General features: G+C 47.4%; 1 protein-coding gene across 5 annotated transcripts; it reads left to right on the top strand.

Moving 5' to 3' along the window:
- Window positions 1-35082: 35082 nt before the first annotated feature.
- On the top strand, window positions 35083-66189 carry LOC142579765 (uncharacterized). Of its 5 annotated transcripts, none has more exons than XM_075690324.1 (8): window positions 35087-35257; window positions 48657-49041; window positions 52187-52357; window positions 54038-54168; window positions 59751-59861; window positions 61701-61913; window positions 62314-62413; window positions 63518-66183. In XM_075690324.1, exons 2-8 carry the CDS (start codon window positions 48818-48820, stop codon window positions 63630-63632), a joined length of 1065 nt encoding a protein of 354 aa, XP_075546439.1. In that variant the 5' UTR covers window positions 35087-35257; window positions 48657-48817; the 3' UTR covers window positions 63633-66183. The 5 variants fall into 5 exon arrangements, with proteins under 5 accessions (XP_075546461.1, XP_075546454.1, XP_075546439.1 ...); XM_075690319.1 differs by having other exon boundaries at window positions 35087-35261; XM_075690333.1 differs by having other exon boundaries at window positions 35087-35318.
- The last annotated feature ends 5900 nt before the right edge of the window (window positions 66190-72089 follow it).

The raw sequence follows: 72089 nt of genomic DNA, 5'->3' as shown, positions 1-72089 counted from the left end.
AAGTTTCATTAAAATATTTGCCCTCAACTTGTTCTTTTTATGGCCTTTATATTTTTCATATCAGCGGTATGCACTGCTTTGCTGGTTTCAAATTGATATAATTCTAAAGTTCTTGTGATATTTCGTTTACGTATTAAATAGACAGAAAACATGGAAGCACTGATATAAGCTATTTTGACCACAATTTTTGAGGCATACGAGCATATTCTTCTATGAAGAAATACATATTTTACTTGTCTTGACAATGCTTAGCGTTCAAGAATTCGTTTGCAGCATCTTTTGCAATGGCAATGCAGTTATTATTAATGTATCTGATCCCTCAACAAATTCTATAAGGAGGAGGCCGAGCTGCTGCGTGAGACCCCCCCCCCCCCCCCCCGGAACGAAATTTCTGGCTACGCCACTGCTGTTAGGCATATATCTGATTATCGTCATTGGGTGGCACAGGCTGATGAATGTAGCTGAGGTCATGGCGAATAAACACCAACACCTTACTGTTTTCACCAACAGTTGACGACATAAACGATTCATATCCATAAAGCCTGATCGTGTTCGATAAGTACGGCTCGCAATTGACGATAATGGGAAACACATTGGCATATACGAAGCGACGGAAACCGTAAATGCACGCTCTCAGTACGCGGGCATTCCACGAAAAATAGTGGTTTTTCGGACCTCATCCCTGATAGACAGTGGCTGGGGAGCCATTCTATACAAGGGTTGCCAGCACCCGACTCAGAGAGTCCAGTACTTGAAGCGCACTTCTGGCAGATGGTGTGTGCATGTTGTTCAGGAACACGCGAATGGCATTCATTAAAGGCCTAACAAGAGCTATCACTTGCTCGTCTATTTTCCGCGACTCTTCGGATGCAGCACCTTAACGTACTGGAGGCGGCTTCTGCTGTGGCTTTTCTGCCCATCATGTAAGCGTAAGTGGCGACCATTCCTTTGAAGAGAGAGATCTAGCAGTTTTCTCCCCTCCAACATCGGTGTTTGGGGTGCTGGAAACTTCCGCTGACGGTACTGCTTGACGAGGCGACTTTTCTTGAAAAGTTGATATTTTCCGTCGTGAGGACCTTTGATAGTGACGCCGTCTTCGCCGGACTTTTTCAGCGGCCTCCTTGTGGGTAGAGCTGTCTCTCACCATTTGTTTGAGAATGGCGATCTCTTTCTTGATCTGAGGACAGTCTTTGGATGAGGTGCAGTGATCACCTTGACAGTTAGGACACTTCAACGTGGTTGCGCTGCAGTTGTCTTCTGAGTAGGCTTCGGCGCATCGAGGGCGCACTAAGGAATTTCTGCAAACACCCTTCACATGGCCAATGTTCTGACAGTTGAAGCATTGCATTCGTCTTGGAATAAATGGTCGAACCTGGTGGCGAAAGTGGCCAACTTTCACGTAGGAGGGAAGACAGTCACCTTTCAACGTTATCCTCACGCAACGTATGTTATCGAGACGACCAATGTGCACAATGACGTTGTGTTCACTTGCTAGTTTTGTGAGTACGGAGATGTCTGCGTTAGGTATTTTATTGTCTGTGTCGTAGATGACTCCTGTCATTGCGGCACCATTCCCTGGCACGATGGATCCGACCGTGATGTTACCCAGCTACGTTGCATGTTGTAGTATGTTCAGCGCGCTCGGGTTCATCACATCGATTGCCAAGATGTTTCTCCTAGTGTATATGCGGACATCTTTGATGTCGTTCGGCATGGTGTTTTCTAGATACACGGAGAGTGCTTGCCTGTAACGTTCTGTGGCAAAAACTGGATTGAGTGAGGCCATCGTTGAGGCGCAGTTTTCACGGTGGTCGAACTTGACGCCGAAGATGCATTGATAATTCTTCGTTTGGCCTTGCGGTACTGGACAGATCGAAAGCTGTATTCCGAGTACTCGTCACCTGATACGGAGTACAGCTCTGTGTCCTTGCTATGGCTCGATGTATTTCCTCGCTTCCTCAAAGCGATGTCCACGGGCGAACTGGAACCGGGGGGGGGGGGGGGGGGGGGGTCCTCGGGGAGTTGTACATCCATCACCACGATGTAGTGGGTGGTAGGCTCCCCAACTGCATTGAGAATTAGTCCAGTAAAACAGAGACGGGCTAGATGTGCTCCACAAGGGAAGCACTTCCATTTTTCAGAAACACCTGTATGGACTACTGGGCTAAAAGCTGCAGGCAGCAGCTTGACAAAGGCCCAGTAGTCATTGTCAAATATTGGTTCCGTTCGAATACTGCAGGGACAACAACAGCTCTTGAGGTAGACAACGTGAAAGAATGATGCAAGTGGAGATTTTTCCAAATGATTCTGCTGCAGGAGTACCACGGTTGCGGGACAGACTAACCAGTTCCTGAGCAATGAATAGGTCACTTATGCGCAGTAGTTACGAGTCGTTAGATAAGCATGTCTCGTATTAGGCCGCCTGCAGATTTGTTGCCCCGGTTTAGGAAAACCTATGATTTGTCCAGTCTAAGCATGTTTGCATTTCTGCAAAACGCCATGCGGTGCAGTAGCTATTGCACTTAGCGCTAATCAACGAGCACTACACTCTACTACGTGATGACTGATTGCTTTTTTTTCATACATTCTGATTTTCACATTTCACGGTTTAGCATGACCTTTCCTTTGTTTTACATTTAAATGCTCCTCGGTTGACATGACATCCAGTTCTCAACATTAGATGGCTCAAATATAGCATAAATGAGCATTTTATTCCCAAACAGACTCAAACACAGTGTACGGAATCTTTATATTTCACTTTGTGTAGAAATTTTAAATATTTGATATTCGATTCCACATTCGGAGGTTTTCTTTCTCGAATATTCGTATTAGATCCGATTCGATAATTTCGTTATTCGAACACCCCTAATCAACTCAAGGAGTGTGCTGGACTGGGCTGGTTGTTGCATCATTAGGACGGGAACAAACAGCACTTAGACGGGACGAAGTGGGGACGACAGATGAGCACTGAGTCTGCCGTCCTCACTTCGCCCGTCCAAGCGTTGTTTGCTCCCGACCCTTAAGGAAATTAGATTTGGTATTGTTGCAGTGACGGGCGCGTTAGCAACTGGCGCTTCCGCGTTTCTTAATGATCTGGGAGAATTCGCGCGCGTGCGTGAGCTTCTGTGCGTGACAGATTCATGTCAAGGATTGCCTAGTGGATGGTATATGTAAAGTGCTGCCACGTCGTCAGCTGGGAGTCGAGTGGCTGTTCCAAAATAAGAGTGGAGAAACCCTCTGTTCGAAAAAGAGCGAGAGCAATCATTACCTCCCGCTTGTTAGTTGCGCGTGCCGCGTTTAGCTGCGAAACTTGGCTGAGATGTTCGCTCTACCCGCAGAATGCGCTTACTCACTGAGATCAAGGGGTGGTAGTTAAGAAATCCTTTAAGAGCTGAAGCTGTCTTTGCTGCAAAATTCCCAGAAAATTGCATAGGCCTGGTAAGTTTAATTTATTATGTACATTTCTTATGCTGCGCTGGTGCTAATACGAACGTCTAATTTATATTTCCAATCAAGAGAGGAAATTAAGCGCATGTTCAATGTTTTTCTCTAAATGGCTTCTCCGCACCATCTAGCTTCGTGTGGCAGAGTATGCTTCACCGTCAAATCAAAGCATATGTGGCATTAAAAAGAAATATAATTTGAGCTCTTTAAGTAAATTACCCTTCGAAAATACAAAAAAGCCACACTTATCGTGAGCAGAGGTTTATAAGGCCAGAAGAGACGCAAAAACTAAAGACGGGTGGCGAAGCGTGACATCATAGGTATTGAAGGCGCCTGCTCGGGCCTTAATATTTATCGCTAATGATGGACTACAGCGTATTCTAAAAGACTTGAAGACTGGGGTGCTATAACGTGAAGCTATTCCAAACTGTTTTATTCCAGTTCTTCAATGAGCCCTCCACGATAGGTCAAAAAATTTTCGGACCGCCCCCACTTCGCCGGTCTGCCACGCGACATCACGAAAACGGTGAAAACGCCCCTTTGATATTGTTGCGTGTGGAAAGACACAGACAGAAGAGGCTATTTACAGGCTATTTACAATGGAGCCAGGCAGCCAGGCCGACACTCGCCCGCGCCAAGCGCACCGACCAACTTCATCGTCGTTCTCGCGGCGGCTCGTCTCTTGAGCATCGCTCGATGATATCGCAATACTACCTCCCCCTCCCCCCCCCCCCCCCGGCGGCAGAAGCACCGTCACGGTGCTGTTAAATATCCAAGGCGCGTGGAGAGTTGCCGAGCTTGAGTCGGGCGACGTGGACAATGTCACTGGTTGTCGCAGCTGAGGACCTAGTGGGCGTGGCTAGACCGATTTCATAGGTGACATCGGTCACTTTGGGGAGCACGCGATATGGGCCTGTATAAGAAGAAAGCAGTTTTTCACAAAGGCCAACTTTACGCGAAGGTGACCAAAGCAACACAAGACTGCCGGGCACAAAATGGACATCACGGTGACGGAGGTCGTAGGGTTGCTTCTGCTTGTCTTGAGACACTTGTAGATGAGCGCGCGCAAGTTGGCGAGCGTGGTCAGCATGGGCGATTGCATCACGGGCATAATCGCTAGTTGAAGCTGTGGCGGACGGAAGCACAGTGTCCAATGGTAGCGTTGGTTCGCGGCCATACAAGTGGTAAAGCGGGGGAAAGCCAGCAGTTTCGAGACGGGGAGGGTTGTATGCAAAGGTAATGTAAGGTAGAGCCAGGTCCCAGTCACGGTGGTTGTCGGGAACGTATTTGGATAACATGTCTGTAAGGGTGCGGTTCAGGCGCTCAGTGAGGCCGTTCGTTTGGGGGTGGTAGGAGGTGGTAAATTTATGCCGTATTGAGCAGGCACGCATGATGTCGTCGATAACTTTGGCCAAAAACGTACGGCCATGGTCTGTTAGCAATTGACGTGGAGCACAATGCATCAAAATGATATCATGTAGGAGGAAGTCCGCAACATCAGTTGCGCAACTGGTCGGAAGAGCACGGGTTACGGCGTAGCGGGTCGCGTAGTCCGCCGTGACTGCAACCCACTTGTTTCCTGATGTAGATTCCGGAAATGGGCCGAGAATGTCTAAGCCGACACGATGAAAGGGCTCGGCAGGGATGTCGAGCGGCTGCAGGTAACCAGCGGGGAGCTGGGAAGGCTTCTTGCTTCGTTGGCAAAGTTCACAAGCGGCGACGTAACGTCGTACGGAACGGGTAAAGCCCGGCCAGAAAAAACGGCGACGTGCACGGTCATAGGTTCGAAATACGCCGAGATGTCCTGCCGTTGGTGCGTCGTGGAGCATAATCGTTGCGTACCACCTGTTATTAGCACTGGCGTGTTCATAGAGCTTGATGCAGTCGTCAACGTCGTTTCCCTCCAGGCCAGAGAACACACCTGGGTCGCGATGTGGGGCGACCGTGACGATTGGAGCAGTGGGACAAGCCGAAGCCGTTGCAGAGGTGGGCGCGTCACCGGGAGGCATGGTGACAAGCACAGTGTGCCGACCACTTCGGAGTTCCGTAGTGAGGACGAGGATCGCTGACCTCCACCAGAATGTTGCGTGTCGACAGAGACAGACAGAAGAGGCTATTTACAGGCTATTTACGACGGAGCCAGGCCGCCAGGCCGACACTCGCTCGCGCCAAGCGCACCGACCAACTTCATCCTCGTTCTCGCGGCGGCTCGTGTCTTGAGCATCGCTCGATGATATCGTAATAATATGATATGTGCACACTGATTATGAGTGATTATACCTAAGGAACGAAACATAATTATTTATGATTAGGTGCCTTTCTCGCCATTAGCCCTATGTTATTGGTTAATCGTTCTTGGGCTACGCTCACTTTGCCTGCCTGTCACGCGACGTCATAACACAGCGAAAACTAACCGTGTCAAAGTGACGTGTACGTTTTAAAGGCGCATTAAATGCCGTACAAAACTGATTTTTTTTTCTGAATAGCCGGGCAGTGCCCCATTCCAGAAGGAATAGAAGATGGCTGCCCGCCGATCGCTCTGACACTGGCAAGTCGGAGCTGCTGGGGAACGTGGATATATTTGCGTACAATAAACATGTTTGTGTGGCAGTGTAACGTTGTCAAACCCTTTCGGCATATATACTGCATTGCTCTGGCAACCCTTCTTTCCTGAGGATCCGTTTTAGAGGCATTTTAAACATTCCGTTGCACGCCGCCACGATTTTCGACCAGCCACCTCAAGCTAAGCAAGGGAAGACGGACCAATCGCAGACGCCGGCACCACTCTTCTCACCCGGTTATCTGCTTTCACGGTGCTAGCTCGGCCCCATCGAAACCCTCTCCGCTTGAGCATGCTTCTCGCCTAGTGTCAGGCAATTAGATAAGAAAAACTGCTCAATGTAGACAATGCTATTCGCTTTGAAAGCAAATTAAGCGACCTCCTATAAACGAGGACCGCGTTTGATTGGGATTTTCAAACAACGCTGGGGGTTAACGCCCGATGCTTGCGTCGGTGGTTGCGTAAATTTGACGTCAGGAAATTGGAATAAAAACACATTGGAATAGTTTTACGTTATAGGGCCCCTGTACTTGGCAAGTTTCGAAAACATTTACTAAGCCACAATGACACAAATGCAAGAGAACACTTAGAAATCCGTGACGTCACAGTGACGTACGGGCGCTAGGCCTTACGCGCGAAATTTTAAAAATGTAACGTCGACCTTCATTTCTTTTCTATTAATGAATCTGTTGCAGCGAGATTAACTGAAATAGAGTTATGAAAGTATACATAATCGGTATAAACTGGTTTACTGTTTCTCTTTAGTGAGTTTCTAAGGTTATCTGTGCGTAAAGAGTGTCGGAAAATAAACGCACGCTTGCCAGTGAAAAAATAAAAAAAATTGTAATCTGTGCATTGCAGTTCTTATACCAATTACTGCGAAAAAAACATCAACTTTGCTTAATGTTAGTACTGTTTATGACTGCGGATTTCCTACCGCAGTGGCGCTCACCAACACACTTAATAGATATGCAGGTAGTTTTCTTTAATATGTTAGGACTTCTTCGAACACATTATATTCATTTGTCCCTTACAAGCTTCTCATAAAAGATTTCAGGTTAAAATACACTGCATGCCATCTATGACAAGAAGCACATCTATGAATTCTTTAATATATGAAACCATGCCTTTACTCCATCATTGTTGCGTCGTCATATATATCGTTGTTCGTATGGTCAGATCTTCTTTTTCCTTATTATTTGACAAAGATTAAAGAACTTACTTTCTCGGCGCTATGACAAGGTGAATATCTGTTTTGATGAAAAACTTATTTGTGTGGTGAGGCATAAAAAGCTGTTTCCTAAGTTTCGTGTTCTTTTGACAAGTTTGCAAATTTTCAGTTGCTGCTGCTTTTTTTTTTCCCACGGATATTCGCGGCTCTACGTTCAGGTTTTTTTTTTTTTTTACTTTCCGAAGTGAAGTCACCAGAAAGCAGACAACTTTTCTAACTGAGCCTTTAGGCAACCGCCTACCGATCGTCACCGATCATTGAGAGAACTGAGCCTTGATAACGCTCATTTTCGGGTCTCCCACAAACCCCCTTTGCCTACCCCTCGCATTTCCCTTTTACCCACAGGCGCCTTTGTTCACAGCGCTGAAGCTGTAAAGCTACTGATAAATACACAGAAAGTGAGGAACATGCGCGGAGGATGTCCGCATCCGCGAGCAAATCTATGGTCAGTGAAAGTGTTCTTTCTCTGAACACGGCAGACGATGAGCTTCCCTCGGAACATTGCACTTCTTTTTTGGCGACGTATGAAAAAAAAAAAAGACAGAAAGAAAAAGTAATCAACACCATCAGCGCGTCACTTCATCGCAGATTCCTCGCATTTGTCTCCTGCAGCGTTCCGCGTACTCTCTCTACGGCTCATTTCTGACGTCGCATGTCAGTAGCCCTTTCCGCATGCGAGAAGAGTGCTGGAACAGGAAACACAGTGACGCATGGAAGCCGCCGTCCGCGATCGTCCTCTCACCCTATGTAACCACCCCCGATGTGGGCGTGCCGAGGCTATTTATAGCACACGTCAGTTCGCGCGGACAGGACATCAGCGACTGCGCTGAGCAGTCACACATATACGGCGGTCAATATATTTACCTTCCACTCTGTCTCCTGTTTTTTTCTTCACGACTGCAGAGCCAATATCTTACCGCTGTGTTTCGGACACACGAGGGCTACAAATGATAAACCCAAGCGTGCCTGCGCCTTCACGAAGTAATGGTATAAATTATTTACTGCAGTCAATGGTATGTACTCTTCTTCTTTTCGTCTCGGGACATTTCCAGCTCTAGTGCCGAAATTTTTTTTTTAATGCGAGGGTAAATGTCTCAGGGTATACAGGGGTATGGGATGGGGGTAAACATTTTGTATTGTGAAAATGCCTCTCACCAGGCCAACCCTGAAAACTTCGTTATACTACGCAAGTTGTAAAGGGCCGACAAGGGAGCGCTCTGTCTCAAGATTTCTTCGCAATGATTTTTGTAATAGCGGAGATAGAAGCAACCGAAATGTTACGACATGATGGCGCGAGTGGACGAGCTATGCCGTCCCCGCATAAACTATCCTCTGCCCACTGCGAAAGCCCGCATCACGTTTACGTCACTAGCCTTCACCTCCTTTTTATTTATGTTTCTTTCAATCTGTTCACTGCATCTTTTCCAGGGGTCATTTAGCATTTCCAGTGACGCATTTCCGGTGGATTTTTTGTTCAATGTACATTTCACGGGCATTTTCATATTGCTTGCATAGCTGTTGCTTCCTTTGGGCGTTTCAACGCGTCGATATCTCCTACGCTGCGGAAAGATCTGTGAGGTCGTCTTTGCTACGCAGGAGACCGGCTGCTTTAATGCAGGTATGGGCGCGCGGGCGGCTATAGGTTTAACTTTAAGCATTTCTAGCGAGCAATCATAGGTACAATATTTTCCAGACATAATCTTCGGCGTGACCAGCGCGCGGGACTTGTTTATTTTCAGTGCTAACGCTTGGGGATGGGCCTTTTAATCCCTTAAATGCTGGAAATCAGAAATAAACAAGTTGGGCACAGAAGGCACACTGCAAAGAAGACGGGAAACTACGGAGTGCTACTGCAAACTGATTTTATTGCTGCTTAATCAGCAACAATATAGCAATATACACGACTTCATAACAAGGCAAACCGAAGACAACAAAGCATAAAAAAAAAACAGATAGTACGCCTTCCTTCACACTGCAGCACGCGTGAACATCATTTCTTTGTCGACAGAACTGCAGAAGTAGTTATACTGCACAACAATTCTATGGCTACGACACTCCTGCTTTTTTTAAGGTATTTTGATATTATATAATCACGCAATTCCCACCTGGCTCAGAAAGTTTACATGCGGTCAATAAGACTCTTCGCTCGCCAAGATGCAACTTTCGTCGAGAATCGAGAAAGAGAAACGAGAAGCGTGCGCCAACGATTAACCCCGTCAAGTGCTCGACTCGCCTAATGAACTTCCAACTTTCTTTCGCAGCGAGACCACGCCATGCTGGAAATGTATACCCAAGTTTCCTGAACGCATTCTCGAACTTTTTCAGACTCGAGTGCCATCCATTGTTGAACAGATATAGCCTTTGAACTTCAAAAGAAGCTTGAGGTCCGGGGGGGGGGGGGGGGGGGGGCAACACCTGGACTTCCTTCTCGACTTGGGCATTATACGCACCTCTCGATCGCGCGTCTGCCTACGTTTCTTCCAATTAGCGCCAAGTTAAAACTATCTCTCTCGATCACATTCGTTAGCGCCAATTCTTTCGTCGAAGAGTTAAACTCTTACTTTAGCTCGCCTACTAGGGGTTCCGCGAGGCATATCACTAATTTTTGCCGGAGCTCAAAATATAAGAAGCAAGAAAACATCGGCGCGATTTATTGGGTTTGGCAGTACGGCGGCGCACTCCCTTTCTTCAGTCTATTTGAGAATACAAAGCAAATAGAAACAATAATAAAATGCAGTCCCCTACCCGCGAGATGAGAGGTGCCGCAACCGCGGCGCGGTGAAAGGCACGGCGAATCGAAGCCTGAAAATGTGCGCAGTGAAAGGGATCGCGTTGAAATCGCCTCCGCCAGCGCCCTCCTCTTCTCTCGATGCACGTGAGAGCGCGCCCCGGCGCTTGGTTTTTAGACCTGTACGCGGCAGTGGGAAGTGACTGGGCGTCGCAGAGGCTGCGGCAACTTGGTGCCTTACTGCCTTTGTGATGGAAATGCGAAGTGCGCCAACTGTTCCGCGAATTAGCGAACGATCTGGGCTGTTCCTGTTTAGCGCGGTCTACGGGATGGCGAGCAGGAACGAGTGTGATGTACAGGGTTGCATGCCGGTGCATCCACGCACGGATGCGCGTGCGTGAGTCTGTCCAATGACTCGGAGGAAGAGAGGGAGGAAAAAGAGTCCCTTCTAAAGTGTGAAGGAGCGAGCAGAGGGGGGAGGGACAACGCTCAATAAGATGGGGGCAACAGTATGGCAGGGAGTGCGAGAAGCAGTCTGTTGGGAGGAGAGCTGCGCGGAATATGCCCCCTCAGCTTATTTGTTTTGCGGCCCAGCCGTCTCCCCGGGGAACTGAACGTACTCATTCCGGGCGCGCGAATTTTCTCGGGGGCCACACGGCGCTCGCAACCTTGTTACCCAGAGGCGGACGAGGGAACAAAGGCGCGCGCAGTGCTCGGTGACTTGAGTTTCATGATTGTAAGACCCTCTGCGGAGTGAACATTACGCAACGATTAGCGGCAGTCACCAAAAGCGGCTCGTTGGCTCCCGTCTTACGCCTCGCTTGGCTCACCGCGTCTGTAGTCCCCAACTATAAGTCTTACTTTACGCTTATTATTATGATTTATTTATTCATTTTCTCACTATAAATTATTTTTGTAAGAATAAGGTTACCATTATCCCGTCAGACTAACGTGACAACGGCAGGAAACATGGTGTGCTGCGGTCTGGAAATATCATCGCTCATTCACGAAGACAGCACACAAAAGCAAAGAACCGTGGCTGCGTTTCATCAGTTCCTATAAGCTACGCGAAAAACAAGATCAAATTGAAGGAAACACAATTTTGTTGTATTGCGCACACTGTTGGAACATACGACAGGAAAGGTTACTCTGCCAAAGCGTTGATTTTTAGTGGTAGAAGTCCGAGGTTCAAGAGCGCAACAGTAAGCGCGACACTCCCTGACGAACCCTACAAGAGGATAAATTGCCACAAGAAAGGGTTCCGTTTCGGATTGTTCAGACTGATTAAATTCTGTTCAGGTATACTGACATTACAGAGACTACACGGACGATATTCTTTAGAGATATGCTTTGCGCAAATTTTATTATTCTCGTGCGAGCTCAAATATATAGCTATAGGCTCTTTCGCTTACGTAAAAAATTTCGTTTTCTTTTCCTGTCATACGCATGTCCTTTGGAACTTTTCAGAAAAATTGTAGAATTGTGGAACATGTCAATTATTTATGTGTTGGAGGTGTGGGCAACACGCGCTGTGTTACATTTTAACAATTTCGCGCCCACTAAGCGATCTTTAGTTTCAGTTATACACGTTGAAACCGCGGTATGGCTACAAACAGAACAGCTCATTTCAATGCCACATCTTTTCTTTCTCTTTCTTTTTTTTTCACTGCGACAGCAGCGAAAAACACAGGGTTTTCTGCGTCCATCCATACCGTGACGTTGTCGTCGGTAGCCTGTTGTCGTCGCCAGGCTAACATCAAGAGCTTCACCCTCACTATATGGCAAAGAAAACCAAACACTTAGCCCACCACCACAGCCACTGGTTACCGAACTCCCTTTCCGGCAATGTGCAGGTAGGTGCGCACCGTGCTGACTAGTTAGCTACTGCGCAACGGTCGCGCTTGGTAACGTGTGCGGGTTTCTGTGCGCTGCAGAGGCAGACTCCGGGTAGTGCTTGCGTTTGCGCTCGCATTTCGAAAGTGACTGCAGGTAATGCATAGTGTAGCTGACGAAGGCGACATTGCGCGCATTGCAACGAAGTTGCCCATGAGAGAACGGTGGTGTCCGTTGTGAGAACCTACCACTGTGCGCTGTCGCCATAAGTGAATTCCGAGCCGCGGAATTTCTGAAATCTGCTGAATTTTTTGTAATGAGATTCCGGTTAAATAACTCCATAGATGAGCAAAAAATCAATCTCGAGCGTAACACGACAGATCTAGCCCAGATGCACTTCCCGAGCACGAAAATTCGTCGCTCAATACTCTGCAGTGTTTCATAATGATTGCCATAATAACGTTGTTGCAATTAGTTGTTCCGGCAAGATCAATTTTCTTGAACAAATGTATTGGTTTCTTAATATGGGGCGAACCAGCTTGTTAGACAGCAGCGTTGGCGTGCGTTTGGAGACTACAGCTCTCTGCCCGTCCCGGCCATTCCTAGTATTTGTTTAAGCGCCATGCATAGTTTCTCCGATGACTTTAACAATGCTAAGCCACAGCGAACAGCGAAGGTTGAAGCGCATGGCTCCTCGATGCGAGAGAATGTGGCAAAACTATACACAACCTGGCTCCTCCTGCGATCGACCGAATAATAAGCTCGATTGATTGATTGATTGATTGATTGATTGATTGATTGATTGATTGATTGATTGATTGATTGATTGATTGATTGATTGTATTACATTGCATTGCAATGCAATGTCCCCAAAGAGAGACACCGTACTGCAGTTCTTTGTGTCAATTTAGGCACCTGAAGTTGCCTAATTTGCATCCAAATCAAAAGGCACAAACACTTCTGCGTTCCGCGAGCACGAAAAATTCGCGGCCTGTGCCCAAACTTAAGGCCTCGGTCTCAGGAACGAAGCGTCGTAACCAGTGAACCGCCGTGGCGGGTTCTTCACCTCGATCCGCTGCAGAATGAGAGTAAGTTGGTGTTTCCTTTACTTGAACGTTCTGGGCTCGTTTGCGGGTGAAGCTGCTCTTGTGCGATCCCTATGCTTCCAGAACCGACACATATAGCGAAGAGAGAAGCGAACTTCGCGTCCAGCCGATCTGCACGGTTGTAGCACGCGATGCTTACACCATGGACAAATTGGAGCGTGACGGACGCATAATGGGGCTCCACAGTGAATGACCGCTCACTCGAACTGCGCCGCGTTATTAGCCGCGTCGTGTCACAATCACACTGTGCCAATTTGATCGAACTGAGCCGCGGCGATACCGTAAAACAAACCCGCGACGTTGATGACCGTTAGTTGCGGAACGTCTCAGCCCCAGAGCAGCAGAATGGCGTCAAGCGAGAAAGCGTTACCCGGCATGCGAAGAACGTCGTTTGATCGCTTGCGCCTTTCACCGCGATTATTCGTCTTTTTCCACGCCGACTTTTCCTAAATGCATTCCGTTATTAAATTTAGGAGTCCGAAATTGCCGTTAATCAGGACCCGCCTTTGCCGAGATTGGACAATAAAAAGAAAATGCTAAAGCGTCAGGACACGAGCGGTGAAAAAGTCAATAGAAAATAAAAAACAGCAAACGAAAAAGTAACCCTTCAAGTTGAGAGCGACAAATGAGAGAAATCGTCTGGCCAATTTCCTTCGACGTATATTTTCGCTCCGAACAAACTCGATTACAGAAGAAAGACTTAATTTTTTTTTTTCAATCTCACCGGCTCAAAACCCCCGCTGCAGTTAATATATATTTCTTTTTTTTCTTTCTTCTACAATACAATCGTTTGCTGTTACTATATCACGACGATTCTGGTTCTCATTAGAGAGACAGAGTCACGCATAGCGTTTCCTTATTAGTCTTACATTTCGGCCGACTGGTTATTCGCTCTATTATTTTACAACACAATTACGGGTTCACGAGCTCCAGCTTTAAGTCGCCAATCGACACAGTGAAAACTTGTCGAGACTTAAATGTATAACGAGTCCCTGAAATCGTGAACAAGAAAGAAAGAAAGAAAACGTGGCGTCGCTAAGTGCTTAAGGCGCTCACTACGTGCCCCAGGTATTTTATTTTATTTTACACCATTTATTGGTTGTCATTTTCTATTACGCTCAAGTAATAAGGCACATCTTTGAGAAGGTTAGGAGGGCTGATATAGCGTGTCGAAGGGGCTGCACACATATATTTAGTCATGTTTACTATCAGCGATATGCCACCAGAAAAGCATAATACCAACGCCCCTTCACAAGTCATCTCTAGAAATCACGAATAGGAATGCCAGATTGTAATACAAATCCCTGGATCGTTAGAACTACAATCTCATGAACACATAACCAAGCATTGAACGCAGCAGTGTGTCCCAAATCTTGAGTACAAAATTCGGTTCGAATTCCAAGTTCGAAAATATGGGAGCCAAGGGCCAAGAAGCAGCGATATTCGAGACTCGATCGCGCTGCGCTCGGTGCGAACGCTCCGCAACCAACAGCCTTGCTACGATTTCTGCTATCAGTCAGTTACATTGAGTGGTTCGATGCACCGTTCAAGACTTCAATCGGAACCAAGAGGGATCCGCTAGCCTTGTACGACATTGTAAACGCTTATTTATTTATATATATATATATATATATATATATATATATATATATATATATATATATATATATATATATATATATATATATATATATATATATATATATATATATATACACACACACATTTAACTCATCCTATGACGAGAGCTGCGGATGCGAGTCTCGATGTAATTGCACGATGAAACTAAATAAATGTGCCGAACACTATTATTATTATTATTATTATTATTATTATTATTATTATTATTATTATTATTATTATTATTATTATTATTGTTGTTGTTGTTGTTGTTGTTGTTGTTCTGAAGATTTTCGCACCACTGGCCTCTTCGTCATTGGAGATCGGAAATACTGATTCGTAGCATTATTATTGCAGACACAGCAGCAAGCCGCAGCGGCGGGAGCGGCGGCACTGGCAAGAGCGGCAGTGGTGGAAACCAATGTATATGTAAACTGCTAGCGAAGGTTGCTTAGAAGACCACATGTCAAGAAAATGGCGGTTCGTTGCAACCGTCACCAACTACGTATCGGGGGGACAACTAACAGCAATCAAAAAATAAAAAGTGATGTCACAACCGCAAATGGCAGTGACGTCAAAATCGTATGCTGCTTGGTGCGATTTTTTTAAAATTTCGTTAGCGTCCGGACTAGACCAAAGAATGTATAATTACGTTAGAGATTTCCTCACGGGCAGGCGCGCATGCGTCGTTGTCGGCGACGAGGAATCACCGGAATTTGAGACGGGTCCGTGCAGCACGCCGCAAGGATCCGTCATATCACCATTACTCTTTAATTTAGTTCTACTTGGTCTACCCGAGAAATTAACAGAAATAGAAGGATTACATCACAGTCTCTACGCGGATGACATCACCCTCTGGGTTCCCGGAGGAGGATGTGACGGTCACGTCGAGCGAACGCTACAGGCAGGAGTAGATGCGGTTCAGAATTACTTGCGTGGAACGAGCCTCGAATGCTCGGCTACCAAGTCCGAACTCTTACTCTACAAACCCACAAGGAGAGGTCGTAAAACCCTGCGCGAAGAGGAACGGGAATATCCCAAATACGCATTACATTGGCAGATGGTACTCCCGTACCGCACGTAGAGAAAATCGAATCCTAGGGTTACACCTGCAGACAAACGGCCATAACGGAGAGACGGTGCGAATACTTCGTCGTTCGGTAGATGACACGATCCGACTCTTGCGTCGCATCACGAATAGACGCAATGGTATGCGTGAAGAGTGCGCGATCCGTCTCGTGCAGGCGTACGCGATGAGCCGCATAACGTATGTTGCCCCCTACCTGAGGTGGATCGGGTCCGAAAAAAACAAAGTCGAATGCATGATCCGAAAGGCTTTCAAGAGGGCAGTCGGCGTTCCACTCAACGCGAGCACCGACAAGTTTCTAGAGCTCGGAGTTCACAACTCCCTCAACGAGTTAATCGAGGCGCACGACATTGTGCAATACGAACGATTATCGAGGTCAAAGGCAGGTCGATGCATCCTCGAGTCGCTCAGCATCGCGTACCACACTCAGCATGGAGAAAAGACGGCGGTTCCCGCCTCTGTTCGCGACCGCCTGATCATCCCGCCGCTTCCCAAGAACATGCACCCGACGCACCACGCCGGGAGACGCAACAAACGAGCAAGCGACCTTCAGAAGAAGTTTGGTAACAGCAACGAGGCGGTGTACGTAGACGCGGCGCGATATGGAGGAGGCAGAAGCGCGCACGCGATAGCGGTTGTAGACCGCTCGGGTAGGTGCCTCGCGAGTGCCACGGTGACCACGGGACACACGGAGGCGGCCGAAGAAGCCGCGATAGCCCTAGCACTCGTCGCGGTGCCGAACGCTGCGATCGTGTTCAGCAACTCGCAGGCGGCAATCCGCGGCTTCGCGCGCGGTCGTGTCTCGCGGGAAGTGGCCCGCATACTCCAAATTTCTGACGACGGCGACTCGTCATCGCCCTCGCAACCCCAAAATTCTACGGTCTTCCTCCTCTGGACCCCGGCACACACCGATGTTTCGCTCGCGGGAAACGAGGCGGCCTACGCCACGGCTCGAGGTCTCACACGCCGAGCCGCCGCTGATTATGTGGCCGCCTCCGCCCCCGAGAGCGGGGCATCGGATCTGCCGGATCGGGACACTACAACAGAAACACAGCAACAAGAAACACACTGGGCGTGGGGCGATCGCCTAACCACGTTCAGAGACCTCACCCAACACTACAGACTCGAAAGACGCACATTCCCGCCACCGCACGATAAATTGAACAGGAACGAGGCCGTAACTTTACGCTTGCTCCAGACACACACCTACCCTAGCCCCGCTATCTTACACCACTGCTATCCGCGTTTGTATCCAACAGACGCGTGTAAAACATGCGGACACAGAGCAACGCTGCGACACATGCTCTGGGAGTGTGCCGGCAACAACGGTAATCAAAGCAGCTCCGTTGGCGACGCGTCCATAATCGCGGCTGTTGCCAGAGTAGGAGAAGGCTCGAGCTCCGTTCTTCCCGACGCCGCCCCGGATGCGGGAGCCGCCGGGGACAATCTCCGTAGGCGTCGCCGCCGCCGGGAGGCGGCTATCAGAAGTTCAGAGCTGGCAGACCAGCTCTGGGCCGTCCGGCAAGCCGAAGATGCCGCTCGAGTCCAAGAACTTCGAGCCGTCACCTGAGGCCACCACATCAAGAACTGCCGGACTATTCCTTACTAAAGTTTCTTCTTCTTCTTAGCGTCCGGCATCTCGACTGCTACGCCAGCAGTTATTTTTCGCTTGAGGCTGAGGCGAGCTTGGGACTCACCTCATGTACAGCGCCAGCATGTCATTAAACTATAGGAACGTATGTCTAAATGTGAACATAATTAGGCTTTTGTTGACGTCAACTGCTCCAGTAGGCTCCTTAGAAAAGTGAGCGAATGCGATAGAAATAAATGACAATGCCACAGAGGTTTCAAACGCAATTTTACTTCTATTCATCTTGAAAAATGCAACCAATATAATGGACCAAACAAAACATGTTTCAATGGATCAAAAGTACTATGGCCAGCACACAGTCGTAATGTTTAGAAAAACTTCTTGCTGGGCTATATGGTGCATTACGTTGAAGAACCAAGTTGCGCATTCAAAAAAAAAAAGAACAACAGGAAAAGGCGACGGAGACAGAAAGAGCGCAATTCGTCTCCGTCGCCTTTCCGTGTGGTTTTCTTCTTTGAATGCGCAACTTGGTTCTTCAAAGTCGTAATGTGTAGCAACATATGCGAAACCTTTCCACGGAGTCATTCGCAATTCCGCGCGACACCATGCATTCATATCCAACATTTAACAGACAAGGCAACATTGCGCCACATTATCATTTAGAAAACATTCGTCTTACTAATTTTGCTGCTCGTCTGGCACTAAGAGCCTGTGTTACAGAGAGTGAACGAACATAGCGCGACGTTTCTTCGCGAAGCGTTCCGCAATTATCGTCCCGACGAAAAACAGTGCGTTGGATGCCGCAGTGTGAACTTGCACGAGAACAAAAAGGCTCGCACTCCCACCTTTCGCTAATGAATGCCGTGCGTTAGGTCACGAAAAATTTGAAGTGAAGCGCTCGCCCCACTTTGAACAAACACACAAGGAAATAAACTGGTATGAAACCACCGCGTTCAAATCAGCAACGCCCTTCCGCACGACATAATAGCTGGTTTTCACAGTCCTGCCAAGTCTTTCGCCAGAATCACGGCTTGGTAGAGGTCAGCAAAACGAATTAATGAATTGTGAAATAGAGAAAGAATTTACATTAGTTGTTTTAGTAAAGCAAAGACATTTGAAAAAGAATATTTACTCGTATAACGGCATTCTGATTAAAAATATTCGAACATTTTTTTTTCACACAGGTTTTTCAACTTTCACTGTTTGTCCCCTCTTCACTTAGTCGCGCTTCAATCGTACACCACTAACTGATATCTCTGGCGATAGTTTTTGACAAGTTTTTCGTTCCAAGGTTCGCGACCTATTTAGATTGACCTTGGCGGAAGCAGCAGCGGCGGCGGCAGCGACAGCGGCAGCGGCAGCAGTGGCGGCCGCAGCAGCGGCAGCAGCGGAAACAGCTGCGGTGGAAGCAGCAGCGGCGGAAACAGCAGCAGCGGCAGCGGCGGCAGCAGCGACGGAAGCTGCAACGGCGGAGACAGCGGCAGCGGCAGCAGCGGTGGAAGCGGCAGCGGCGGAAACAGTGGCAGTGGTGGAAACAGCAGCAGTGGCAGTAGCAGCGGCGGCAGCAGCGGAAACAGCAGCAGCGGCAGCAGCGGTGGCAGCAGCGGCGGCGGCAGCAGTGGTAGCAGCAGCGGCGGCAGCCGAAACAGCAGCGGTGGAAGCGGTGGAAGCGGCAGCGGCGGAAACAGTGGCAGCGGTGGAAACAGCAGCAGCGGCAGCAGCAGCGGCGGAAGTGGCAGCGGCGGAAACAGCGGCAGCGGCAGCAGCGGCGGCGGTGGTGCCCCCGCCTGTTTATGTCTTAAATATATGTGTTATGTCTACGTCTTATGCCTTAATTACTTAAGAGGAAAACAACGACATCAGGAAAGAAACAATTTATGATAACTCAAAGGGAAGCTCACTACTTTTCGAAGCGAGATCGGGATGCCTTAGAGCACGCACCTATAAAGCGAGATGTAAGAGGGGAGAGGTAACGCTAGGAATATAAGAATATAAGAAAGAAGAAGGTAAAGCTAGGAAAACTATGCAGCATGTTTTATTAGAATGTGAAGACGTCTACCCAGTGGTCGCTTTAGGCACCACTGGCCTCCTTGAAGCCCTTGGGTTCTGCGAGAGCAGTGGAAAAGTAAACATGTCCACAATAGGGATTAGTAAGAGGCGATAGGAGGACTGGTGGAATAAAAGTAGGGAAACGACAGAAAAACGGAAACGTACAAAGCACAGTTCGCTATAGGGGATCAGGAAATTTGGTTGTGGGAGTTCATAGTGTTTTTTTTTATTGTTTAACCTAGGTAGGGCATTAGGCATTATAATAGCAAGAGCTTGGTGGCGCAACCCACCGCCCCATTCCAAAGGGGATACTCATAACATCCATCCATCCATCCATCCATCCGTCTACTACACTGCTCTCTAATTCATACCGTTGTCTTTTTCTGTCTTGACGTTACAAATAACATATTTCGTTCTATCGGTCATTGCGTGGTTCTTCTTCTCAAGCTGCTTTCTTAACCTCCAAGTTTCTACCCCATATGTTAGTACCGGGAGAATTCATGATTGTACTCTTTTTTGGTATTGTCTGCCGTATGTACTTAAACTCAATTTTATTCTTCTCCAAATTTCCTTCTCGGGATGAGGGTTCCTTGTGATTAATTGGCGTAGACAAACATATTCTTGCACTGGTTCTAGGGCTGACTGCAAATTTCAAATTATCGTGGTTCTAGGGCTGACTGCAAATTTCAAATTATCGTTCTTTTGTCAGGCTATTGAACATTACCTTTGTATTTTGCAAAATAATATTTAACCCTACACTTACAATTTGTCGGCAAAGGTCCTCAGTTATTTGTTGCGAGTCATCTCCGGCGTTCCTAAACCGGACAGTATCACCTGAAAACCACAGGTTTCTGACTTTTTTTACCATTATTCTTCACTTCCAGTCACTCCCAGTCTAATAGCTTAAATACTTCTAGACATGCAGTGCATAGCATTGGAGAGATCGCGTTTTTTTTTTTTTGGCTGACTGCTCTCTCAACTATTTATTTATTTATTTATTTATTTATTTATTTATTTACTTATTTATTTAGTTAGTTATTTGTACTGCATCCCGGGGGGGGGGGGGAGGGTGATTCGACGTAACAGAAAATGCAACATAATGGCACATAGAAACATGCACAATTTACAAATATACATAAGACAGGCACATTAATACGAAACCAGTATTAGATAGCAAGAACATACAAAATTACGCAGAAAATGCCACAAGTTATACTTCAGTTATCAAGAAAAGGTCAAAACACAGATAATGATTTTGCTACGACAGCGCTGCATGTTGTTGAGATAATTCCCGCACCCAAGTGTTCCCGGACAAAAAAAAACTTAAGGTAGTCATTATAGGAGCGAAAAGACGTTATTGTTAGATCGTGTTTCTGGGACGTGTCGTATAAACCGAAGAAAAAGAAACCTGTTCACTGTAAACTTTAGTCTGTACGGGTGGTTTCTTCTGGACGAGGGGCTTAGGTTACTAAGTCCTAAATGTTCAGGAACTGAGCTGCGTGTGCAATTGTTATAAACGAACTATACGGTTCTTTTCTAGACTTTCTCAAGTTTCTGAACATTAAATTTTGTATAGAGGTCTCACATTATGCCAGCGTAGCCTCATACTGGGAGGTCAATAGATTTGTATGTCAAAATTCGAACAGTCGGGGTTAGCTAGGGTTAGCGCTCGTCTAAAAATAAATAACTTACGGCATGCGTTAACTGTAGCGTATGCAACCTGTTTAATCCAAATGAGATCACTGGAAATTCATAGTCCAAGATAACTGTGAATCATCTTCATCATTAGCAGCAGAAGCAGCAGCAGCAGCAGCAGCAGCAGCCTGGTTAAGCCCACTGCAGGGCAAAGGCCTCTTCCATACATCTCCAACCACCCCGGTCATGTACAAATTGTGGCCGTGTCGTCCCTGCAAACTTCTTAATGTCATCTACCCACCCAACATTCTGCTGCCCCCTGCTACACTTCCCTTCACTTGGAATCCAGTCCGTAACCCTTAATGACGATCGGTTATCTTGCCTCCTCATTACATGTCCTGCCCATGCCCATTTCTTTTTCTTGATTTCAACTAAGATGTCATTAACTCGCGTTTGTTCCCTCACCGAATCTGCTCTTTTCTTATCAATTAACGTTACACCCATCATTCTTCTTTCCATAGCTCGTTGCGTCGTCTCCAATTTAAGTTGAAACCTTTTCGTAACCTTCCAGGTTTCTGCCCCGTACGTGAGTACTGGTAAGACACAGCTGTAACACACTTTTCTCTTGAGGGATAATGACAACCTACTGTTCATGATCTGAGAATGCCTGCCAAACGCACCCCAGCCCATTCTTATTCTTCTGATTATTTCAGTCTCATGATCCGGATCCTCGGTCACTACCAGCCCTAAGTAGATGTATTCCCTTACCACTTCCAGTGCCTCGCTACCTATCGTAAACTGTTGTTCTCTTCCGAGACTGTTAAACATTACTTTAGTTTTCTGCAAATTAATTTTGAGACCCACCCTTCTGCCTTGCCTTTCCAGGTCAGTGAGCATACCTTGCAATTGGTCCCCTGAGTTACTAAGCAAGGCAATATCAACTGCCAGTCTCAAGTTACTAAGGTATTCTCCATTAACTCTTATCCCCAATTCTTCCCAATCCATGTCTCTGAATACCTTCTGTAAACACGCTGTGAATAGCATTGGAGAGATCGTATCTCCCTGCCTGACGCCTTTCTTTATTGGGATTTTGTTGCTTTCTTTATGAAGGATTATGGTGGCTGTGGAGCTGCTATAGACAACTTTCAGTATTTTTACATACGGTTCGTCTACACTCTGATTCCGTAATGCCTCTATGACTGCTGAGGTTTCGACTGAATCAAACGCTTTCTCGCAATCAATGAAAGCTATATTTAAGGGTTGATTATATTCCGCACATTTCTCTATCACCTGATTGATAGTGTGAATATGGTCTATTGTTGAGTAGCCTTTACGGAATCCTGCCTGGTCCTTTGGTTGACAGAAGTCTAAGGTGTTCCTCATTCTATTTGCGATTGCCTTAGTAAATACGTTGTAGGCAACGGACAGTAAGCTGATCGGTCTATAATTTTTCAAGTCTTTGGCGTCCCCTTTCTTATGGATTAGGATTATGTTAGCGTTCTTCCAAGATTCCGGTACGCTCGAGGTCATGAGGCATTGCGTATACAGGGTGGCCAGTTTCTCTAGAACAATCTGTCCACCATCCTTCAACAAATCTGCTGTTACCTGATCCTCCCCAGCTGCCTTCCCCCTTTGCATATCTCCTAAGGCTTTCTTTACTTCTTCCGGCGTTACCTTCGGGATTTCGAATTCCCCTAGACTATTTTCTCTTCCATTATCGTCGTGGGTGCCACTGGTACTGTATAAATCTCTATAGAACTCCTCAGCCACTTGAACTATCTCATCTATATTAGTAATGATATTGCCGGCTTTGTCTCTTAACGCATACATCTGATTCTCGCCAATTCCTAGTTACTTCTTCACTGTTTTTAGGCTTCCTCCGTTTCTGAGAGCATTTTCAAATCTATCCATAATATAGTTCCTTATGTCAGCTGTCTTACGCTTGTTGATTAATTTCGAAAGTTCTGCCAGTTCTATTCTAGCTGTAGGGTTAGAGCCTTTCATATATTGGCGTTTCATATAAGGTTTGATCAGCTGGGACATTTCCCACTTCACGATGACACGAGGGAAAGAAGGTGCAAGATAGAAGGCTGCACAGGAAGAACCCGCATAATGTGCGAGAAATGCAAGGTTCACTTGGGCCTAACGATCTTTCATCTCCTGCGATGGCTTACTGGTATCCTGTCTAACGGAGTTACCACCGACTTCTATTGCACACTCCTTAATGATGGCCATAAGATTGTCGTTCATTGTTTCAACACTAAGGTCCGCTTCCTAAGTTAAAGCCGAATACCTGTTCTGTAGCTTGATCTGGAATTCCTCTATTTTCCCTCTTACCGCTAACTCATTGATCGGCTTCTTATGTACCAGTTTCTTCCGTTCCCTCCTCAAGTCTAGGCTAATTCGAATTCTTACCATCCTATGGTCACTGCAACGCACCTTGCCGAGCACGTCCGCATCTTGTATGATGCCAGGGTTAGCGCAGAGTATAAAGTCTATTTCTTTTCTAGTCTCGTCATTCGGGCTCCTCCACATCCACTTTCGGCTATCCCGCTTTCGGAAGAAGGTATTCATTATCCGCATATTATTCTGTTCTGCAAAGTCTGTTAATAACTCTCCCCTGCTATTCCTAGTGCCTATGCCATATTCCCCCACTGCCTTGTCTCCAGCCTGCTTCTTGCCTACCTTTGCATTGAAGTCGCCCATCAGTACAGTGTATTTTTTTTTTTACTTTACCCATCGCCGATTCCACGTCTTCACGTCGATCCACCCTCCCGTTAATGCTATAGAGTTCATCTATGTCACCAGCTATAATCTTATTAATCATAAATACGACTCCTAGTTCTCGTCTCTCCGCTAAGCCCCGGTAGCACAGAGCGCGCCCGCTTTTTAGCATTGTATGTGCTTCATTTGTCCTCCTAACTGTGAATAGGAAACCTTAAAAGAAATTATGGGGTTTAACGTGCCAAAACCACGTTCTGCTTATGAGGCACGCCGTAGTGGAGGACTCCGGAAATTTCGACCACCTGGGCTTCTTTAACGTGCACCTAAATCGAAGTACACGGTTGTTTTCGCATTTCAACCCCATCTAAATGCGGCGGCCGCAGCCGGGATTCGATCCCGCGGACCTCGTGCTCAGCAGCCCAACACCATAGCCACTGAGCAACCACGGCGGGTGAATAGGAAACCTCATACAAAAAGAAGTTAAAATGGCATCAAACTGCACTGGTTTCTTTCTACGAGTGATCCGCATGAAAACTGTTTTGTCACTGTTTATGCACGCCTTCTGGTGTTCCAACCAGGAAACAAAACGCTAAAAAGTCTCATTCAACAATACCTGGTCCCACTGACTGTTAACGTCCTAATGCAAAACACAGTTGTATGCATGCAGTTTATATTAAAAGAGATGTCTTTTACCATATAATTGTTACATATGTGAGAAAGAAAAGTGGCCCGAGAAACGAGCCCTGCGGGACATCTGATTTAGCTGGTAGTGGGTCCGACTGATGGTTTTTAATCTGAACAAGCTGGTGCCGATTATTTGAATACTTTTAGGCACAAATAACGAGTTGTGGATTTTTAAACCAAGTATGTAATTTAAACATTAGTTTATTACGAGAGTTTGTCAAGAGCTTTCGAGAAATCCATGAGGATTGCACCGATTTTCGTTACATTAATTTATGGATTCGGCATAGAGAGAAGTGGTTCTTGTTGGGAAAGGAGGAAAGGCTGGCACTATCTTCTGCAGCCCGTGCGGGAGCACGGCTCAAATCATGTACGGTGAAATCTAGATGCGTACAAGTTTAACGCGCTTTCCTGAACCCATGTTGAAATTCAGTCAAGATGTTATATTCATATAGTGAGTGAAAACTTTATTCGAAATTTCCGGCGAGTTAGGCGGGGTGGGGCCGCAAGCACCCCAGTTTAGGTGACGGCCTCGAGTCCTTGGACACGGCCGGCTTCCTCGGCGTGCCGGACGGCCCACAGTCGATCGGCGAGGTCGTGGCTGAGCAGGGCCACCTCCCATTGCGCCCCGCGGTTCGAAGCTGCCATGTCTTCGCCGTTCGTCGGGGACTGCCGCTGCGCGCTACCGGTGCATGCCCACAGAATGTGCTGCAGCGTCGCTCTGGCTCCGCAAGCTTTACACTCGTCAGATGAATAAATATAATAAATCTAAAATACCTTTAAGTATAATGTGCTCTAATAGTCGATCGGTATTCTTCCGCTTTGCTTGTGAGGAATTAAGGTAGCCGTGGAATCTTTATAAAGATTTCTTCGTCCAGGCCACCACATTTGCATTCTTATAGATTCGCTTGAAACCAGCAAAAAAAAAAAAAAAAAGGACCGCTGAAGCCAGTTGGCCTATATCAGTTCAAGTGCAACCAAATTTAGGAAGGCCCCCTCAGCTTAAGAGAGGCACTGCGTAGACAGAACCAGAATTATTCTCCCTGGTGCAGTATTTGGTCACAACATCTCCAACCACTCCTGTAGTTACAGCCATATAAACAGACCTAAATGAAAAAAGGGGAAGCAACAGTCAGGCAAACAGCACCCGAGGGAGAGGAATGCGCGTGATGGTGCTCAGTAAGCGCTCACATCTGGAGCGTTCTCTGTCCGAAAGGTGGTTGAGGGCAGCGGATACACGAATTTTGGGCGCTCGAAGCGGTAGAGAGTGAGGAGCAGTTGTGTTTTACGAAGCACGTATAATTGTTTTCTGCGCGTTCTTAGTCGGTTCGATTCCAGTCACGCTACAATTATCAGTAGCCGCGGTCGTGTCTGACTGCTCCCATCTTGGAACACACTCTGAGCGGGGTCTGCAACTCGATCAAACCAAAGGCCGAGGTCCTCGCAAGGTTGAAGCATTGCAAGTTTTCCGCACTCTCCATGTTTTTTTAACGGTTGTTTAAGATGAAAATTCTTAGAGGCCAACTCCGGTGATTCGTTTTATGTGTGCGAAGCTGGGGCCGAATTCACAAAGCTTTTCGTTCAACAGTGCAGTATCGAATTGGCTCGCCGGTTTTGCTAATGCTATATCCAGCATCATGTTTTGTTGAAAGTTTTTTTACAAACGATTCGAGTGTAAGAACTTTTTGTGAATACGGGCCCAGCAGAATCAAATTTCTGTCGCACATGTTCTACATTATTCCTGGGCACTCTGGTCATGCACACCAAACGGCAGTATTTAGAGTTGCTTAGCTTCTTATCACTTGATTTTTGTAAAGATTGACACACGCATCCACGGCCTATGCACTCAAACGAATTATTTTTACTGGCCGTCCAGTGCTCGCCGTTCGTGACGGGTTGGTGTTGACGTCTCCTGAAGCTGCCTTTAAAAGTGCGCAGGACTCTTGTTGCCACAAGTGATTTGTGTTAAACTTATTTGATGGCGGAAAAGTTCGGGCAGCAAGGTGACCTTCATAACGCAATGTTTTTTTTTACATATCTTTACGCCAAGAAGAGTCTTGCGACGCAAGGACTCTTAGGGCTGTTTTGAAGAATTTGGCTGCTTTTGCCAGGCCAGACAACATGTGAAGGGCAGCGTTCTTGCACAATTTAGCACATCCCCCCTTGTCGAAGACTCCTTTGGCATACCTTGAAGCTGAATCTAAAAAAAATTAATTATGGGGTTTTACGTGCCAAAACAAAGGATTTGATTATGAGACACGCCGTAGTGGGAGACTCCGGAAATTTGGACCACGTGGGGTTCTTTAACGTGAACCTAAATGTAACTACATGGGTGTTTTTGCATTTCGCCTCCATCGAAATGCGGCCGCCGTGACTGGGATTTGATCCCGCGACCTCGTGCTTAGCAGCCCAACACCATAAGACCGAATTTCGGCAGAGAAAACGGGAATACAGGGACCTTCCCGCTCCTTAAAGGAAGACTAACAGAAATTTCCTTTGTCGTTTTTATTGATTTATTGGATAGCTGTGGGCCTGTTAATTACGCTGTGGAGTCTGTGCTCCTCGAAGGAAGTAACAAATAGTTAATCACGCTACCTTTCAATGCAAGTGCAGCATGGCTTCGGACATTTAAAAAAAAATGAGACTATTCCCGTCACCAAAAGCTTATGTGGTGGTCTGCGTGGTACAGACACCACTGACGCGTACACACGCGTATGATCGTGCTGCCGAAAACTGAGTACAATCAACACTCGACTGAACAAAAAGGGAGAGCGGGTTTGTCTGCGTTTCCAGAAGATTTTGTATCTTTCGGCGAAACGGTCATTGTATCGCCTTCGTCCACCGCACTGGGCAGACTGGAGCGCTCTTGGGTTGTTGGCGATACCACGTGACCACCACCTCCGCTTTTGGCGACGTGAGTCGTTTCCTTTTTCAGATTCCAAGCACCAGTGCACTTGACTCGTGTTTTGCACGGGCCACACAAACGGTGGCGTAACTAAGTCTTTGTGGCAATGTGGAGAAAGCGAGCATTCATGCCGTCATATGGAGTCGACAGCTACCTAAAAAAGCTTAAAAAGCGGGACGCGAGATTTTTGTGTGAGTACTCCATTAATTAACGTTCGCCGTCTGTGATGGAGTCAGAGCAGGCCGTGTATACGCGATCCGGTTTTTCATCTGTTTCCGTAAGAGACTAAACAGATGTCCCCTATTCGTACACTTTCGTCATGTTTCACACCAGCGATACACGAGAGAAACAAAAAAATTAATAAATCAAATTCTGGGGTTTCAGAAGCCTCTAGGAATATATGATTATGAGGCACGCCCTAGTGGAGGGCGCTGCATTAACTTTGACCACCTGGAGTTCTTTAATGCGCACCCAATGCACAGCACAGGAGCGTTCTTGCACTTCTCCCCTATCGAAACACGGCCGCCGCGGTCGGGATTCAATCCCGCGCCGACGGGATTAGCCGAGCAACGCCAAAACCACTACACCACCACTGCGGGTACGAGCAAAACAGGGGCCATTATGAATATAAACCGTCGCGGTGGCTCTTTTAAGAAAACACGTCTTTAGGCATTGAAGCACTAAAGTTACTGGAACACCGATGCATTTAGTCGGACGCCTTGAAAATTAATATCTTGAAACTGGTACAGTTCTGAGAACTCGACCCAAGTGGATACGTCTTGCGAACTCACAAGCTACAATTCTTAAAGTACGTGCCGTAATATAATTAATTAAACGTTAATTAGCATAATCACGTTAATCAGTCCATTAAGCATTTCGATTCCTCGTATACAAGTAATGTCCGCCTCATCGAGTAATTTAGATCAAGGGTTAGAATTGGGCTATCTGTCACAAGCAATTTTTAAACTGTTGGTGCAGGTAAAAAAAAACCTGTATAGCCAGCCACGGGACCTGGCTTGAAAACAACGCGCCACTGCTCTGTCTGTCCGCCATTTCCGAAACACGCTGACAACAGCGTGCGATGACTTGCCAGAAGGAAAAGGCTGGTTGATGACCTAACTCTAGTGCGTTCGACTACGTCTCACTATTTGACCTGCTCAGTTCTAGCGCGTGAACGGCTGAGGATATATGGCACGTAGATGCGGTTGCAGATTTCATACTGTGGCATCCGCCTGTCAGTGTTCTACAGTGAACTTCTACTTGCCCCTGTGCAACTTAACTCACTTCATTCTTGTTTTGTTTCCTTCTTCTTAAGTAACAATTGCAATTGGAGGGAATTATTGGCTAAGAATAGTTTTCTATTCAAGACAGAATCAATCATGAAGCCTTTTTGCAAGTGATCGAATGGCTTTGTGAAGTAAAGACTAGATTTTTATTCTCTTGTACGCTTTTCCTCATGTGGGGCCCTTTCAAAGGGCCACACAACAACCAGCGTTTGCACTTACCTATGGTTCAAATTACCTTTTATGAATCCGGGCCCAAGTGTTCCCAATCACTTTTAAATAATCCTGAGCCAGAACCACCATATGATTATGAGGAACGCAAGCCCCCGCGGTAGCTTAGCAGCTATGGTGTCGCCCTGTTAAGCAGGAGGTCATGGGATCAAATTTCGGCCGCCTCGACCACATTTCGATGGGGGCGAAAATCAAAAACGCCCGTGTTTCGTCCATTTTGGGCACGTTAAAGATCGCCAGGTATGGTATGGTATGGTATGTTGAAACTTTAAAGAAGTCCTGCAGATCGTGAGTCTGTGGTCAAAATTAATCGGGAGTCCCCCATATACGGTGTGCCTCGTAATCAAATCGTGTTTTGGGCACTAAAACCCCAGAATTCAAATATGAGGAGCGCTATAGTGGGGGTACCTTGGATTCTTTAACGTGCACCTAAATCTAAGTGCATGAGCGTTTTCTTACATTTCACCCTCATCTAAACGCGGCCGCTGCGGCCGAGATCGAAACCGCGCCGTCAAGTTTCGCAGCCCAACGCTATAGCCACTAAGCTACTGCATCGGGTCTCCCGAATCAAAAACCGCTATTAATGAATTTACTGGTACAGAATAACGGGACAGTTTGACAAGCGTCGAACGAAAAAAAACAACTGTCTTTTTCATGTGAAATACATGCTTGTTAAATGTACAGATCAAGGCGCCTACGTTTGTTCGCAGATGACAGCTATCTAATGCTAAGCCACCGGTTAAATAAATTCGACGTTATAAGAAAACATAATTGCGCAGACTGAGAGAACAACGAAAGTGTACGACTCCAACTGCCACGAATTTCTCCTTGCGTTGGAAGGGACAGTCCTTGAGCGGAGCAGCAGTTCAGGCACACAGCCTTTTCCAGGAGACAGTGTGCTAGATGGCCAGGCACCTTTTGAAGCAGTCTTCGAAAGTACGAAAGGCCCTGAAGACGCACACGCCCGTCCAACGCTGGCAGCGGTGCCTCAGCGGGTCGTAGAACCACAAGGAGCGCGAGGCCGCCCTGTGCTCCTTGGATGCCAGCCGCGTGCAGTTGACGACTGCCGGCAACCGGATGATGGGCTTCAGACAGCGCCGCTCCGGAGGAACTTTTTTTGGACATGTAAGAAACCGAAAGAGCAGAAAGAAAACAGTACGGCGTGAAGCAAGGTCAAGGGCCGCGTTTCCGATCCAACGCTTCCCGCCTGGCGACCACTATCATTTTTAGTTTGACGCCATCCACAGCATGATGCATCACTGTTTAACAACCACAATTTGGCGGCGTCACGGCATTTATGCTATGCATGTGACGTGGAGCTAGAGGGTACAAACTGACAACGCACGCAAGTACGTAAGTTTACGTCATCATGGCAGTGAGCAAGTACAAAGGTCTAGACAAACTGAAAATTAATCGCGAAAGTAGGCGCAGCGCAGCAGGGGAGAGAGAGAGTGACAGAGAGAGAGAGAGAGAGAGAGAGAAAGAACTTATGAGAGGAAAGGCAGAGAGTTCGGCCGTTCGGCCTGAGCGAGTCTACTCTGGCCTGCTACTCTGCACAGGGGAAAAAGCCTAGCCTGCTTAAGCTAATCAGTATTATATGCATGCATAGCAGTTTTGCACTCTGTATGTCTCTCTTTCATATTTCCTCTCTGCACTAAAACCTCTATCTGTACATTGAAGAGTTACGTATGCCTATAACGACTTCGGTTCTATAAATCTCTTGCTCGTCGTTTTTTTTTTTCACCAGTGCTCTAAACGCCTTGCTTATCTCGGCTGCTGTCAAGTTAGTGATTCCATCCGCGTTGAATCCCAGCGCTTCTGGAAGGTCCACGTTCCCTACGAGTCTTGTTGGGTGACTATCTTGGCACTGCATTACCATGTGCTTGGTTGTTTCCTGACTTTTGCTGCAGCAGACACATACCTCATCTTGTCGCCAATATTTGCTCAGGTATGTTTTTGGTCTCAGGCAACCAGTTCGGGCCTCCAATAGCAAGGCACTGCCCTTTGTGCTATCCTACAAAATTTCCACCCTGATTTATTTCTTGCCGCATTTGCAAATATCCATGGTCTTTTTTTGTTTACACCCTTGCATCCAATTTACCGTCTCATTTTCTGTAACTTTCTTTTTGATGACTCCTGGTTGCCTATTTACATTTTCATTTACCCTGTACTCGGTAGCCAACGTTGATAGCTTTTCCCTCTATTACGTGTCTGCGATTTAAAGGGACAGATAGTTGTGCACTTTAGCCACTCATATATTTTCGTCCATGTTCCTGAGGATTTCTTCAAAGCCTATTTTCCTCTGCGCTTCTCTTATTTCAAAAGAGTCCCAAACAATGTCTCCCTGCACCACCTAATTTGGGGTTTTACCGTGGTCCCCCAATGTCAATCGGCCCGCTGACCTTTGGTTAACTTCCAAGATTTACAAGATCTCTGACTTTAAGCACAGAAGGGCATTTGCGAACATTAGCGCTGGCATCATTACTGCTTTCCAATTTCCTCACACTTGTAGCCCTAAAGGGGTCTAAGTTTTATTATTGCTGCATTCCGCTTCCCTTCATCTTTAGATTATCTTGATAGATGTTTGAGTAAGCATTTCCTTCGTTTATGCATACGCTCAGGTATGTATATTGCTTGACCATGAGTACGACTTGCTGTCGAATTTATATCACGTCATTACTCGTCTCTTCATTAAAGATCATAAACCCAATTTCTCTGTCCTAAAATTAAGGCCTAGATAGGTCACTTTATTGCCGCGTACTTCATAGCGGCTAGCGATGTGAGTGCCCTCAAACATGCCTTGTACTCAATTTAACAGGGTTAACTGGGAGAGGTGGTCTAGTTGGTGGTCGATATTGGAATGCATTATGTAACTGCGCAACGCGGTAGCCCTGTGGCTATGGTGTGCGCGGCTGAGCTCGAGGTCGCGGCTTCGATCCCACACGCGGCGGCTGCATTGCGATGGGGGCGAAATGCAAAAAAAAAAGAAAAAAATGCTCATGTACCTAGATACTTAGATTTAGGTGCGCGTCAAAATTATTTTGGGACCCCTAACTACGGCGTGCCTGATAATGAGATCGTGGTTTTGGCACGTGAAACCTCAGAATTCTTAACGTGCCTTGAACCGAATGTCGCTGTCTCACGTGGACAGGATGTATGAATAAAAGGTTGCGTGACCAACACGACGGTGATGAATCTAAAACAGCCGTATTGCCCTCCGATTTGGTCAATAATCTTGGCTGCTTAAGTGGTGGGGCCATGGGGCCACGGGAAATAGCGATAAGGAGCGCGTGGAAACTCTACAGACTGTCTTAACGTTCTTGCTGTTGGCAGAATGCGTGAAGTCCGAGAAAGCTGTGCTGGCTGATGGCTATGCGTCTGCGAAGACTTTTCGAAGGTGTTGCTTCGGAGCCGCCATTTTCGCTTAGGGCCTATTCATGCGTTTAGTCTGCGTGAAACGCAGATTGTTCGTCTCAAACTTCTATGAGACCTCTAATACCGATGCGGTAAGCGCCTAGCTGCGAAGCACTTTTTTTTACATCTCGCGGGCTCGGAAATATTGTATCCACAACAGTTGTCTTCATAAAAACAAGCCGATTGGATAGTTATTACTGACTGGAACTTGTCCATTGAAGTTTTTGCATTTAGATCATGTTAGAAGTCAATATTTCTTATCCATTGGTTAACTCGTCTCTCAGAATAACCTGATTTGCTCAAACGGACACTGAACAGTATGTATACCTACTTTGTTGATTGCCCTCACGCAGCGCACACCTTTACTTATTTATTTTTCTTCTTTTCTTTTTTTGAATACCGGGCACAGGTTAGTTGATAGCCTCTATCTCTGCTTGGCAGAGGATAGCGCGTCGAAATTGACGCGCATTTAAGAAGCCACAGTTGCGCGGGCATGAGCTTTACCGTAATGACCATATTTGTTTCGCCATCGCGCAGCGGCACAGAGGCCGTCGAGTGACCGGTTGGTCGATGCTCGAGCGATACACTAGATCGGCGTATGATCGCCGTGCTGCAATAATATACGAGAGTCTCACCGCGGTGGCAGTGTCTGCGACAATGTTCCAGTTTCTTGAAGTGGGCGGGCGAGTCCCATACGCATTGGTTCTCCGGGTCCCACTCGAAGCAGCCCGGTCCGAAGCGCGTCTTAAGAAAGAACCACGACTCGTCGCCCGGCTGCGGCCACGACCCGAGCTGCGCCGAACACTTGTAAAACTTGGCCTCCATGCACTCTGTGTGGCCACCAATAGAAATGACAAGATACTTTGACAGATGTTGAACCATACAAACCACTTCTGTTATCGTGACTACTCTGTTTTTGTACTTTCTTGTTTTTTTTCTCAAAATTGGAGCAAGTTGTTCCAATTTTGATTTATGTGGACCTGTGTCTGGGCATTACAAGGCGAACCTCGAGTTTGCAAAGAGTGCATTTATGCGCTCTGCTTGCACGTTTTCTCCCCTCTGCCATTTCCAGTGCGGACTTGTGCGACTTGGCTATCGAATACTGTTTTCCGCGTTCTTTACCGCACGCGGATACTGCCGCCAAACAGGGTTTGTATGTGCGTACGTGCGCGCGTGCGTGCGTGTATAGTGTGTATGATTTACACGCTGGCTTCTGAAGCGCCCTACGCCGTCTCTTACATATGCCGCCACTTCTCTCTCGACGCTCTGCATACGCACACTTGCGATCAAAATTTTTCACGCATGATCCTCGTATAATACCCTGTCTTAGCTTTCCTATTGTAGCATCGAGTCAGAACACAGAATTCCACGATTTACGTGCGAAGAAACACGAACCCACCCTCGTTGCATCAGAACCACATATTCAGGTAGCCCCTCATGCCGCCGCGTGACCATTAAGCGACAGTTATGCAACTATCACGATTAGCATGATGCAGCTATCTTATTATAAAGTATATGACATGATAATGAGTGCTTGCTACAGATTTCTTTCTTTCCTTTATTCATTTTTTTTACTGCTGAATGATGGCCACGATTGCGGAGGGATCAATAGGTTGCGACAAGTCGCTTATGCGCGGCATTCAAGCATCGCTGGAACCACTTGATTTCTTTAAAACGAGGCATAATGCTTTCTCCGGTTTAGTTGACAAGGCGACAATAAAATTGGTATCATTATGCCGAACGGAAGCTTCAACGATAACACATCACGCACTCGACATGGCGAGTACTGCTATCACTACAGCGCAAAGACAATAACGCGAGGCTAAATGCTTGAGTAGATCGTGAAAAAATCCAGACCAGCTTTTACAGCTTTTACGGCCGTGTTACAACAAATGGTGTGTAAAGATATGCGCGCCGTGCGCGCCCATGTAAACGCCTAGGGCGTATCACACGACCCGCAGCGCCATCCAAACTAAGCGTGGTGCAGCGTCTGTCCGCCAGGCGGCGACTCTGGTCAATCTCGCGGCCGATATATGTAAACGCTTTTATAAGGAAGTGCTTGGGACCTATCAAATCCTTCGTTATACAGGTCACTTCGTTGTAAAGTTTGCGCACCCTACCGCTCACAATAGAGTAGGCTAAGCACGTTGAACAAAAGAAAACCTTTATTTAACGCGAATTTAATAGATACATTGGGAAATCAGAAGCACATATTTTTATGCACACTTCGTTTTGAAGAATGTGCAAGTGCAGCCAACATTTTTGCGCCGAGGTTGTCACATTTGCCTTCGTTAACATTTGCGTTCTTTCCGCCTTAAATGGCTTTGAAGACGCCACCAGTCGTCAATTATAATTACTTGATCCCCTTGTCATCAACTGTAAGGAATTCGTCAGCTGTCGCGCATGCTCATGCGTTGCGACAAGCGGCGCACGACTTCGAGATTCTCGGAGCAGTGCACGCAGCGGGACTTGTGGCAGCGGCACGCTCGTCAAATGCATCGCTGACGCCGCCGTTAGCGCTAGCGCATAGCGCACCTTGGCGACGCCTGCGGAGGGCAGGACGGCACCAGTTCGTGCATTTCGTAGCAAAGCAACCTAACACCTTCGGGTACGCCTAAATTCCTTCGTTGTAGAGGCATTCGAAGTCTCTCTCTCTCTCTCTCTCTCTCTCTCTATATATATATATATATATATATATATACCAAAAGACGTAGCCCTCTTTGGTTTCTCCAGTAGCGACGGTCATAACGTACACGCCGAATGCGTTGATGCCAACCCGCGAACGATGTCGTAGCCGTGACGCGTGGGATCGAGCGCGGAACATGAGCAACGCACACGGATATCCGCTGCGCTCTTTGACCACAGAACGCGCATTGTCTGCCGCACATGCCTGCGCGACCACCACAACAGGGGTGTACAGTCGTCACTCGAGATGTGGGATAAACATTACGCGCTCCCTCGGCACCCGAGGCACTTCTCTCCCCGCCGGCATCCCGACAATACGTGGCCCCGCCATTCTTCGTCGAAAGAGAGCTGCACCAAGGAGAAGTGCGTATCGGAGATCCCGAGCCGCCGCTGACGACAACGCCGCAACGCTCCGCGGAACACCGCGGCACGTCTGTAGTCCATTCCATAGTGAGTGCGTACCCATTTCTCGTTTACAGCCCTGATTTGTGCCTGTCCGCCGTCGAAATTTGTGTGTAATATATTTGCGTTTCGTAGAGCGGCGTTTGTTTACTTATTTTTTCTTCTTTGCGCAATCCGGCTAACAGTAAAGAGTGCTTCAAGGTATATACGCCGTTAATTACGATGCGACTCTTGCAGCCCGAGGTGAACATGGGCAGAAGTTCTCCTCCTGAACAACTGGCATGAGCCGGAAGCAAGCGCGGTTTCTGTTGGAAAACACCGTCTTTCGATCACATCTGATCACACATGCAACAAACTGGAGAGTATCCGAGGAAATAGATACCGGATGTTTCAGCGACGATTCTCTCTAATTATTAAAAATGGGGGATTTTACTCAGAATAATACTTTTTGCAGAGAATAATTCGCAACAAGGGTGGACAAAATCAAATTTCCTGACGAACAAGTTAGCAGCCAAATTAACTGAAATTTCCTAATTAACTTTCCAATTACTAATCTTAGGCCGACAATGGCAATCAGACATATGTAGCTAATGGCAAGCTTATAGCGAAATTGGTTTTAATAAGGATAAAAACCCCTATTTAAAGTGATTTACGTCTACAAGTCCACAATGAACATGGAACCACTAGAATTTCTGAAAATGACGCTAATAGCAGAGTTGCAGGCGTTTGATGGTAGAGAATGCGATCGCCACTCGTTCCTTCCTTTCCTTTGCAACCCACTTCTCGAGTGGTCTCTTCTCCTCGCCCTGTACTCCTATAGATGGCACTACGCCATTACCAACGTCACGTTCTTTCTCGTGTTTCAAACCACCCTCCACTTCCGTTATCAAGACTCCACGTTTTTCGTCTACCTGCTGTTGCTCCCGTGCCAGCCCGTGCTCGTACGGAGCAATGCCGCGATGGACCCTGTGTTGTGAGTGATACGCGATCACTGTTTGTTTCCTTTACAATATGTTGTTCGACGGCCGACAACCCACCGCACAAAAAGAAAATCGAGAGTGCAAACAAACGGACGAAGGAGGCCTCGCTGGCGAAGGAGACCTCGCTGGCGAATGAGGCCTTACTTGCCGGCGTTTTGCCAGACTCACAACGTGATATCTAAGCGTGGTGTTCATAGACACGTGCCATTGCCATTTGCAGGATGTATATCACATGCCAATCAGAGCAAAAAGAAGGCTGAAGCATCGCATCCGTGTGTGTGTGTGTGTTGTGTGTGTGTGTGCGTGTGTGTGTGTGTGTTGTGCGTGTGTGTGTGTGTGTGTGTGTGTGTGTGTGTGTGTGTGTGTGTGTGTGTGTGTGTGTGTGTGTGTGTGTGTGTGTGTGTGTGTGTGTTGTGTGTGTGTGTGTGTGTGTGTGTGTGTGTGTGTGTGTGTGTGTGTGTGTGTGTGCGTGCGTGCGTGTGCGTGCGTGCGTGCGTGCGTGTGTGAACTGCGAGGCTCTGTCGGCGTCGGCGGCGTAACCGAGTGAGCAAGCACATCGAAACATGAAAGAGCGAACGCGGAACGGGAAATGAAAGACGCGAGCGGCGACCAGCGGAGACCAATGAGAGCCTTTGACGAGTCATTTATAAAAGACGACCCGCTTGCCCCGCAGATCATATTTTTCACGATCGCCGACTCTGCTACATGTCTCTCTCAAATTGTTTGCCTCAATATATCGCGAAATAAAAACACGTATAGAGCTGCGCTTCAAGTTTCGCATTAACGAGTATCGTAATCTTCGGTGCTTTTCTTCTTACTTTTGTAAATGTGTACTTGAAGTTCGAGTGGTGCGGCACTGCGAATCGCAAACCAAAACACGCAACATGTTTGCGCACAAGCGAGCAACACAACAACGGAAAGCAGGAGTTGCGACTGCATCTGCTGCAAGGAGGCGCTCTAGCAGACGAACGGGAAGTAGTAGGTTCTCGTAGATGTACCAATCGACAGCGTTTACCCTGTTGACGTCTTCACCTGGAGCTGGAGCACCCTGTTGACATCGTGAAGCCGGCAGAGGCACTGGAAGAGCCAGGAGAGGAGCACCGGACTGTTTTTATTTATTTATCTTTATTTTATTTTATTTCTTATTTATTTATTTATTTTTGTGTGTGTGGCGTCTCCGCGCCGCGTAGCGCTAGCTGCCGCGTTCGCCAAAGATGATCGCCACGGCATTTCGTACGCGAAGCGGGTACTTATTTTAAATGTGTAAAACAATGCTAGAGGTTGTTCAGGGACCAGTTAGGTCACATGGCAAAGCCAAGCCACGAAATGAAACCAAGGAAACGTTGCAATGACCAAATGACGCTGACTCAAAAAAAAAAAAAGAGAAAAAAAAAACAAGCCCACGATGCAGCGTGAATCCGGACCAACACGTGCTCGTTCCAGTTTTTCGGGCGACAAGAAAACCATGCGTGGACAGTCAGCCGTGATTGTCACGTGTGGATAAGTGTGGCGTTCCAGCCTGCGTGCCACGGAATGTCACAGGTCCGGCTACGTCACCACCTGACGCAACTTTAAGGCGCGGTTAGGCGTGATCGATTTCGGTTTCGCTCTGAAAATGAGTTGGAACGCTTCGTGTCAGCGTCCTTTATATAAGGTGGTTCGGTGCATTTTAAAAGCCCACTTGTTATGAGCTCGCATTACCTACAAATGTCATATCGCCACTGGCAGTTTAACGTTGATAATTAAAAAGTTAAATAGCCGATCTTAGTTAATCAGGCTGCTAAGTGACCCAACAAGTATTCTTTTATCCGCCCTTACTGTGAATCTTGCCCTGCAAAAATATTATTGTGTTTCAAATCTGCTATTTTTAGTTATTATGGAGACAGCCGTCGCTGAAACACTTGGTATGTATGCTCTTCCTACAAGCAACGGTAGTTTTCAGAGACTAAGTACAGGCGTGAGCGAAGTTCGAACTATGAAGCCCTATAAAAATTGTGAGATCTCGCCGACACACAAAGATAAAGGCAACTCGCCTAAACATTTGGCGCTTATAGATGAAATATGAACACGAACGCTCAAAAAGCACATATTCCTGCACACACTCACTTTGCCAAGGCCGCGCCATAGACCGGGCCGACAAGTTCTCGTTGCCGCGCTGCAAGCCGGGACTATGACTGTCGCCGGCGTCTGAAGAAGGATCAATCGAGCGATGGGGCGTCATTTAATTTTACTTATGAACAACTCTCATCGGTCACACTGCTGATCACGTCACATTAAGACCATTCGATCGAACTATGTACAAACAAATGTACAAAACTATGCACAAACAGGCCTCGCACTGACACCGGAATCCTTAAAGGCGCTGAAGCATTGACTCTACTCAGCGATTCGGACCATCGACTGCTATAGTGTCAACTGTCAGCAGCCGGTGCGGTGCAGTCGAGCACTTTCATCGCTTCAGTGACGTGACCTAATAGGACATTATTTCACCAAGCGCCATGGTCTCTCCTTATTCCGGAAGTTATGCGGGGTTTCATTGCCATTTTCAAATACCCATTGGAACTGTGGTAAGAAGTTTACATAGGTGAGTGCGCATTCGTCCACTTAAATTATTTTACAGGCGTAACTACTGCGACACTCTCTTGTTACGTATCAAGTTGGGTTTTATCCAGGAATGCCGCCGAGATTCGAAATCAGGGTTGTGATTTGGGCTTGTTGGTGTCATCACGAAGATGTTCAGTCTAACATAATTAGTACGCGGACATAGAAATGGACCCACATAGCGCTCACGTCCAATAACGTTTTGTTTCAGCGAGACAACACTTGTACATGCGACACATTTTTTCACATCCGTGTGCAGTCAAAGTGTTCACAAATGAACGTTAAGATAAAACAAAGCGTCAAAAAGAAAAAGAAAGAACGAAAGAAGAAGAAAACGTCACCATTATCGAGGTGTACTCCTAACGCATGCATAGAAAGTCAATTTCCTTCTTTGACAGTGACAATTTCGTCTCACTAATTTAGCTACAACGTCACAATGCGATCACTTTCAATGATTAGGTGGGTAAATTCACGCTTGTTCTTTCAGTCTTCTGCTATTGGACTGTAGTCTGTAAATAATTTTTTCGTGATCTGTTACGCGACTCATACGCTAACAATAAATAAATTCCGAAATTTTGAAATTCTGAAACTGTATCTTGAAAGGAGGGAACGCAACCACACCTGCAGCAATGGACGGCAAGAAAACGACTCCTCGATGACGTATTTACGTTGTTAGAGTGCTCCCTCAGCCGTTCATTCGAGCATCTAGCTGTTTCCCATTGCAGAGTTTTGCACAAGCTAACGTTATTTTTGTGTAGGACAGACGTCTTTCATTCGCGAGACTTATGTCGATTTTTTTTTTTACCATGCGTTCCTTTCTGCTGCTTCCGCTTTTGCTTTGACGTCACGTGAAGTCTTTCAGTTCAGTCGGCATAGAGCGCCACTCGGTAAAATTATACCTAACGAAAACATGTAACACTATCACCGCGTGTATCTCTTTCAAACGTACTACCCACGCGTCTGACTTTGGTATGTGTGGAAAAAAGAAGCCATTACTATGTCATCTATACGGGCAGACATTAAGCGCTTAATGCAGAAGCATTCTACAGGTGGGGAAGCGGTGCTTCGCGAATGGGAAACGTCGTCGACACTCTCACCGGCGAGAGAAGCGGATTTAGAGGAGTGCGCGCGCCGGGGGTTGATTTGCTGCGGTAGAGTGGCGTGACCGACTCTCACCGCTTCAATGGAGTTCGCTTTCTCTGCTCCGGGCTTGCGTTGCCCTTAATTGTTACGTTCGCGGTGAAGAGTGCTGTCGCAGGCGCTCTGCAAAGCAAAGGCTGATACCGCAATGGCCCGTCCTGAGGAGTCTGTGGGACCGATGCAGCGAAGGCGATGCACGTTGTGCGACCGACACTCCCGAGCTGCGGGCGGCGCGTCAACCTACAATTCACGAGTGTTTTACGTTGCTATACCTTAAAAAGCCGATATGCGTCGTCGCAATGTTGAAGCCACTAGTGTTCTTGTATATGGCTCACTGGAAGCGGCACGAAAACACCATGCCGCCGAAATGCCCCGGCGACGCGCTGCGCGTTCGGAAGCACTGAGAGTGACGAAGCGTAAGCAGGAGGGGGGGGCAGAAAACTAGGCGGCTGAAGAACTCAGGCCCACAGTCTTAGTGGGCTGTTCAGCACAGTAAACGAAGCATGCTTCACAAGATGTATGTGCCGGGGCGCGACTCATGTGGCACTTGAGCGGGTTGCATGCACTACCATCGCTCAATGTGGTGTCTAGGAATGAGTCATAATTACCGGACATAACATAGACAACGACCAGGAAAAGAAAAATAACGACGCAGTAATACACGAGAGAGTCAATATACAAACACCGAAAGGGACACCGCTATGTGATTTCGCATCTCTCTCACTCAAGTGAACTCTGCAAAACAAAGGCTGATATCGGAACGAATGATGAAGCGTTGTTTACAGTTAGCGCTGCGTGTGTGTTGTCCTGCTTTTCCTGAAAAACTCCGAGCGCTGAAAAACTCCGAGAGTCAAAATAAATTTCGTAGAAAACTATGCAATCAAGGTGAATTACATTATTGGCGGATATTTGGTGAATACCTTTTTGTTCAGTACCAAAAATAAGCTAATGAGTCTGCAAATATTCAATTCTTTAATGCCTCCCCTTTCATGAATCAATGTAATGTTGGCATTCTTCCAAGCCTCTGATACACTTCAAGTCATGAGGCATTGCGAATATGGGGTCGCAAGTATTTCGTAAACAATATTCACTTCGTCTTTCATCAAATTGACCGCTATTACATCTTCGCCTGTCACTTCTCCTCTCGGCACATCTTGAAAAGCCTCTCTAACTTAATTACTAGTTACACATGTAAGGTTGTTTAGTCGGTACGTCCAATCGCAGTTACGTGGATGACCTAGGTACTGTACAGTTGGGTATGATATAGGGATTGAATTGACACATAAAAATTTGGGCGCAAGGGCACCGTAGGAAAATTAACATAGGATAACAAAAAAGAATTAATTAATTATGGTGCCAAGCACTATGCCAAGCATCAAGCATGTGGCACGTCCGGGTGCTGTGTCGGCATACCGCAGCTTAGCAGAAGACTTGATAAACGGCGACGCGTGGAAGCCGAAAGCCGAGTGGCCTTTATAGTTTCGGAGTGGACGCGTGTATAACCTACTGAATGACATGTAGGCGATGTACATGAGTACGACGCCGAGGCTGCCTCCCAGGGACACCATGCCGACCACCATCATGAGCACGCATTGCTCCACCTTCTCCCGGATGCTATGCAGGGAAAGAAATATACAGCGTTTTAGTCTTAGAGGGGCCCTGCAACGACCTTCAAGCATGGTAAATAAATCATACCTGACGCGATAGAATGCGTCTGTGAACACCTGAACCGAATAATACTCAAATCCATGCGGCGATGAAAGTAGGGAACATGCGAAATTGCGTAAGCAGGCTTTCCCACATACTTAGTTTTACCTGACCACGATGGCGGACCACGCGTTAGAATCGTAATTAAGGTGTCAACATGCGGGCTGCTGACATCATTTCTACTGAATTGCCTCCTTCGCACCATTCAAGCTTTGCGAACGCGTGTCTCAAGTTTAAAAGTGCTGCTAAATGGAGCGCTGCCATCTTGGTTAGGGCAAGTTAGCCGTGTGAGAAAGCCTGCTTACGGAATTTCGCATGTCCCCTATATCTCTGTAAAGATCGGTCATCTTTCCTACAGCTCCGTCAAACACCTGCCATCCACATGGTGACGCCATGGCGCCCTCATACAACTATTGGCTGGATGGGCGAAAATTTCACGAGCAACATTAACTTTATCAACGGCCACAAAAGTGTCTGCAACGGTAACAATATCCATGATACTTTACGCACTAAAACAATTACAAAGTACCCCTGCGTTGAAAGTGTCCCCATAAAAATTCAGTTTGTACTTGCGGTATTTGGCGACCGTCGTCTGTTCGAGTTGTGCCGCTACGCCACAGAGCAAGATGGCGGCTTCGCCCAAGTTTGGCTCACCGCTACCGCAGTGCGCGTCTGCCCATCCCAGTGCGCAGACTCTTGCGCTCTGTGTGTAGAATTTGTGCACACACGGACTCATTTGAACGCAACTGCCGTGGCGTTTGTCGTTTTCACAGTTGCGGAATTTGTGTGAGATGGGCTTCGCTGGCTGTTTGCTGAAACTGAACGCGAAACCGCGACTTCGGTGTGCACTCATTGGCTGCAAAGGTAGCAAGAACGGTAAAAATGCACTGCACCGGTTATTGCAAGACGGGCAGCCTCTGAGTTTCGTGTGTTGTAAGCGCCAAAATTGGAAGCAGCGGCGTCTACGTGAGCACCTAAAACCAAATTTAAACTGCGCGTCACCCAGACGTTCGGAGGACAGAGCATACGTTGCGGGCAGCGCCCTGCTCGGCCGTATAGGCCTCCGCAGTGCAAGCCATTGAAGAAGGATCGGAGACACCGTGAAGGGAATGAAGGGACATTTTTTTAAAATGCCGGTCACTCCGCTTCTACTCGACAAATCGAAATATATTTTTTTTGCTGTAAGCTATTTCTAAAATTGCGTCCTTTCATGTGAAAGACCTTTCACGACTTCGATAAGAAGTATTGCAGGGCTCCTTTAAGTTATCACAAACCAAGGGAGATTAAGGACAACCGTAAACTTCAGCTGAACTGGTAAATCCACTTTTTCAATTGCCCACATTTGCTCAACCGAAAGGAGGTCATTTGTCAGTGAATTGCAACTCTCATTTGAACGTTTCACTTGCGTTCCTTCATTTCTCCCGCACGAGAAGCACGACATCAACTATGTTATTGTCATATTGTCCCACTTTAAACTGCCTTCGGTGTAGCAGCAGGCCCTGTTAGCCCACACCGACAGAAGAAACACAAACAAAATTTTAAAAAAGCAAGCGGCACCATTGTTCTGAAATGGAGACGTTAAACAGACGCGACAAAGGCAGCTGACTGAGTGCGCCGAGAGAGGGAGCTGGTGCAGGAATCTCACGATGGCACCTAACTGGCTTTATTTATTTATTTATTTATTTATTTATTTATTTATTTCTGCGTTATTTTGCTTCGCCTCTCATTTTAAAATTGACACAGAGTTGCACATTCGTGGTTTCGCAAGACCAATGCGCCAAGCTAACTAGCCCGCCCCAAGTTTTCCTTTTTACTGCCTCCCTCAGGACAGCGTAATAATTGTAACTTCAATCTCTTTAGTCTCCTCTCCCGAAGCTGCATTTGGGTGATGAGGAGCACGGCGGTGACGCGCTCCGAAATAGTTTTGGCTTCACAAGGTTGACTGCCCTTTCCGTGCAATTGTCTCGCAGAACCGCGCCTGACAGAAGATTCTCGCCAAGTTCTTAGAGAGCACGTTGGAAGTTTTTAAGCATCGACAACCCTTTTCGGGAGAATAATTCGGGAAAAGTGATCGATCATTTGGAGAAATTGACGTAACCAGAGTGCTTCACATTCTTCTGTCGACGTTACATATCTTTATTCCATCCCTCACCATCAGTTGTTAACTTGCGTTAATGAGTGTACAGAAACTTACGGAACGACCCGGTTTGAGAACTTGATTACCGTCAGCATTGTCGAATTTATTTAACTGCTGTCCACGCACCTTGGCCCACGTATGTGTCATAGAACGGCTCGGTTTTTATACAGAAAGAAATAATTTGCATGAGCTCATGTATTGCACCGCTTTCAGGTGACATATATTTGGCCCAACAGAATCAAAGAAAATTTTAACAGTTAGATGGATTAGCTGTTTTATGTATTTTTAGGCACGTACAGCACTTTTTAGTGCTTCTAAAATTTCAAGAACGGTAATTTGCTTTTCAGGTATCTAAAGTCTTGCACGTATTCTTCCGAAGTCTCAATGCTCAAAGTGCCACAGCATGGTTTTATATGGTTCCTAAATTTAGGCCTTCACTCTTCACCCCGCGTGCACTGGGTCTGCAAACCCCGGGGCAAAAAACCGTTACTGTCTTATAGCACGGCACGTTGCAAATTTGTCATAAAAGCTGTAACACGGTCAAGTTCTGTGAGGACAGCTTTTGCATTCAGGCATTTCGCGTTATTGTTGTGGGATACCCCAAGCGCCTCTCACCATGGCAAACTTCTTTAGCGTTCGCATAAAGCTAGCAGTTGTGAAGCTCAAGATATGGGAAGAAATGAAGAAAAGTCTCAGTTATCTCGTGTATTCATCGTCTCCGACAATATTGAAAAAAAAACACACACACAAAGATTGGTAGAACATCTCAAGCGCAAGTTGTCTTTAACGGGCCAAACTGCTTAACAAGTTTATGCCGGTAGCTAAAGTAGACTGAGGCTGGACTAAGCAGCACCGTCATATATTTGTCACCTGCAGTGAAAATGTCGTTTGTTCAATTTCACTGTCATGTAAAAAGAATGCACGCAGGATAAACAAGCCGTTGTCTTAACGAGCGGATTAAGGAACATTATCACAACGTAGAGCGTGCTGTTTCGTGGCATTTAGCCTTCCACTGCAGCGACTGTGGCTGCACGCCAGGGTTAGAAAGGACATATATCGCGAGGAGAAGCAGGGATGAAACAACACGCGAAATTCTTTAAGTTGAGAGAGTCTCAAGGCTACAAGATAGTTGTGTCAGTGCATCTTGTCTTGCTCTATTGAATAAATAACTGCGATCCCCGTTTTTAGTCTGAATACGCGTTGTAAATGATACTGACAATTTAAAGATTCCATGCTATATCTTCAATTCTTTGACGTTTGTGAAGCTGCTACTTGCTATGCACTCCGGCATTCCCTGTCTATGTGCAGTCGGCTCCTGAATAAAAATATTTAGTAGCAGGTTCAGCGTTTGTGGCGTCAGTTTCACGTTCGTGTGCCCTTTGTCCTTCCTGCGCTTCTGCCTTAGTCTATCAAACCAAGCCTCCCAAAAATTCGCGCTGAACTAATTCAAATAAATTAAAAATTGTGTCTAATGGTTCAGAAGCAAATATATTGTACGTTATCATTGAATACTTACACAAAGTCATCTATATTACCTAAAGTTACTTTTTATTTATTTTTTTCTAAATTTCATCAGACGACAGGGAAAGCTTGGCAACATAGATTCAGTGGCTTGGCTTCTCGTTGACTACCTGAGGCGTCAACCCTAATGTTGGAGAAAATCCTAACCGATTGAGGAAACGGCAGGCATTGTGCAGCGTTGCGTGTATACTTACAACTCGGCCTCGTCCCCGGCTGGATATAAATGAGGCCAAATGCCGTCTGAAACAAAACACAGAAGGGCAGTTTGTGAAGGCCGATTCACTCGGGGAAAGGCGAGAAGGCTGAAGCACCGCATAGAATTCAGGGCTGGGATAATGTAACGATTCCAGTCCAACGCTATTCCTTTGCGCTACTTGTGTCCTATCGGCTCCGCCCACGTTAGCGCTGCGAGTGGCGCGCCATGAATGCTGGGCGATAAGAAAGGAATCAGATCGTGCGAAACGAATGCGAACACAATAGTGGACCAGGGCCCATAATACGAAAAAGCTCTTACGCTGGATTTGTTCGTGAGAGCTAACTAATCCTGACGATGGGAACATTATTAGCGAAAGCGGTCGGCCAATAGCAAAGATCCCTTCCGAAAGATAATTCTGCCCCGCTTTCAGGGTTGGTTTACAAACATCATGCACAGAGCGCTGTTCTGGAAGAAATTGCTCACAGGAAAATTTTTAGAAATGAAGAGAATAAAAACGACAGCGATAGTGCCCGACAGCACAGTTCGCCATTGTGTCATATCCCACCACAATCGTGTCTTGCGCCGTATTGAGAGATTTGTCACAAGTGCTGACGACTTCGTCTTATATTCATCAATAATTCGGTGCCTGGCCGTATATATACGGCCTCTATGATAGCGGGTGATGCCTTCTCGCCAACCGTTTCTGGTATGACGTCACGGTTCAATTAGTGACAACAGGTTAATTACGTGAATCGAAGTTCAGCTTCAACGTACCGATATTTTTGCATCGCAATAAAAAAAAAATCTGCCATAATGCGAGTTCCCCAGTGCAAAGAAAGCAAAAAAAAAGAATAAATGCTGACGGCAGTACTTCAGCAAATGGCCGAGATATAAGCCCTAAATGAATAGTTATCGTGCTGTTAGGCATGTATGTGGACTGGAGCTGAATTCATAAAGCTCTTCCTTCGTATAACTGTTTGAGATTGACCAACCGCATTGGCCGGAGCTTGGCATTAATTCCTCTAACGTATAATAATAAGAACAGTGAAGGGTCGCAAGCAGTTCAGACGTCAGAGCAGTTCATAAAAACCGGCACCGGTAAATCGAGATCAGCAAAAGCTGTAGGCCAGCGAGGAAAAATGAAAACATATACTAACGATAGACTAGGCGAATTCGTCTCCGGAGGCCGTATTGTGGAGCGGTTCATTTCATGTTTCTTTTTTGTCATTCGTTGCTGCAAGCGACCAGTCTTTGCAATAATGGCTGCACGGTGATGTCTGAGCCAGTGACAAATGAAATAAATCGTTACAAAATAGCGCCTCAGACGTTGATGGTCAGTCGTGCAGCGCACACCAACGTTGGGACGAGCTTTACTGAGCGTGCTTTCTTGTGGGTTTCTTTAGTGACAAAATCACTTATCTATCTCAACGCTCATATTATTGATAGAGCTCATTTCGTGTCGTTAAAGATTCTTGTCAGAATCATCCGCGGCTTTATTTCGGAGCGCAGAAAGCGATGGCATCCCAAATCGGAGGCCGTTCTTGAATACAGTTGCAAGCCCATAAAAGTGACCGATATGGACAGCGAATCAAACACCTCATATAAAGCACGCCAGAGCATATAGTTCGTCCTTGTATGACATAACCTGTCGAACACGTGCTAGACCAACGCGCCAGTACTGCTATTTGCACACGTGCTTGGTGACACCCCAACAGCTTCGGCGGACCTGCACATTTAGCAACGCCGTCATAAATTATGGACTGTCATGCATGTCGGCTTGCGGGACTTCCCCATCTGTCTTCCCCATCTCGAAAACAGTCGCGCCAGCTAAAACCAGTCACGCTGCCTCTTCGTTGTGCAGAATACTCACGCCACTTCATTGCAGATGGCAGAAAACCATGCGCGTGAAAAGTAAGCGGTCGTATTAGAGAAATTCGTTAGGATGCGTATCCTTCCACAGCTGGCGATGCGGAAAAGATTTGTTGCCGTTGCTGCTGTTGCTCAGAGCGGTTGTGGCGCATACCCGCAGTGGGGGATTGGCCACGAACTGCTTTCGATTGGCTTCCGTCTAAATATGGCGCATACCCACTACACGTGGCCAAGAATCGGATAGATTTACAAAATACATTTAGTTCTCTATGACAGTATTCTCCATGACAAACTCCCCTATGGCAGTGTCCAGGAGGGGAGGCTGGTCGGTTGGCTGTTTCTTTTTAAAATAGGCGCAACCAACTCTCGCGCACCGGCCATGAATCTGGTGGTACGAGCACTCAATAAATTAAGTTGAAAGGAAGCTAATAACTTTAAATTGTGAAACTAAATGTTAACTAATACAGATAAGACGTGCATAAGAGCTAAATCAAACTCCCCGATCCATTCGTGAATGGAACGCTCTGCTTGAAACTGCACTAGAAAACCCAGCCACATCTTGATTCGCGCACGCACTCGCAAAAGCTATGACCTAAACTATTTCCCAGGGTACCTGCTGCATTCTGGATAGTGTACGATATAGATAAACAATACAAAGAAGCATGTGTACTGCCGCTGAAGCGCTCTTTGTGCTTAGTTCTTTTTGTTCTTTGTGCTGTTTGCGATGAAGCTTTTTTTTCTATTGGCGTTGGTTTTTATACTCGCCGTGCTTCTTTCTGCCATGCCATTGTTTCTGCTTCGGCTTTTAAATAATCTGTTGTTATTTCTACTTGAAATATCCTTCTTTTTTTATTTAGATATATCTTTCTGTCGATTGTCGCATGCTGTTCATTTTAGTAGATATTTTTCTATTGCCTCCTATTTCTGTGCATTTTTACCACCCACTAAATATTTTTGCACTACACACTCCTGCCCAGTGCCTGATAATGAGGCGGTCCAGTACGAAATAAAATAAAATAAAAATAAAATATACTACAGCGAGGAATAAAATGGGAAGACAAAACAGGAAAACTAAAAGGCTCCCAGAGGCAGTGAAATATTGATTTTTCTTCTTCCTCACAAATTTTGGCCTAGGCTCGCAGTTATAACCCGATTTAGAAAGCTACCTTAAAAACCGCGAATGTAAAAGATAAAACATGAGAAAATGCGAATAAATAAATACATTCACACTTACTTAGCATCTCTAATGCTATTGATAACCTTCATTCGTTTTGTTCCTCTGCTTTTCATCCACAGGCACGCTTTTCCTTCGTTCGAGCTTACGCGCTGCAGCAGGCGCTGCACCAGGCGCGTGCAGTGGTTCCTAACCGCTCCCCTTTGAGAAGCACCATCAGCGTAACAGCCCCGGGATCCGCCAGAAGCTTCTGCCTGCTTCCAGCGTCATCGGATCTCGCGCGATGGAGCCGTCTGCGAGCCCCAAGTCACTGCGCAGGGCGTCGTCTCCGCCGCCGGCGTCACAGCAGACTTCGCCGCAGAGCCAGCTCCGCAGGACGGCCAGCTCGCCCTCCTTCTGCTTCCTGCCGTGCTCGCTGTCCGAGCTGCTGCTGCAGCAGTCGCCTGAGTCGACACCCACGCCACCCAGGCGCTGCGATGCCGAGGCCCACGTCGCGGGAGTGAAGAAGTACGGCGCGTTCGGCATGCCGTTGTCCGATGAGAACGCTTTGTCTTTATTATTTGTTTGTTCGTCGTATATGTTTGGGGGGGGGGGGGGGGTTGGTAGGCTAGGCGGTGGTGGTAGTGGTATGGTAGGAGGAAGGGGTGGAGGGGGAGGAAGGGGGGAGGAAGGAAGGCAAGGCGTGTTGGTTCATATTTTTGGCGAACTTTTCGGACGATGTAACAGGAGGGGGGCAAGATACAGACACAAGCCATTGACACGCACAAGCACAGACTACCAGCTCTTTTATTCACAGACAAGTCTGCATGCATTGACTGCGGTGTGTTTAATAAACACACCGCAGTCAATGCATGACGGAACATCCCAAGAGCGACAACTTAAAGACGTGAGTCGCTATAGCAAAACGGAACAATGTAGCAATCAGTTTATGCACCCCATGGTGTTATCAAGTCGTAGCCGACAAATAGACACGCCTGACAATATGAGAAGTGATGCTCTGGAAGAAGCTGTAGTATGTGCGCAGAAGGATGGGTTAGTGTTCTTGTAGGATGGGTAATACAAAAGCGAAAACGGGCGCGATCTAGCTGTGGCCCAAGCTTTTGTGACTCTATAAGGCGGCTTACTCCTGTTGCACCGTTTTAACATTAGCTTTGAAACCAGCTGTAGCAAGCAATTTCTTTTGTAACGGGCCACACCAACACTTAAGGCAAACATGGAGTCAGGATAGGCCTCTGTATTAGAGGCATATATTGTTCGTTCCACGCTAAGAAATCAATAAAACAGCCACTGGATCGACGTAATTTCTCCTGGTCAGAAATCATTAAAGACGATCTTTTCCTTCACTGGATAGAATGTGACGGCCGGGCTAGTGTGTCATATTGTTACGCGTTGCTGTTACGTATTGTTAGGACTGACAAGTGCACAGGTATTTGGCGCTTGTCTTGTCTAACCCCTTTTGTCTCGTCCGAGACATGCGCTAATCGAACCTTTACTCAACATCACCAATGCTGTTGTCGCTTTTCAGTTGACCTAATTGCAGACAAAATTCAGATCTGAGCTTTCACTTCTCTTTCATGACTATGCGGCCACAGATGTGGTGGTCCTTCTGACGACATGATAGTCTCAGCCATGTTCGACAAGATTAGAACGGACTGCAATTGGAGACGAGAAGGTCATTCGAAAGCACAACGGAACGATCCGCGCTGTCGGGTCTCCGATACCAGCGTGGGCAACAGCTGACCGTGACATGCGCAACTGCCATGGAGATTACGCGTACCACGACAGATGCGATCGCGTCATGCGCGTCCGCGGAGCGAACATGGTACCCCACACGCTTACTCCACATAATATTCACTGGAATGAAAGTAAATGCGATTGCCAAAGACCTTCAATTACGCAAATCCGGTCGTCTCGGTTTTGCGTCATTTGCTACCCTAAAGAAGTTGTGCTGTTCAGTAAAAGCAACGTATATTTTTTTTTCTTTTAGACGCTAATCCATTTAGATTAACTTCCATTTAGCTTGACGGATCCATTTAGCTCGACATTGCATAGCCTTAAGACGTTATTTCAGCCAGAGGCCGCTATAGTCATGCTAAGCGAATGCGGCCACGCATGCTATACATACTTTCCTTGCAAACCGCGTTCTCCTTGTATGCATAATCCCTCGTATTAAACAATAGAGTTCTTCGACCTTCAAAGTTCTCGATTCTGCCGAGTTGACACGGTAGCGCCACTTCTCGACGGAAATAATCGCCGCCCTTCATTGACGCCCCTACGCCGCTCCTGAGCTAAAGTTCTGCAATCAGGCCCTTTCAGGCGCCTGCACGAAGGCGCTGGATAGGATTATTGTTTCTCCGGTGACTTGAGATTAGAGTGATCGCCGAGGATCGCTACCCAAAGCTACGTCGTACTAATTGAGGCACTGTGATTGCTTCAGCCCAGGGCGGCGCGAGAGGTGTTGGTGCATACGGTGGATATAGTTCGTTGGCGTCATGTTAATCGGGTGAAACAATACATTTATACTGGTCGTAGGCTAAGACAGCAGCGGCAACATAAGGACCGGGGGACTTATTCGGAGCAGCGTTGCTACATTAGGAGAATTATTTCTTTTGCGGTAGTACCGTAACCCGGGCCAAACCCCAGGATAAATTTACACTGACGTAGACTAAAAAAAAGAAAGAAAAACCACAACAACGTCGTCAACCACAGCTACAGGCTTTCCCATGCTCCAGTTGGCTGCGACAGACGAGTAGGTTAGTGCCTATAGGTCACGCTATCTTACATAGTCAAGCGTACGGCGAAAGCGGTGACCAAGAAAGATTTGTAGATCGCGCTGAATAGCGAGAGGGCTAACATACTTGTAGCGTCATATGCCGCGCGTTGGGCAACGCTGCTTCATGAGTGTTTCTTTCTCTACCGCACGAACTCGCACGAGGGCTACGATGACTAGCAGCTGCGTGTCCAGTCACAACTTCCTCGTATTGTTTATTGTATTCCAGATAGGGTACGAGAACGGAAAACGTCCAGCAAAGCACGACAGCAGGTTCAAATGCAGCACTGGCTTATAGTCGAGATAATTACTGATGATAATATTCAAGAACAATACTCAGAACCACCCAAGTAGTTTTTTGTCACCACACCTAGCGATGAGAAACAACTTTTTCTATATAGCTTGAGAGCGGTGTGAGTGACGCAACATTCGTTTCCGCCGCCTAGTGGAGGTGGCTAAGTCAAGACGTTGTTGTTGTTGTTGTAGTTGTTGTTGTTGTTGTATAGCAACACCCAGCAACACGCTGCATAGCAGTTAAAATTCATGCTGCTACATCGGTGCACGCAATGAGTACCCGCACAGCCGTCTGTCTACCCAGCGAGCCGCGGAGCGAGTGTGCAACCGTCGCGATTTTCAGCTCCCACGTGACCACTTCTCGCGTCACGGCGACACGACACACACACCTCCTGGAAAACGAAACTGGTTCGGAGAAGATATGTTGTAGTCAACTGTTTAGGGTGCCCCGAGGCTTTCTAGTATTTTCTCCGTTGTTTTCACCTTCACGGCCTTCATAATTATCGCAAAGAGAAAAAAAATTAAAGTGAGAGATGTCATGTCGGTAGTCCTTCTACATAAGGGACTTCTGGGCCACGGCCGACGCAGGCAGACTGCGATGGCGGGCGACTCCGTGCCCCGGCTTCCTTTCCAAGACTACACTTCACGACGCTGGGAGCCAGACCTGTGGTCGCGCAGCACGCAGACCGAGTTGGCCGCCGAGAGCAGCACGCAGACGGAGCCGCTGGAAATCTCCACCGACGGCGCGCGTCTTCATGAGTATACGCTTCTGCTACTTGCTTCGTTACCTTCGTTTGCAAAGAGCGAGGGAAACAAGAAAACGTACTGTGCATGTGCGCCATTTAATGCTCAAAATAGAAGCACGCTGTATCTGATGCAGTGCTGGAACGCTCACTCTGTGGACTAATCCATAGTAGTTCAATCATTCAAGGAAAACGAGAGCCCACAAACGCGTCATCACGTCGCACGTATACAGCGTACAATTGTATTTCTTTGTGATTGCGTACAGAGAACGATCCGCTATGCTTAGTGCTGCTTGTCCCCTTGCATCTTGCTTCTTAATTTTTTTCTATCGAAGCGGACGGTCGAAGGAGTATCCGGTCTCCGTGGAATAACCGAGCGGAAATGAAAGCGCAGCCGCTGCGCAGCCCTTGTCACGTCATCCTCGTCACGCTGCCATGATTCCGTTGTCGTCATGTCGTCGCCATATCCACCTTCGGGCACAGTCATGCCTCCTGCCAAAACATGTCGACGATCATTTGTATATCGCCATTATCAAACACCGTTACCAACGCCCGCACTATACTTCGAAACTATTGCTAGTGTGTCCATTTGATTTCTGCGTTAGCGATTCGCTTACTTCTGAAATCATTTTCGATGGTTTCTGCTACATTTTTCTCTTCTTTCTAAATGTTTACTTAACTGCAGCACTGCTCCATCAACCTTCTTGTTCTGTGCCGCTGTCTTGTGTGGTGTCCTATCAATCAACTTTAGAATACTAACCTTAAGCTATGAAACCAAACTAAGAAAAAATAACTTTTAAATCAATAAAAAGAACTTAAATTTTGCAGTGTCTTGCACGCGAAAGAAATGTCGAGGCGATCATCATTTTCATTGCAGGTTGTACGGTTGCCAGCGAAATATAACACCAGGAAAATCCACAACCACGTAATTAACGTATTCATTGAGGCAGTATTAATGACAAGCTTTTTTTCAAACCTGCCCCCCCCCCCGGCACACACAAAGTTCTGTATAAACTTTTACAGATGATAATTAATGCTCAGATGGCAAAGTAATTAACGTGAAATCCGTTGCACTGAAAACCACAGAACTTCAAATGACGCACGTTTCTAATTCTCATCTCACATGGGCGCCTTCGGGCACGCCCGAGTCGATGCACTTGAACTTCAGACGCATCGTTGTACGCGGTCAATTCAAGGGAGTGAACTTCGCTTGAACTTGAAGCGCTTGGTGCGTGTATTCTGTTTGGCAAGTTCACTGCAGACCGACTTGAATGGTGGTTGTCGAAATTGTATGTGCGAAGTGGTGCGACAGGGCCGTTCCATGAAATCTTGGCGAGATAAACAAACCATTTGCACCACTTCAACGAGAGTATTTATCTCACGCAGTAAGAAGGCCTATACAAGAAGAAGCCTAGTGCATAAGCGTGCCAGCAAAGAATACGTTAAATCAATACCATGTCGAACGTTGGGTCCACTTATAGGGCGTATTTTGTACAGATTCTTTTCTATCGATTCTATTCCGATACTGTCCGTCCCGTTAAACGGTACAATCAAACGCGATCCCGAAAACCCAACTGACGCGCTTTACAGACAAGCACGCGGGAGAGAGCCCTCGAGCACCGCCGCGTAAAATAGAACATTCAATATGAAATCCATTACTTCCTTGCCCAACAGTCGCCGCCTACTGTGGTTGCAGGGATGATGCCCGGCACGCGTTCCGGCGGAAGTTGTCCTCTCGCTGGAACGCGATGCAGCTTGTCATCACGGTGGCAGCACTCGGCGCCTTCATCTTCATCTTGGTCGTCATCGCCGCCGTCCTCGAAGCAGGTATCGTGTGTCATCGTTAAGCAAAAGGAGATCCCCCCCCCCGTACCCTGTCTGGCCCGTTGATATGAAAATTACGACGCCACCTACACAGCTGTCAGAATACAGGATAATACAGGATACAGGATAATGGATGAATGAATGAATGAATGAATGAATTATGGCAAAGAAGTCCGACACGGCTGTGGACGACACGAAGGACGCGGACAAGAAGACGCAACAGCGTAGGCTTAGCCAGTCACACCAGGAACAGCGTCTAGCCCGAGCCCCACTTGCGTAGCGCTGGCGATCCGGCTGCGGAGCTCGGCACGGCGCACTTCTTCTTCCTTACAACTTCCCCCCTCGCTGAAGACGGAGCCGCACAGGAGGCCTAAGGCGTCGTGAGGAGGAAGGGCGCGTGATACGGCTTGAGCCGATCTACGTGCACAATTTCGCGGCCTCGGCGACGCAGGTCCGTAGGGGGCGTCAGAGGTTCGATAACGTAGTTCACCGGAGAAGTTTGGCGTAGAACCCGGTAAGGTCCATGGTATCGGGATACGAACTTGGAGGAGACACCTTGTGTCGAAGTAGGAGGCACCCACAACCAAACAAGAGCGTCAGGCGAAAACTGGTGGTGGGGGCGCCCATCGTCATGACGAAATTTCTGTAGCGCTTGTTCTTGCGTTGTAAGGGAGCGAGCTAGTTGCCGACATTCTTCTGCATACCGGGCGGCTTCGGAAACCGGTGTACCCTCTGAAAAGTCGGGACGGTAAGGGAGAATAGTGTCAATAGGAAATGAAGGTTCACGGCCATATAGAAGAAAGAAGGGAGAAAAGCCCGTCGTTGACTGGGGTGCCGTGTTGTAGGCGTACGTGACATAGGGAAGGATGAGGTCCCAGTTGGTGTGGTTGGAGGCGACATACATCGAAAGCATGTCGCCAAGAGTCCGGTTAAAGCGTTCTGTCAATCCGTTTGTTTGCGGGTGATATGCGGTGGTACAGCGATGAATAATGCGGCATTCAGCGAGAAGTTCTTGAATGACATCGGCGAGAAAGACGCGGCCACGGTCGCTCAGGAGTTCGCGGGGAGCGCCGTGACGTAGAACGAAGCGTTGAAGGAAGAAGGAGGCAACGTCACGAGCCGTCGCGGCTGGCAGAGCGGCCGTTTCTGCATACCTCGTGAGATGGTCTACAGCTACAATGACCCAGTGATTGCCAGCAGCTGTGTATGGCAGAGGCCCGTAAAGGTCTATCCCAACCCGGTCAAAGGGTCGCGAAGGGCACGGCAAAGGTTGCATTGGTCCAGAAGGGCGGCAAGGATCAGGCTTCCGGCGTTGACATTCTGTGCAAGAGCGAATGTACTTTTGCACAAATGTGTACATACCACGCCAATAAAACCTATGACGTAGTCTGGTGTAGGTCTTGAAGAGACCAGCGTGTGCGCACTGAGGGTCGGCGTGGAAAGCGGCGCATACATCAGTGCGGAGCTGCCGAGGTATTACAAGCAGCCATTTGCGGCCGTCGGAACTGTAGTTGCGGCGATAGACAATTCCGTCGTGGATGGCGAAGTGCGAAGCTTGTCGGCGTAAAGCTCGGGATGGTGGGCGTGTAGGTGAATTAGAGATGTAATTTATCAAAGATGAAATCCAGGAGTCCTTGCGCTGCTCCAAAGCCATGTCGACAGAAGCGAATGGGAGAAGTGGGTCGTCTAGGACGGACACACTGACAATGTCGGCGTGGACAGGCGAGCGCGACAGAGCATCGGCATCGGCGTGCTTCTTGCCTGAGCGGTAGACAACCCGGATATCGTACTCTTGTAGCCTCAGTGCCCACCGGGCTAGGCGGCCGCAGGGATCCTTGAGAGACGACAACCAGCAAAGTGCGTGGTGATCGGTAACGAGATCGAAGGACCGGCCGTACAGGTATGGGCGAAATTTTGTGATGGCCCAGATGATCGCGAGACATTCTTTTTCCGTGACGGAATAGTTAGCTTCAGCTTTCGTCAGAGTGCGGCTCGCGTAAGCAACAACATATTCTTGGCAGCCGGGCTTTCGCTGGGCGAGCACAGCGCCAAGACCAACACCGCTAGCATCCGTATGGATTTCCGTGGGAGCAGTTCGATCGAAATGGCGTAGTATCGGTGGTGTTGTGAGCAGGCGACGTAGCGTCGCAAAGGCATCATCGCAAGCCGGGGACCATGAGGTAAGATTGGGGTCTCCTCGAAGAAGCTCTGTAAGTGGTGCCATAATCGAAGCGAAATTGCTAATAAAGCGGCGGAAGTACGAGCAGAGGCCAATGAAACTGCGCAAGTCTTTTAGTGACGTTGGCCTCGGGAATTCTGTCACAGCACGGAGCTTAGCGGCATCAGGGAGAACGCCGTCCTTCGACACGACATGTCCGAGAATTGTCAGCTTGCGTGCGCCAAGGTGACATTTTTTCAGGTTTAGTTGGAGGCCAGCGTCACTGAGACACCGTAAAACCTGCTCCAAGCGATGAAGGTGAGTAGGAAAATCTGGTGCAAACACTACTACATCATCCAAATAACACAAGCACGTGTTCCATTTGAGGCCTCGGAGAATAGTGTCCATCATTCGCTCAAAAGTCGCGGGCGCGTTGCAAAGTCCGAATGGCATCACACGAAATTCGTATAGGCCATCTGGTGTGATGAAAGCAGTTTTAGGCTTATCATCTGCAGCCGTAGGCACCTGCCAATAACCAGAGCGCAGATCGAGGAAGGAAAAGAACTCTGCGCCTTGTAAGCAGTCTAGGGCGTCGTCGATCCGCGGCAATGGATAAACATCCTTTCGGGTTATTTTGTTTAGGCGACGGTAATCCACACAAAAGCGGATTGAGCCATCTTTCTTTTTAACTAAAACTACTGGCGATGCCCATGGGCTGTCGGATGGTTCAATGACACCACGCTTTAGCATGTCACCTACTTGCTCATCAATGACGCGCCGTTCGGTCGACGATACGCGGTATCGTCGCTGCCGTAGCGGTGAGTGAGAACCGGTGTCAATGCGGTGACATACAGTCGTCGTTCGGCCCAGAGAAGTGGTATGGCTGTCAAAAGCAGGGCGAAATTTCTCGAGGAGACGAAGAAGGTCATGGCGTTGCTTGGGGGTTAAGGCATTGTCGATGACATGGTTGAAAACGTCTTCAGGCGATGTGGACGTCACGGGACTACAGTAGAGGGTGTTGACCTCTGACGCTCCAATAGGGAGTTGCAACGTGGTAATGGCGTCGTAAGGCTCCACAGTGCCGAGAGATTCACCGCGAAGCAACGTAATCGGGAATGGGAAGTAAATATATACAGGAAGGTGAGTCGCGCCAGCTTGAAGGCCAAGCAGCGCAGTTGGGAGTGGTGAGAGGTGGCGATGAATGAAAGCAGTCGAAGGTGTGAAGAGTACGGTAGCGACGGAGGCAACGGAACAGGATACAGGTGCCAGAACGTATGCGTGTGGAGGTATTTAGATGTCGTCAGTGAGGGACAACTTGGTGCAGGAAAGCGAAACGTCATCAGATATGGCATTGCCAAGCGAAGAGAAGGCGACTTCTGCACGGGAGCAATCAATGACAGCTTGGCGACGGGAGAGAAAATCCCAACCTAAAATAATATCGTGGGAACAGTGGGGAAGAACGACGAACTCGACTGCGTAGAGCACTCCTTGAATTTCAAGTCTGGCGGTGCACGCAGCCACCGGCTGGACGTGCTGTGCTGTGGCCGTGCGGAGTAAAGGACCGAAGAAAGGCGTCGTGACTTTTCGTATTAAGCGGCAAAGTTTTTCGGAAATTACAGATATGGCGGCACCTGTGTCAATGAGGGCAAGCACAGAGACACCTTCAACAGCGACATCAATAACGTTGGTCGGCGAAAGAAGAGGGCTTGAGCGTTGCGGTGATGACGCAGTTCTTGCCTCAGGAACTGCGCCACATAGTTTTCCGTGTCAGCAGGAGAGGGACGTCGACGCATCGGGGACGGCGAGCGACGACGAGGAGAAGGAGAACGGCGGTCAGAAACTTGACGAAGGCTTGGGCGGGGAAGGGGTAAATCGCGGTCAGGAGCGTAAGGCAACGGATGGTCGTACGCGGCTGTGCGTGGGTCGTCACGTGGATGAAGTGGACGGCGGCGACACAGGCGTGCAACGTGACCGGGAATACCGCACGAATAGCAGATGGGCCGATTGTCGGCTGTACGCCATGGATTAATTACTCGATGAACTGGAGGTCGTGGCGGCGTGGGGGTAAAGACAGGGCTAGGCATCGGAGGCGGAGCCCGGAAGGTCAGTGGTCGTGGTCGTGCGACGGCGTCGGCGTAAGTCAATGGGGCGGTGAGTTGAGGCGCCCGTTCCAGAGGAAGGACCTCGGACACTTGTTCTTCTATAACGTGTCGTAGGGTCGGACTAAGGGACGAACTTGACTCCGATGGGTTGGAGATGAGGGAGAGCTGGCGAGCAACTTCTTCCCGGACGAAAGCCTTGATTTGCGAGAGGAGGGTGGCATCTGGAAAACGAGAGGTCAAGCCGGACAACGATTCCTGATGGGGAACATGACGGCGGGTGAGGAGGCGTTGACGGCGGAGCTCGTCATAGCTTTGGCACAGTTCAATAACTTGGGCAACAGTAGAGGGGCTCTTCGAAATGAGCATCTGAAACGCGTCCTCGTCGGTACCTTTCATGATATGCTTGATTTTATTGCCCTCAGTCATGGATGCATCGACGCGTTTACAGAGATCGATGACATCTTCGATGTAGCTGGTAAAGTTCTCACCAGGCTGCTGAGAGCGCGACTGCAGACGCTGTTCGGCACGAAGCTTTTGAACAGCAGGGCGGCCGAAGACCTCGCTGAACTTTGTCTTGAACACCGTCCAGCTTGGGACTTCGCTTTCGTGGTTCCGAAACCATAAGTGGGCAATTCCGGTGAGGTAGAAAGGGACGGTGGTCAATTTCATGAGGTCATCCCATTTGTTGTTCCGACTGACGCGTTCGTATGATGAGAGCCAGTCATCAACGTCGTGGTCGTCAGTGCCGCTGAAGATAGGCGGGTCCCGCTGGCGGAACGTGCCGGGGCATACGGTAGACTGGGAAGCAGATGGTGGTAAGCTCGTGGCGCTCTTGGTGGTCATGAAGGCAGGGAGAGTCCGGCTGCGCAATTCCAGGATTGCAGGAGACCCAGCAAACCTCCACCAATTATGGCAAAGAAGTCCGACACGGCTGTGGACGACACGAAGGACGCGGACAAGAAGACGCAACAGCGTAGGCTTAGCCAGTCACACCAGGAACAGCGTCTAGCCCGAGCCCCACTTGCGTAGCGCTGGCGATCCGGCTGCGGAGCTCGGCAAGGCGCACTTCTTCTTCCTTACAGAATGAATGAATGAATGAATGAATGAATGAATGAATGAATGAATCTGTTTAGCGCTTGCCGTGACTTATTTCGCATAGATAACAGCCTCAAATTTGCAGCTTGCAGCCAACGATCTCGCCCGGCAAATGCTTACGAAGTACTAGTAGTATAGAGACTTACTGCAGTAGGTCCCCAGTAAAACGTACATATCGGCGTCTTCATTTGCTCCAATGATTTAATGTTGGCGCCGGCATATTTTTGCAGCGAACACGAACCCGAAGATGGACGGCTTCGATCTGCCCGACTTCTTTGAGAACGAACCGCCCGTGTCGGCTGCGCACGAGCGCCCCGTGCACATCACAGCTCCAACTGCCGGTCAGTCAAAGACACGTGTATTTGTCGCCCCACCACCGAGCGTGTGCACCGAAAATGCAAAGAATCATCAGACGGTCATGCTGCGAATAGGGAAAGATGTACACGCTTCACCTTTGTTACTATATATATATATATATAGATCCCCTGTCGCAGTCTCTGCTTTTCGCAGAGACTGCGACAGGGGATCTTGTCGCGGCCCGCTTCGTAATGATCCCCGGCGCACTGCCCAACGGCGACTGCTAAATGCCTCCAAGCGCCGAGTGGTTACTACCCCGGTCGTAAACTATCTATCTATCAAGGCGAATTGCGGTGGTGGATGTCACTTCGCGAAATCATAGCCAGAGGAAAGCCCTCGCAAGACGCCTTTAACGAAGCTCAAAGTTGTATTGCGCACTGAATCCATAACGTCGAGGGTCATCACGCCATTGAGGGTAGCCACTTCGCATGCTGGCTCAGAAGACGTCTGCTGCATTTCTCCTAGCCTACTACAGCCACTAACACAAAGAGCGCAGGCGCGACACAACTCAGCGACACGTACGCTGCGACTGTCTCAAAGAACACCTCACCAGGTTTGGGCGTTGCTAACAGACTGTCGCTGCGCGTAAATCGCGCACTCACGCTAGTGTCTGCAAAGTATATCACTGATGTACGCCGCGAAAACAACGTTAAATTAAAAAAAATCCACGCGCTTTTATTCTCCTGGGAGCCAGCGGGGCCGCGAGCTGTGTAGATAACGTCGTGCGTGTGGCGCTTCGTGTCGCGCGCGTATCCGCGTCACGCGCATGCCGTCTGCAGACGCTAACAACTCGGGCTGATTCCCGTGAAATGCGCAGTGCGCGGAACCTCGTCTGGGAAATGGCGCCGCGCAGCGTAGAAGACAGAAAGAAGGCGGCGGTCTTGACGGCTCCGTGGGAGAGGAGGCAGGAGAGTCGCTTGTGGCCGCTGCTCGAGGCGACTCTGGCGCCATTGCTTTGAGCGCTTCTATATCGGCTACTAATGAACCCTTTGTAAAAACTTGTTGCCGTAGAACACTCCCCGAAGGGCGCTTTACAACTTCTGTAGTGTGTCAACAAAATTGTCGCCGGGAGCATTGCGAAGGTTTCTTTGAATGGGCACTGAAACACGTTTTGAAAAACGGCAAAAGAGAGAGAAAGAAACTGTATCGATGTGCGTAGACCTTTACTGGGGTGCATACGACCGCCGACACGCACGGCAACGAAACGTCCTGATCTTGAGACAATGATGCCCGTGAACATGCTAGCCAAATATTATGCCGCTGCGTGCAGCAGGGAGGGTACGAATCATAGTTTGCTTGCTCTCTCCTGTGAGTTTCGAAATCACAGCTTTTTTTTTCATAGTCCCGGATGTGACGTTCGCGATGACCTTACGTGGGGCGCGACAGCACCGCATGCACGTCCTTCGATATTTTTTTCAGGAAATGGGGAAGTTGTGAACGCATCCCGCCTGTCCCGTTCCCGTTCATTTGTCACTCTTACAGGCAGCTTTGAGAAGCCAGCCTCTAAAGGTTACCATAAGCGCACGGTTGAAAGAAGAAAAAAAAAGAAAGAGAGTAATAGCGCATTGCTATCGGCACCACGTCAGCTGAGAGGAACGCATAAGTTGAGGAAGAATGGGTAAATATTGCATGCGTTATATCTCCATTCATATTAAGCCCTCTCGGAAAAAGTGTTTAGGAATATCCGCATTTTTTTTAAAGGAACCGCACTTCTTCAGGCATGTTGCTGAGGTTTAAGAGACCCAAGGCCCTTCTAAAAGGATGGCGTGGATTTTTGTACGTTGCCGAACGCATCCGAAGACAACGCTGCATTGTGTTCGCAGAACATGCTGTGACGCTGGCAACGAACAGCACTGCGACAGAACTGCACGGTTCCCGTAGAACGCCTGCCAAGGTGCGCAAGGCGACCAAGACTTTGCCCCGGCGTCCCGCAGCGAGGCAAGACAGCACAATGTTTGCGGCGACGAAAATGCCGATTACCGCAGGCACCAGAAGGCGGGTGTGGAACCCGTCACCAACCATGGGCCGTCGCCTGGGTACGTGTGCGCCGTATTGTAGACAGGCCCGGTACGTTATATAATTCCATACTGGGGGTGTCCTCGTTCAATGTGACGCGTGCAGTCGGAAGCGGGCGCGCGCGGAAAACGTGTGTGCATCTCTTCCACCTCCTCCGTTGCGTCGGCAAAGTCTCTTATTAACCTGCGGTTTAACACACATGTCACATGCAAGCTAGATAGATGGTTAGCCTTCAGGCCGTATTCATCGCCATATCAAAGCATGTGAGGCATTTACTGCCGCTTCATGGGGTATACGAAAAGAACAATTTGCGTGTAGCGGTGTTGCTATAAGGGAGCAACACCTTTAGCCAAGCACCGTCGCATCGGTAAAGCGCGGTATTCGATGAGGCCGACGCTCTTTTTACTTGAATTTTTATAGGTGTGCGGATTATCGGCAGCCATGACTATGCCACGCGCAAGGACCATCTGCAGGAGGTGACGGGAGATCTCGGCATGCCATCACCTATCATCAACAAATAGTGAGCCTTGAGGGTTCTTCGCTTTCTTTCTCCGTATATTGTGCCCCCATATGATCGGTAAATAGCTATGCTGAAGATGAAAAGGGCTGGTGTTGAGCTCGATAGAGAGAAGCAGATTGGAAACAAAGAGGCTTGTGAACCAGTTAAACTGTCTCAAACGGGCTACAGATCTTTCCATAGGGATAACAATCTTTGTAAAGTTAGAACACTCTAAACTTGCTTCGAGCAACTCGATGGAATATTGCTATATACGTAAGACTGAATGGCAACAACAGGGCTGGGCGAAATGGTGACAACGTTGCTTGAAATCGCGTCGTCCGGTCCTTTTCTTGCCAATCATCCTGTTTTAGCAATTTCGATTCTAATTTCCCTGTACCAAACGATCCAATTAAGCAGCATTGCAATGTCGTCTCGCAAATTCGTGCGGTCTTCAAATAGTGAATCTATGAGAGTGGTAAAAGTATGGCAGTAACTAAAATTTACAGGTGTGATGATCAATCAGTCGTCTATAAAACCTAGCATAAAGACTTCTTTGGATAGAGAACGTAAGAGCGCTGTTGAATAGGCACAATAGGTGCGCGCATTTTTTTTTCAAAATTTGTTTGCCTTTCGTAATAAAACGCATGTTGTATAAGTACTTTTTCGACCCGTAGCAAACGGCTAGTAGTGGGTCCAATCAGTATTTATTAGTAAAAAACAGGTCAAATCGTTGTGGACATAGCGGCAACATGGACATGTATAAAGACATAAAACTTAAAACTAATGTTATAATATAATATATATTCTAAGCAAAAACAGAACAGTACAATAACCAAATATGCAGAAGAAAAGAAGTGTTCTTGTGCAAGTTACACGTGAAATATCCAAGCAATATATTTTTCTTACGCGAGAATTCGAAAAGTATACTTGCTCTTGTCAGCAGGCAAGTGAGGAGAGCACCTATCGGAATGTTGTTACGCCACAAATAGTAAAGACATCACCACATCATCTTCAACAGAGCTCTGCTCTTCTGCAGTCGTAGCAAAGACGGTTATCTTTTGGTGAATTATCTGCAGTGCTCCCGAATGCCTGACGTGTGCTCTTCTTTGTTCTTTCTTTCTTTAGCGACGATAACAAGATATCCGGGGGAAGGGCCGATCACGAGAGTTCTCCCGAGACGCGCGGGTCCCGAGCGCCGTCCGCGACCCCAGCCGGCGACTTCGTCGAAGAGATCGTCTAGCGCGAGTGCGCTGAAACACCTGCGCACGACTGTCAACAACGAGGAAGAGCGCGTGCCATAGGAGCATCGCGAAGGATTCATTTCAGTTTGAAAAAAAAAATGAAGTAGCTACTGCTGCGATAGCTTCAGATATAATGCATCTTATTGTAGTGCCATTTTACAGCCCAAAGGTGGGGCACCCGAAAAATTGACCGCCCTTCCACTACTGTGAAGATTGGTGCAAGCGAAGCTCGCGATCCGCGGCTCTTCGTTGTCGTAACGCCTCGGCTTCGCGCTCCCTCACGGCGAGGTCGGCACGTCGACAACGAGCCCTTCCTCAAGCGAGTTCCCGGCGGCGTTCATCAAACGCCGCCTGTAGTTCGGCCGAACGCACGACGCGCGGCCGACCCATCGCAGCTTCGATAGTGTTCCGATACGAGAAATCCGTTCCTCTCCTGTTACCTAGACATGCGACTACTACTGGCGGAGAGAATGACGTCAAAATCGCTTGAGTAGGCGAGACAAGACACGGCGCTCATTATCAACTCACGTTTATTGTTTGATTCTGCGGAATATACGTACAAGTCTGAATCGTAGAGAGAAAGAAGGACATATGAAAGAACACTTTTTGCGCATCGAGCCTTCCAGCATACATGAAACGTGCCTAAACGAAAAAAAATCGCCCCCCTCCCCCCCCCCCAAGCACTCCGTACAGATGGTTACCCAGCGAAGCTGAAACGTGCGACCTCGGTGTTTATCATTAGGTTAATCCAGGTGGTTCGTTAGTCTTTCTCAATTATTGGTTAGGTCTTTGTGTTTCTTAATGAGGTTACACACACGTTCGGCTGCGACGGAGAGGATGTCGTCAGTGACGGTATGCCCGCAGTCCGCCGTTGTCGCTTGCGTTCGATGTCTCGTGTTTGCTCGGCGGCGTGGTTAGCAGAATCCGCCCGCCATTGCCGCTTGCTATTCTTCGCCTACGAATGGCTCATACCCCCTTAAGGAATGGCTCATACCGCCGTGAACGCGGGCTCCCCATTACGACGACAGAAGTGAAATTTTACGCTGGAATGATGAGCGGCAACGCAGCCAGGTGTGGAAGAAGACGACGACGCTCGAGCCATTGCTGATGATGATATTTTCTGTACACAGGCGTGGACAGACGCATTTACGTTTCGCGTAGCCATATAAAGCTTCGCTTTAATAGTTTATTATTCTGGGGTTTTATGTGCCGAAACCACGATATGATTATGAGGCATGGCGTAGTGGGGCAATCCGCCCCATCGAAATGCAGCCGCCGCGGCCGCGATTCAATGCCACGCCGTTGGGCATAGCAGAGCAACGCCGATGTTATGCTATGCCACCACAGCGGGTCCTAGGGGTTCTTTTTTGTGCACTTAAATCTAAGCACATGAGCGCGTATTTGAATTTCATCCCATCGAAATACGGCCAATGTCGATTCAAACAGGCCGCAAAACTTCGGGCGAAAAGCAGCCCAGGACCAATTGTTGCCGACACCAGCAAGAACTGTACGAGCAGCTTCTCAACATCCTTAAAGCCTGCTTGCAAACAAGCTTTCCAAGGATGAATGGCTGCTGTATGACTAGCTTTAAAAAAAAGCTGAAATAAATGGTTATAAAAAAAAAAGATCAGAATTTGTCACAAAAACAAGAAAGAGAAACTGCTGAGGGACTTATCAGCCGTACGTTAACACATGAGAAAGGGCCCGTTGCCAGGAACACATCACTGGTTGTAACGTAATAGACAGAACTACTACTGACTAGGCTGCCAAAAACATTAAATGGCAGACTACGAGCAAACAACACAGGTTGCCACATAGGCTTCCGCCATAAAACGAAAAACGGAGCTGGTGCTACCCATTTTGTTTCTGCATTGCTTCGAAAAACTTTTGTCGTTGTTTCATTTCTTATAATTTGCGATACTTTGTTTTGGTGGATATAATAGGAACAGCGATTGAAGCGCCACTAGGTGAGAAGCATATATATATACATTCTTGGCCAATCCTCCAGAATGGGCATGTCCCACTTTAACATAACAGGTAGAGAATCCCTAAGTGTTGCTTGATACGTGTCGTACTTTTTCTGTGCATACACCCGTCATCACTAGTCTTCCCTCAACAAGCATCATACATCGTCTTCGTCGACCATTTTGTCATCGCTGCATATACGTCTCGCCCTGGGCGTCCACCTCATCAGGAGTTTTACCTTTCGGCATAGCCTGTGAACGATGCAGCACACGCACATTAAATATTGAGTGACAATGAAGTTGGGACCTTCGCGACGGATACACAAAAAACGTATTAGATAAGATTACACGTTGCATAGTATGAAAACAAACAAAATTGTACGCATCACCGTTTGTTGTAAAGCATTTAATTAACCACTTTACTTAAGCCCCGCTTCACATAGGTGCCACCATGTGCGTTGCATCTGCATAATTTCTTTACGAGAAAAATCATTCTTTTGGTTTCAGGGCAGCGGTTTAACGTCTAGGTATTACAAGAAACCCGATGCACGACAAGGAGCCGTGCCCGCTCCTGTTCTATTAAATACATTTCTAGCCTCCATTCATCTGCGCCAGTATATTCATTTATAGGTTTATCCTGATGAAATCGATATCTTCGCGTCTGAATTACCTACACTCACTTAATCAATCATTACGCAGTTAACTGTGTACTGTCAAAGCATGGCTTGAGACTACATATATATCGTTCAACTGAGCAGAAGTGCTCTTCTAGCATTTTCTCTAAATATTCATGTTTACATTTCACTGACGTACCGTAAACAGTGCATTCCCCAGGCCGACTCTATTAAAAACATGGTCATCACATATGATGGGACGCTGAACTGCCCAAGTTACATTTAGCAAGCCGCGTCTAGGGCAACACTTAATAAATACTTGTTCCACACAAACCTAATGACGAAGGACAGGGACAGGCAACACATTCCGTGGGATGGTTACGTAAGTTCACTAATGGACGCTCTGGGTTGCGATGAAGTAGTTTAATTATGATATACAATGTATATGCGTCCAATCATGGAATTCAACTTCGTCTTGCGTTCTGGCGGCCCGGCTTATGAAATGAAGCCTCTGATACAGTTAAAAAGAGAAGCTCTGCGCTTTTGCCTTCGACTCTTGTTGCAAACAACGTTTTATATATGAAATGGCGTTTACAAAGTAGATTCCGTGCTTTCGCAGTTCAGGCATTCTAAAATATTTATGATTCCCCTCAGAGACGATCAATGTACGTTTTGATTATTGAACCAAGTACATTTTTATGCTCATTGATCGCGACTACGCTCCCCTCAGAAAACGTTAACGCCGGGTGATGAAGTTTTGGTTCGCCGAGCCATAACGTTTGACATTTGTTAGCCGGTGAAAATCGGTGACCGGAGAAAGCTAAAGAAGTATGCGTCACAACATTTCCCCCCAAATGCTAAACTAGTGTACTTTCGAAATTTAAATGACCAGTTAGAAGATTACCTTGCTCATCTGGAAACAAGCACTATAATAGCCACTGATGCTTCGTTATTCGCTAAAATAAAATTTGCTAAAAGACTCTGCGTAAACACGACTTCCGAGAGCTTGTATCTTGGCCACATAGAACAAAATATAGTGCCTGTTGTGCGACAAACACCGGGTGACGTGTTCCGGGAACATGTTTGTATGCTCTAAGAAAAGTTTATACTGTTAGCATCTGAAATCCAGACGCTAAATCTGGCATGTTTCCTTCTAAATACAGCACAGAGTTCGCAACATACTTAGGAACGTCAAGACACTGACGTAGGTCCCGTTTCTCTATCATAAATAAAGATTGCAACTTATAATTTGGAGAGCCAGATATCAGCAAACAACCAAATTCAAGAACGGGTCCTACATAAGTGTGATAAATGTAAAGTGGAGCATCCCTACGGATACCAAACTTCCTGCTGCACTTTCTCGTCAACCGGCCAAGAGCGATTGCACCTTTTCTCACAAGGTTTTTTTTATATGAGGACACCAACCTTGGTTAGGATCGTAAATTACACTTAATTAATATGGCTGACAGAAGGTTTCTTGATGTGCTCCATGGATATGTGTAGAGCTTTCCTGTTTTTTGGGTCAGATAACTAAGTGTTTGCATTAGCGTTATAATCATCCTTAGCTTTCGCAGTTTTCCGCTTAAAGAAGGCCACATAAAATTTGTAGATTTACAGGCTTTGCCGCTGTGTCCGAAACGCCAACAGTTCTTGCACTAGTGAGTGCATGGTTCCAAGCAATATACCCTATAGATAATAGGTGTTACCTTTAGCTCTGTAGGGAAAAAATGTTCCAGCAAATGTTGCTATTATGGACTCTGTCTGCACTCGAGTGCCGTCAACCACCTTGTTGCAGCGGTACACCGAAACAATCTCCGGATCAGCTTCCTGGAAGTCCTCTAGTACTTCCTGGGGAGGGCAAGATGGGTCCACGCTACGACCCTTTGCACATGCCAGTTTTTGCGGGATGAAGGCCTTTACCGGTAACGACGCGAAGGTTGCACATCAGAGCAGGTCAGACACACAAGCCAGATCTGAGGATTTGCAGACAATCCCCCTTCTGCCAAACGATCTGGCCACCGAAATTTCAAGATAGTTGCTAGTAACTGTGCGCAACTGTTCCTCAATCACTACAGCATTCATTAGTTTGATGGCCCCGTCACCAAGTGGCATGAACACGACGGGTATGTCACGTAAGCAATTCCGAGTGAAACATTCTAGGGGATAGCTTTGGACCGGCAAGCTGGTAAACCAGACTGCCGACTCTCCCCTTGGGGAGTTAACAAACATGACGACCCAACACTCAGAGAAAAGCTCAAAAGCTAGCTGATGTATCGAAAAACCTGGCCAATCACCCACTCACGGGAACAGCTGGTCTTCACGCGAACGGCGTTCTAACAACACATCGCCCCAGCGAAGCTTGCGACAACGACCCGGACGGGCACGTACCACAATCTACGTTCGCTGCGCGTTCGTCTACCTGAAATTTATTTGAATCGATATACTACTTCTTTTTTATCCTGCCCGAGGGATCCAAACCAGAGAAAGAGCTTACTCTAAGCTACACTTTGCCGGATTGAATTAGGATAAAATATTCCGGTATTAATATAATTTGGGTTCTCGACAACATCATATAATTACAGGTACGTTTGTTGCACCTTCTTTGATTGAAGAAGGATTCGTTGCACCTTATTTGAAGTGAAACAAAATTATCACCATGCTAATTATAGCGAATCTTTCTTTACGAACCCTCCCGCACTTTCACGAGCGTTTCAAAAAAATTTATTTCAACAAGAGACGATACGAACACTGAGTCACAATGAAGCCAAAATTCATCCAGGACAATAACATACACAAAGTGCGAAGCATCGTATACATGACACGTTTTGAAAGAAGTGTCCGCGTCCACACTCACTAACATACAACCACATAGATCCACGGAAACGCAGAGTTAGACAAACTAATTGTCACATTTCACTAAATGATGTTCAATATATAAAGCGTGTACAATGGTTATGTACAATGATGATGTGACTTTACATAGTTTTGTATACAGCGATGCTATGAAATGTGTATATACAAAGATGATCATACATACGAGAGCACACGGGAATCATGGGAACCTACCATACAAGTATATTCAGTCAATACTTTTGATGGCCTGGTCACAAGAACCAGGTTGGTCGAAATTTAAGCCATACGCGTCCATCAGCCACTGACAGGAAACGGCGTGACCACTGTCGAAGGAACTCTTCTTCCCCAAGGAAGAACAACTCCTCTGACAGAAATGATAGCAGCCCAGAGCACAGCCTCTCCAGAAGTGGACACAGAGCGCGGCGACGATGTGCCGCGGCAACTGCCTCGAACCGGTTACGCCACAGATGAAAGGCCCCCGCAGGAAGTAAAAGTCGCATGAAGCGGCCACGTGAGCAGCGACTAGATGTAATAAAGCGGTTAACTCCAAGGCCACGGAAACAACCATGCACGGGCCTCCAAAATATCTTGCAACGACGCTGTAACAGCAGATGCTTTGTGTATTCTTGAAAGGCGCAACTGGGACACAGCGAAGGTGGGACTATGCCCCACCGATCTAGTCTGTCACACGTTGGGAGCGCTTGCCACCCTAGACGCCACATGAAGTAGCGTATAGGTGGCCATGGCAAAAATGACGTCCTTATCGCACTCCACGACACATTACTGAAGCGTGCGCGGCACGCTGGAGGACATTGTATCCGCAACACGGTTTTCGATAATGTCTACATCAGGACATACCTGTTGTACGTGGCGATAAAATGTCACAGCCGTAGAATAAAATGCAGGTGCGTTTAACACTTGGTGTCCGCGATTTAAGTGTACGCCTGGTAGCATATAAGGAATTTTTGTGCCAACGAAATAGCGGGTGAGTTCACGCGCGAGACGTTGATCACGCTGCAACAGGCGGAGCAGGAATCACACAGCAAGCAGCCGGCAGCGGACAGACACGGATGGCAACGCGAACTCACCGCGAGAGCGTGGTTGCCCAAGCCCCGCACGACAGACAAGTTCGGTACTGCTCGACCAGAAGAAGGAACCAAGAAGGGACTGCCCGTAATGGTGGCTGCACAACGTGACAAACGTACCACACACGACCGCAAAATACAGACTGTGCTAAGTACCTTTTTTCTAATAGAGGTAAATCATACCCTTGAATATCCCGAATATTTCGCCTCACATCTTCAAGAATTAAGAGCCACACAGAGTCTGATATGCCATGATAGGTGTAACTAAGGCCTAAAATACGAATATAATCGCTCTTTTGAAGACGGAAGAGGGGACTTGGCGTGTCTGTGGGAACCAATGAACAAACAGCGACATTTTGAAAAATTTAGTGCAGCATCTGAAATATTTCCGTATACAGTGAAACCTCAAAGGCTACGGGATAAGCTGTCTTCATTCCTGAGATAGAATGTGATGTCATCGGTGAAGGCTGTCGTCTTCACAACACCGCTACAAAGCAGTAGTAGACCGCGTACGTAAGGTTATCTCAGTACCGAGCGTAGAAATTGTTCCAGGCCGAGCACAAAGAGTACTGGGGTTAGAGGGCACCCTTGACGAACACCACGAGTGTCGGGAAATGGTGCACCTTCACGACTATCAAGAAACAATGTACTTCGGATATTTAAATAGGAATAGGTATTTCGATATTTGAATAAAAAGACTGAAGACACCACTGCGAGCTGTCAAGGTCGCCTGCATTGTGCGAGGCTCACAGCGGTATTGATACGGCGGCGCGACTGACCATTCTGAATAGCTACCCGGAACACTAGTTTTCGGACGCCAGGGACAAGCAGACGGGACGAGCGGATGATACGCGAGTCGGGGTCTCTCGATAAGCGCTGAAAACCTTTCTCTTTTTTTATTTTAACGCACAAGTGTTAAGTGCTGTTCAAATTCAGCGAAAATATATCGTGTACCTAGGCGCGTTCAAGACCACGTGCATGCTTGAGATTCGCGAAACAAAAAGTTAGGGCCACCCAGAATTGACATTATATCGTGCAACACGAAACCTTTACGAAATGGGCTTTGCAAGTACACTACCGACATACCTTGCACATGCTTTCTAGCGACAACACTAGCAAATATAACGCAGACAAATACCGAACATCTGCACCTGCCGCGATTCCCTCTTTATAAGCCCACAATACATAGAAGCTAGCTTATACAGATATTGAAAACGTATTCTGGGAACCTAATACTCGAATAGATGTTGGAACTACACACTCCATAACACTACAAATGTTCAAGAACTTATCCGCAGCAACTTACGAGGCGCGCTGCCAAAACGTGCTTTCTTTGAGGATGGGAAATTTACGCACAAAAGGTACAGAAAAAATGGCGGGAAGGTTTTTGTTTACAGTATTCACGCAAAGAATAAGGGAAACCAACTAACAACAACACCTAGGTGCAAAGTTAACACACAGATTTTCAGCACGTCAGGACGATCGTATATGCGTCCATCCTTTCGTCAACGTCTGCAGTTATTCTTTCTTGCTCATTTTCGTTTGTATTCCCGGTAATTGTGTTGTACCCGCAAAGGGCAGGCAAATCAGCGGATCTCTTAGGCATGTAGGACCCGCTGGGCCGTACTTATTGGCGACAAGGTAGCCTTGCTGCCTGCGGAATTATCTTACTTAGCTATGTCAAATGCTCCGTTGCGGTAGTCGGAAGCTCAAATCCCCCCCCCCCCCCCCGCTTTTTTTTTCTTCAGTGCACTACATCTGCAGGCTTGGAGTGACGCCTGACACCGGGGAAAGATGACGAGAGCGAGTGGGGCTATACTAGCCCAGGTACAATCAAATAAGGAAGGCCCACTAAGATTGAACAATGAAACTCCCTCACCAGAACAGGAATTGGCCTCTCTGGTGCAGTATTTGACCACAACCTCCCTGATGATATCTAC

This window comes from Dermacentor variabilis, chromosome 1, assembly GCF_050947875.1.
Source record: "Dermacentor variabilis isolate Ectoservices chromosome 1, ASM5094787v1, whole genome shotgun sequence".
Classification (NCBI taxonomy): Eukaryota; Metazoa; Arthropoda; class Arachnida; order Ixodida; family Ixodidae; genus Dermacentor; species Dermacentor variabilis.
Note: the sequence above shows the minus strand (reverse complement) of the source record. Positions and strands in the feature narration are given on the sequence as shown.

Bases quoted from the DNA above. Each gene is read 5' to 3' on its own strand.
- LOC142579765 (XM_075690324.1), top strand. From the start codon at position 48,818: ATGGAGCCGTCTGCGAGCCCCAAGTCACTGCGCAGGGCGTCGTCTCCG. The intron at 59,862-61,700 runs GTCAGTCAAAGA...TTGTGTTCGCAG, and splicing joins CATCACAGCTCCAACTGCCG to AACATGCTGTGACGCTGGCA. The intron at 61,914-62,313 runs GTACGTGTGCGC...GAATTTTTATAG, and splicing joins AACCATGGGCCGTCGCCTGG to GTGTGCGGATTATCGGCAGC.